The 72089-nt window shown below is 34.7% G+C and overlaps 4 protein-coding genes across 6 annotated transcripts; 2 read left to right on the top strand and 2 right to left on the bottom strand.

The window, feature by feature from the left end:
• Window positions 1–5716: 5716 nt before the first annotated feature.
• LOC148300919 (delta(3,5)-Delta(2,4)-dienoyl-CoA isomerase, mitochondrial) lies at window positions 5717–16903 on the bottom strand. 2 transcript variants are annotated; one of them, XM_088274113.1, is made up of 8 exons: window positions 16773–16903; window positions 16420–16564; window positions 14321–14409; window positions 10442–10649; window positions 9261–9348; window positions 8546–8658; window positions 7385–7511; window positions 5717–6230 (listed from the first exon to the last, which is right to left on the bottom strand). In XM_088274113.1, the coding sequence occupies exons 2-8, from the start codon at window positions 16536–16538 to the stop codon at window positions 6132–6134; spliced, it is 843 nt and encodes a 280-aa protein (XP_088130239.1). In that variant the 5' UTR covers window positions 16539–16564; window positions 16773–16903; the 3' UTR covers window positions 5717–6131. The 2 variants fall into 2 exon arrangements, with proteins under 2 accessions (XP_088130239.1, XP_088130238.1); XM_088274112.1 differs by having other exon boundaries at window positions 16663–16894.
• Window positions 16904–17661: 758 nt separating this feature from the next.
• LOC148300920 (putative palmitoyltransferase ZDHHC24) lies at window positions 17662–19505 on the top strand. The gene is made up of 2 exons (XM_088274099.1): window positions 17662–17799; window positions 18446–19505. Exon 2 carries the CDS (start codon window positions 18454–18456, stop codon window positions 19276–19278), a length of 825 nt encoding a protein of 274 aa, XP_088130225.1. The 5' UTR covers window positions 17662–17799; window positions 18446–18453; the 3' UTR covers window positions 19279–19505.
• A 3774-nt stretch (window positions 19506–23279) lies between these two features.
• Window positions 23280–45197, top strand: LOC148300921 (uncharacterized). Of its 2 annotated transcripts, XM_088274116.1 has the most exons (8): window positions 23280–23754; window positions 25941–26093; window positions 32740–34986; window positions 38517–38643; window positions 39755–39875; window positions 41940–42029; window positions 43652–43835; window positions 45063–45197. In XM_088274116.1, the coding sequence occupies exons 1-7, from the start codon at window positions 23428–23430 to the stop codon at window positions 43824–43826; spliced, it is 3240 nt and encodes a 1079-aa protein (XP_088130242.1). In that variant the 5' UTR covers window positions 23280–23427; the 3' UTR covers window positions 43827–43835; window positions 45063–45197. The 2 variants fall into 2 exon arrangements, with proteins under 2 accessions (XP_088130242.1, XP_088130243.1); XM_088274117.1 differs by lacking the exon at window positions 45063–45197 and having other exon boundaries at window positions 41940–42043; window positions 43652–43791.
• Window positions 45198–55045: 9848 nt separating this feature from the next.
• Fib (rRNA 2'-O-methyltransferase fibrillarin) lies at window positions 55046–69393 on the bottom strand. Its single transcript, XM_088274098.1, has 8 exons — window positions 69225–69393; window positions 66718–66873; window positions 65741–65831; window positions 63637–63739; window positions 62631–62804; window positions 61681–61802; window positions 59291–59414; window positions 55046–56826 (listed from the first exon to the last, which is right to left on the bottom strand). The coding sequence occupies exons 1-8, from the start codon at window positions 69235–69237 to the stop codon at window positions 56662–56664; spliced, it is 948 nt and encodes a 315-aa protein (XP_088130224.1). The 5' UTR covers window positions 69238–69393; the 3' UTR covers window positions 55046–56661.
• Window positions 69394–72089: the final 2696 nt, after the last annotated feature.

Raw genomic sequence — 72089 nt, forward strand, 5'->3', positions numbered from 1 at the left:
CGGGCTCCATTATGGGCTCCCCTCCATGGGTTGCATTCATAAATCCGGCACCATGATTGATCCGAGCTTCCCGGCCGCCTGCACTACGCTGCCATAGAGACCTGCTCAATGGAGGCCTAACTGGGTCACCAGTACGACGAACCCCGTTGCACTTATCGATTTTTGAATTCATTGTTTGTTATTTGGCGCGGGAATAGCATTCATTAACGGCGGCAGAAATAGGAAACGTATTTATGAAACAGAATGAAGCTTTATTAATAGAACGTTTCATTAAAAAAAGGCCATTCTGCGTATTGGGAAAATCTCGCGACAAAAAACTTTTATGCAGCATTTTTAAATTAAATATTTCTTTGTATTCTCCGCCTCCGTAGTGTAATGGTCAGCACGCTCGGCTACCATTCTTGAGGTTTCGGGTTCGATTACCAGGGGGGTCAAATAAATATAACTGATTTTTTCACTGTAATATTTATTCAATATTACCCTGGACTGGTTGGTACCTGAAGCGGAGGGCTGATCACTTTTCCTTCATGTGTTAACGATCAAGATAACACTGCGTTTATATGATGCAGTGCCCTATGCATCATTGGGATGCGGATAAGGGTTTGAATGAATTGTACTCAATGGAGCATCAGATTTCATTGATTTATTTTAATTTTTGTTTCATCATACACATAATTATAAATTACAATAAACCCTGAGTTTTCTCGTGCCGAGGGCACATTTCAAATGAAAGAAAATTAACACTCTCCTTATCATTCATCGTTCACATTGTGTAATAGGTAAACCACTTTTATACACAAAATGAACGATGAATGCTATCATATCTCCCTATGGAGAGTGTTTTATTACCATACCACAAAGTTAATAATGCTTTTAATGTACAAAATATGAAAGAAAATTTTTCGTAAAATTATTTTAAGCTACTTAGATGTATGATTTTATTTGTATGTTTTTGCTTAGCGAGATTACATAGGATATGAGTTTATTTATGTACTAAGCATAAACTATCTTATCTAATACTATGTACTTATGTATTTATTTTTATTTCATCATACACATAACATAAGTTCGGCTGTCCAAATTTAAAACAGAGTAAGGGACATTTTTTTGTAGTACGTTTTAGACTAAGTAGACTCTACTTAGTCCAAAAATGCAAAAAAAAACGTACTACAAAAAAAATGTCCCTTACTGTGTTTTAAATTTGGACAGCCGAGTTGGTACCTATATGTAAGACCTGTCATTTTTATTTAGTGATCACTTCATACTTTCTATGACATTCACCAATCTACCCATGATTGACAACCATATTTCTCAAATTTCGGACACATTGGGTTGATGCAGTGTCTCCTTGATATTTTCGTATCATATAAAATCATTTAAGATTTTCATTAATATTTTAACGTTTAGTACAACGTGTTCACTTAATACAGCCTACGACAGGTCTTAAGCCCTGTAATACTTAGATTTCTCCATCTATATTGAGATATCACTAAAAAATCTTCATGTACATATTATAATGTAAGTGAAGCATTTTTTACACAAATTTAGACACACTCATGATATTCACCTCTTCCACATTCATGCATCACCTCATACATACACGCCGATTATTCCGACTCCTGACCTGACCACGCCCAAGCATTTGAAATACTCAATTTGACAATGCCAAGTTTTCTTCGGCCTTTTTCTGCTTCTATTACCAACCAAATTCGTTTCATAAATTTGTTGTACTGCTCTTTCCTCATTCATTCGATTGCTACTTATGTTTTTTTTGTAAAAAATCATTTCTTATGAACGCCCGGCTATGGCTGGAACTTGGTTAGTGCATTTGGTTTCCATGCCAGAGGTCCAGGTTTGATTCCCGGACAGGTATTCCCATTCCAGGTTAAAATAAAATATGGAACAAAGGCAAAATAAAGGAATGGGTAAATGATCAAGAGTTAATTTTATGAAAATTGTAATATATATATATATATATATATATATATATATATATATATATATATATATATATATATATATATATATATATATATATATATATATATATATATATATATATATATATATATATTCTTAATTTTTCTCTCTTTTTTGTGTGTATATTAGGTTAAAATGGTTAAAAACAATAAAAAATGTATTAAAAAAGAACACCGACAAGACACACAAGGTGGCTTGGTGGGTCTTTGCAAAATATTTATTTTTTAAATATGTTTAAAATTGTGATGAAATAAATGTATACAATTTATGTTAATAAAAAAAAGGTTAAAATATTTTTTTAAATAAAATAATTATTTGTGTTTTTATTATTTATTGATTCGGCATTAACTTTGTGGAATGACATGATTATTTTATTAAAATTAAACACTTTAATATACCACATAATAAGTTCTATTTTATTTACGACTAGTTTCGAAAACGACAGGTGTTTTCATCTTCTTAGTTTTAATTTGTACCAGAAGATGAAAACATCTGTCGTTTTCGAAACTAGTCGTAAATAAAATAAAACTCATTAAAGTGGTATATTTAAGTGTTTAATTTTAATAAAATTTACAAAAACACTTCAATTTCATACTATGTATTTCTGTCACCCTAAGCCGCTCTTTGTAGTTGTGTTTTTTTAAATAAAAATTAGTTGTTAATTTTTTTTTTAATGTCTTGGTTTTATAATTTCGACCAGAAGTGTGCTTGGGCACTGTTTATTTAACCCTTTGAACGCGTTAAGCAAAAAATAAAAGTTGATTTGAAAAATGCAGATTTTTCCATAAAAAGTAAAGTATTCTATAAAATTATTTTTATTTCCTTTTATTTGTTTAAGCAATGGACTATAGTCGATTTACGCGTCCAAAGGGCTAAAAAAAACCTTGTCATACGTAAAGTTCAAATGTCTCATTTTGATCAGAAAAAATAGAACCTTTGGTATTTTTTTATTTAAATAAATTGAGTTCTGGGAAATATAGTCACCCTATAAAATTTATAATGCAAATACAATAAAAAAAATCCTAAAAAACAATCATTTTTACAAAGTGGTAAAACTAATTGTGATGTACTACCAAGTGGTACGCGAGACAAAAAAGGTTGGGAAACGCTGATTTAATGTAATGATTTTGAGAAATAATGCATTTCTAGTTTTTATTCGAAAATCTTTTTTTATTTAATTTATTTGTTAAATATATCGCTCACTCCTTTCAACAACGTCATATATGAAAAATTGTCAATTTTCAGTTGTGCATGTTTTCAGAATGCCCTAAAAATATACTATATCCTAGCAAAAGCGGCATATTTTTAACTTAACATTTACCTGCTACAGGGCAGAAAGTGTTGTTTTTGCATTTTGAAGAAAAGGTATTGTTTAATTATTTTTATAAATATACTAAATATTTTTCAAATGGAAAAAAAACAGGTTTTACCTAAGAAGATCTGTTGCACAGTAAAAAGTTCAATAAGTGGCTAGATATTCATTTTTAATACATCGTATTATATTTTTAAATTTTAAAAACGATCTGAAAAATCAAGTTTTTTGGTATATGACGTTGTTGAAAGAAGTGAGCGATATATGGATGTACATATATTTTTAATGTTTGTATTGCTTCACAAGGACTGTGATAATGAATGGTTTCTATTTTCTTTCTTTTTTATTTAACCAGACTGAGCCACAACAATGTGTGGCCAGGTAGAGCTAGCTCATAAATAAATAAATACAATTTAAAATATCATAATCGCTCATTTAAAAAGTATTTTCAAGTTATATACTTATTCACAAATAATAATAATAATAATAATAAAACCCTTATCCGCACCCCAATGGTGCATAGGGCACTGCGTCACATAAACGCAGTGTTATCTTGATCGTTTACACATGAAGGAAAGGTGATTAGCCCTTCGCTTCAGGTACCAGTCCAGGGTAATATTGAATAAATATGACAGTGAAAAAATCACTTATATTTATTTTACCCCCCTTGGGAATCGAACCCGGGACCTCCAGAACGTTAGCCGAGCGTGCTGACCATTACACTACGGAGGCGGACTAAATGTAATAATTAATTTATGAAAAAAACTTTATACAGACTGAAGCCAAGAAAAAGGTAAATAAAGTACTCGTTTATTAGGTATAAATCTTTATTATAAACAATAACATTTCTGTAATAATAAAAGTACACTTGATTCTCTTTTTGCATGGGTTTCACATAACATAATTTAATCTGAAATTTGCCATGTGTGAGTATTTCAATAGTAAAAAAATAAGTAAAACATAAATCAATCAATCATGTACAAAATTGGTGAATCTAGTGAAGTTCTAGTGATTCAAGAACAAGGTTTCTCAATTGGTTCATATATAGAACTTCTAAGATTTTGAGTAGTGTGGTTGTCAATAATGAGTGGAATTGGTGAATGTTACACGTGTGTAAAGTGATCACTTGACCAAGCCTATGATGGTTGTTAGTCCTGTAAATGCCCAGACTTCCATATTCTTCTTCATCTATGCTGAGATTTTAGAAAAATTTATGAAATATTAGTACTTTTTCAGTCTAATATTTATTTAACTTGTACCTGAAACTTAAAGCATTAAAACATCAGCATGATTTTCCTACATTATTTTACTAATTAGATGTGTTAAAAGAATGCACAATTTAAAAATAAAATATAGTCAAACCTAGACATCAGAGAATTCTAGGACTGGGGCATTTTTATCTTATAAAGAGGTTTCGCTTATATTCATACTAATTTTAACCTTTTAAACGCGTTAACTTTGTTCCTAAGAGACGCTCGTGCGCGGCTGTATTTCGCCGTTTTTTAAATGATTACTTTTATCATGTATTTAGTTATGAAACGATTTATTTTCCTAAACAAAAACGTTCAATGGGATTCATTGTGCCTTTTTGGTACTCAATAATACATGTGTGTCACATTATTCTTGAAATATATCGTAATATAAACAAATTAGATCGTAACATAAATAAATCAAAGCACGCATCGTGTGTCACTCTTACCCACTGGCGATGCGTAGCGTCGAGAGTGAGACAGATATAGGGCATGATTATGGCGCGGACTAATTACTGACCGCAAGAAAAATCAGGGATCTGTTGTTTTATTTATCCTTGTGATGTTACAAATTATTAGTCAGATATTTCAACAGATGTCATAAGGCCGAGGATTGACGTATTATTTTATCCAAAGTTCCACACCATGAAAAAATCCCTCCAAGTTGAACTGAGGTTCGAAACTTGGAGCAAAGTGATAACACAAACGCTTATGTCAGCCGCGTATGGGGCATGTCCTGTTAAAACACATACGGTTATGCGAGCCGCGTGGATCCGGTTAACAAAGGGGTAAAATGACAAGACCTTTGGCCAGCATTTTATAAACCAAAATTTCCTTTTTTGCCTCATTTTTCTCAAAACACTCAGTGATTCAAACAATTCCCTAATCCGAACAACCTTCTGCAAGATTTACGTTCAAATTAGCAAATGTGCACTGCATATACATATTTTTTTTCTTTAAACAGCAATTTCCCGAATTATCCCTCATGCAAAAAAGAAATCAAGTGTACACACAATAAATCTTATAAAAATATCAAATTCGTAAGTTGAACAGTACTGGAGTACTTTGTATATTTACATATAAAATGGCAAAATCAAACACTGATATTTAGAGTCTACTAAATTGTATTTCATTGTTAAAAACACATAAAAATAAAATTTGTGACAATTGTTTCGCCTTGTTATGACATTTTCAAACTAATGTCATTAGTTTAACATTGTCACAAACTATATTTTAATGTGTTTTTAACGATAAAAATACAATTTAGTACACTCTAAAAATCAGTGTTTGATTTTAACATGTAATACGTAAATTAAAATGGAGTTCTACAAATTGAACGCCAAATTTATAAATACTTTGTATGTATACCGCTGGTTGAATGCCAAAAGGCCACAACGCAAAAAATAAATTAAACTGAAAAAGACCCATGAAATGTCCACTGACAGATACCATTTTTGGAATAAAGTGTTTATTTTTTTTGCGTTGTGGCCCTTTGGCATTAAACCAGCGATATGATAATTTAACGATATAATATTATTTTTACATGGTGTGCTCATAGATTTACAGTGTTTTCAGTTTCGTAATCATTCTTATAGCTTGGAGAACACCGGCTTTTCACCCTTCATCGCTTGTGCCATACAAGCGTTCACAAAGTCCTCACTCTGTAACATCGCTTGATTAATAAGAGCCTAGAAAAAAATACATATTATTATTCCTTCACAAATTGATTAATTTCATCATGAACGTAATTACAAATTATAATAATGTACCCTCACTGCGATTTCCCATGACGAAACGGTACATTTTACAATATTGAATTCATAATTTTTTCAAAACCCTTATACGCACCCCAATGGTGCATAGGGCACTGCATCATATAATTGCAAAGTTATCTTGATTTTTAAAACATGAAGGAAAGATGATCAGCCCTCCGCTTCAGGTACCAACCAGTCCAGGGTAATATTGAATAAATATTACAGCGAAACAATCATTTATATTTATTTGACCCACTGGGAATCGAACCAGGGACCTCCAGAACGGTAGCCGAGCCTGCTGAGCATTACACTACGGAGGCGGAAAAAAATTACTTCAATCCAATAACTATTTCAAAGGAATTTTAAATTGTTCAAGTACATATTTTAATTTACAACATTTTGAGAGTGTCCAAATACTTATTTGTATTTGTACACGCTCAAAATGTTGTAAATAAATTAACTAGTCAAATTAGAAGCTAAAATAATAAAAATGAAAATGATATTTCTGGCGTTTCTCATGTATGTGATTATAGTCCAGGATTCGGATCTCATATACTAATATTAGAGTTTCTGCTCAATAAAAAGCTTCTTTTCATCTCACCAATAGATGTCTCTGGTGAGTTCTAGTGATTCAAGAACAAGGTTTCTCAATTGGTTCATATATGAACTTCTAAGATTTTGAGTTAAGCTAAAATAATAAAAATGAAAATGATATTTCTGGCGTTTCTCATGTATGTATGTGATTATAGTCCAGGGTTCGGATCTCACATACTAATATTAGAGTTTCTGCTCAATAAAAAGCTTCTTTTCATCTCACCAATAGATGTCTCTAGTGAAGTTCTAGTGATTCAAGAACAAGGTTTCTCAATTGGTTCATATATGAACTTCTAAGATTTTGAGTAGTGTGGTTGTCAATAATGAGTAGAATTGGTGAATGTTACATGTGCGTAAAGTGATCACTTAAACAAGCCTGTGACGGTCGTCAGCCCCCTAAATGCCCAGACTTCCATATTCTTCTTCATCTTTGATGAGATGTCAAAAAATAATACATATTTTAATTTTTATTTTAATATCCTTAAAGGAATTACCATGTATTCTAATCCTTCTTGGTTTGTGTGATCCTGAGAGTACACCAGAGACTTCTTGGTCATCTGCACGGCCACCGGACTCTTTGTAGAGATATCTTCAGCTAACTCCATAGCGCCTTTCAACAAGCTGTCGAGAAATGAAATAATCAAAACTGCTAATTTTACCGTCCGGCAGTCCGGTTTTGAAAAATGACAGCAACTACGACAGTTTAGCGTGATCGAATTTAAGCGGAACGTGTTCACGCACGGATCAAGAGCACCGATCCGAAGAAAGATGGACAAAAGCACAAGCCAATCATCGTTTTAAAACGCTAACTGTAATTCCGTGTAGTGCACAAACGCCCTATCTGTAACACCAAGTCAGAGATATAAAAATATTCTTCTTACTGTGGCTTTCCATATTGAAGGTTAGCCATAATCATGGAAGGCGGTTCAACATAATCCAGGCGGACCTCAGTTTAAGGAGTAGACGGCCTATTTGGAATCTGCCAAAAGTCCCCTACCAACTTATCTACCAAAGTTTTCACAAGCTTTAAGTGGCTCAATGCTGGGGAGGACATTGAGCAACTGGAGGGACAGAAGTGTACCTGTGTTAGTACGTATCCCAGCCTTTTATTATTTAAACAACATAACGGTACACAGTGGCGACATACTATTTAAACAACATAACGGTTCACAGTGGCGACATATCGATCACTCCTTTCAAGAACGTCATAAATCAAAATACTTGATTTTTCAGGAGAACGTTTTTAAAGTTTAAGAATATAATACAATGTATTAAAAATAAGTATCAAGCCACTTATTGAACTTTTTACTGCGCAGCAGATCTTTTTAGGTAAAACCTGAAGGTTTTTTCTCCATTTGAAAAATATTTAGTATATTTAAAAAAATTATTAAATAATACCTTATCTTCAAAATGCAAAAACAACACTTTCTGCCCTGTAGCGGGTAAATATTGAGTTAAAAATATGCCTCTTTTGCTGGGATATAGTACATTTTTTGGGCATTCTGAAAACATGCACAACTGAAAATTGTCAATTTTTGATTTATGACGTTCTTGAAAGCAGTGAGCGATATAGTAACAAACCGATTTACTAGGGAATTTACCATGTCGACGTATTGTCGCCATTTGATAATATGAGAATTAATAGTAAGATGTACCTCTCTTTGTCTGGGTAGACTTTACTCACTAGTCCACAGTTAAGAGCTTCATCAGACTGCACTTTCCTCGCGGTGTAGCAGAGTTCCCTCACTAATGACATATTGCCAATTACCTATGAAGATAATGTAAAAATTAATTTAAAAAATATTGTTTCAACACAATTTTTTGGTTGAACAGGAGGTGTTTAGTGATATTTGATTTAGAAGGTGTTAAATAGTTTTTTTTTAATGGAATAACTAGCAAAGCCTCTATTAGAGGCTTATCTGCAGGTAGGATAGTAAGGTCAAATGTGAAAAAATACATCACAAATACCAAGACCAATTGAAAATAAATCTTTCTTGAATTTATTATGCACTTGGCGGGAATCGTACCCGCGACGCCAGTTTCTCAGTCAAGCGTGCCAATCCAACTATGCCGTGGTGCCTTGAATGGATGTTTTAAAGATGAGTTTTTTTGAACATGTGTTTGATAGGTGAGTTTTGCTTGAACACGTCATTGATAGGTGAGTTTTGCTTGAACATGTCTTTGATAGGTGAGTTTTGCTTGAACACGTCTTTGATAGGTGAGTTTTGCTTGAACATGTCTTTGATAGGTGAGTTTTGCTTGAACATGTCTTTGAAAGGTGAGTTTTGCATGAACATGTCTTTGATAGGTGAGTTTTGCTTGAACATGTGTTAAATAGGTGAGTTTTGCTTGAACAATAATGAAATGTACCTTAGGAAGCCTCTGTAGAGTTCCAACATCGGCCGCCATTCCGATGTCTACTTCCTTGACTTGGAACCAAGCATCTTTTGTGCAGAACCTTGAATCGATACAAAGTATGAAAATCAATGAGAAACAACATTTAAACCTGTCCTAACTGCATCCCGGATCTGATACAGAAGCATCTAGGCTTCCTGATAGACTTCTCATGCAAAGCAATTCTATTTTATGAACTAAAATAGAATTGCTTAAATATTTCTTAAAATCTATTATGTGTTTCGATGCATTCCGCACCATTTCCAAATATGGTGTTTGAAAATTATGCGGAATGCATCGAAAACTAATGTGGCACTTTCATTCAAACCCTTATCCGCACCCCAATGGTGCATAGGGCACTGCATTAACTTGATCGTTACACACGAAGGAAAGGTAATGAGCCCTCCGCTTCAGGTACCAAACCAGGGTAGTATTGAATAAATATTAGAGAGAAAAAATCACTTATATTTATTTGACCCCCGCTGGGAATCGAACCCGGGACCTCCAGAACGGTAGCCGAGCGTGCTGACTATTACACTACGGAGGTGGACAAAATGTGGCGCTAACTAAGTAAAACTTAAATTGAAAATGGATAGATTTTAACACAAAGTGACTGAATCAATCAATGAAATTCCATATTCTTCTTCTTCTATGTTGATATCGCTCACTCATTTCAACAATGTCATATTTGAAAAAACTTTATTTTTCAGGAGATCGTTTTTAAAGTTTAAAAATATAATTAAATGTATTGAAAATAAATATCAAGCCACTTATTGAACTTTTTACTATGCAACAGATCTTTTTAGGTAAAACCTGAAGGTTCTTTCTCCATTTAAAAATTTTTTAGTAGGTATATTTAAAAAAATAATCAAACAATACCTTGTGTTTAAAATGCAAAAACAACACTTTCTGCCCTGTAGCGGGTAAATATTAAGTTAAAAATATGCCGCTTTTGTTGGGATATAGTACATTTTATGGGCATTCCGAAAACATGCACAACTGAAGATTGATGATTTTTGACGTTGTTGCAAGGAGTGAGCGATGTGTCAAAAAAATAATTGATACAGTGCCCTACGCACCATTGGGTTTGGTTAAAGGTTACAAATCACAAGGTGAGTATCAGGAACGCATGATGGGTTGATAATTAGACTAGTCACCTGATGTCAGCCGACGTGATCAAGTCCACCCCGGCCCCGATACAGCCATTGTGCACAGCCGCCACGACTGGCTTGACGCAGGTCTCCAATGCACTTATGCTGTCCTGGTATATCCTGATCATCTTGTAAAGGTATTTACTCTTTCTCGCTATGTCTTCTAAATCGGCCAAGTCTTGGCCAACGGAGAGCATGTCTTTCAAGTCGATACCTGAAGGAGGAAAACGGTTTTTGATATAACATTTTGAGTGTGTCCAGATACTTGTTTACATATTAATTAATATATTAATCAATAATTTTCTATGAGATAATAACCATCTCTTGTCAGCCTCCGTAGTGTAATGGTCACCACGCTCGGCTACCGTTCTGGAGGTCCCGGGTTCGATTCCCAGGGGAGGTAAAATAAATTTAAGTGATTTTTTCACTGTCATATTTATTCAATATTACCCTGGACTGGTACCTGAAGCGGAGGGCTGATCACCCTTCCTTCATGTGTAAACGATCAAGATAACACTGCGTTTATATGACGCAGTGCCCTATGCACCATTGGGGTGCGGATAAGGGTTATATTATTATTATTATGACTTTAAAAAAAACGCGTAAAATATTATTATCCATATTTTGTAGAATAATTTCCAATTTCATTATTAAATCGAGCCTGCGATAAGTGCAATGTAATGCTTAATGAAATACACATCAATAATGTTTATTTTAATACGTTTAAGAGAAATATATTTGATGTCTATTTGACTAGTTGATAAAGAAAATTTATTAATATATAAATACACAAATTAATTCATCAATTAATAATTTTCTATAAGATAGTAACCATCTCTATGACTTTCAAAAAAAAAAAAAAACCCTTATCCGCACCCAATGGTGCATAGGGCACTGCGTCATATAAACGCAGTGTTATCTTGATCGTTTACACAAGAAGGAAAGGTGATCAGCCTTCCGCTTCAGGTACCAGTCCAGGGTAATATTGAATAAATATTACAGTGAAAAAATCACTTATATTTATTTTACCCCCCTTGGGAATAGAACCCGGGACCTCCAGAACGGTAGCCAAGTGTGATGACTTTCAAAAAACGCCTAAAATATTATTATTCATATTTTGAATGTTAGCGGGAAAAGAAGCAGAGGAAGACCAAGAAAAACATGGCACGATCAGGTATGCCAAATACTTGAAAGTGGTCAGGTTAGGAGTCGTAACAATCGGCGGGTATGTATGAGATGCATGAACGTGGAAGAGGCGAGAAGAATGTTTGCAAGGACAGAGTGGTGTGGCGCTCTATTCTCTCTGCCTACCCGTGATGGTTAGTTAGTTAGTTAGTTTTTTAGTATAATAAATTCAAAATTCATTATTAAATCGAGCTTGCGATATGTGCAATGTAATGCTTAATGAAACAGACATCAATAATGTTTCTTTTAATACGTTTAAGACAAATATTGTTGATGTCTATTTGACTAGTTGATAAAGAAAATTTCTACTATTTTATAAAAACATGTAATGTAAGTTTATTATATAGTTATACTTTTATGTACATGACAGTTTATTTTTATTTTTATTTTTAAATTACTTAAGTGAAAACCTCTAATTGGAATGTTATTTTTATTTTTTTATTATATTATGTTATTTTTGTTAAATATTCTGTTGGTTTTCCAAAAAATAAATAAATAAAAAAAAAACTAAAAAAACAAAAGAATAAAATGACAACTTTGTAATTTTTTCCAGATTAATTTTATTTGACCAGCAACTGGGTTTCGTGGTAACCGACATCATCAGAGTGATGTCGGTCATGATGATGATATTTTTATTATTTAATATGGTTACAAAAGTTTTTGTTTATTTTAATTTTAATATAATTTTAATTCATTTTCTAGACAATTCTCCTTTTACTATCTTAAAATTAATAACGTAGTTCTCTCCAATAAAGAGACTAAGTTCTTGTGCTTGGAGAGGGACTTACATTTATTATTTATTGTTTATGTTTGTTGGTAATATAATATATTTTTATTTTAATTATTTTTTGTCTTAATTTTTTTTTCTTTCTTATGTTGGCGACTGACCGGAGCATTTCTTTGTAACATAACGTCGTAACATTGCTCGTGGCGAGCATCCGAAACAATGGATGGAATGCTCGGCTAGCTGTACTGACTATACGAATGCTCGCATCGTAACATGTTACGTTACAACGAAATGGCTCCGGTCAGTCTCCACCCTTAGATTGATTTATTTAGTAACACATTTTTGTACATGACATATATCGCTCACTCCTTTCAAGAACGTCATAAATCAAAAAACTTGATTTTTCAGGAGAACGTTTTTAAAGTTTTGAAATATAATACAATGTAATAAAAATAAATATCAAGCCACTTACTGAACTTTTTACTGTGAAACAGATCATTTTAGGTAAAACCTGAAGGTTTTTTCTCCATTTGAAAAATATTTAGGATATTTAAAAAAATAATTAAATAATACCTTTTCTTCAAAATGCAAAAACAACACTTTCTGCCCTGTAGCGAGTAAATATTATATTAAAAATATGCCGCTTTTGCTGGGATATAGTACATTTTCTGGGCAATCCGAAAACATGCACAACTGAAAATTGACGATTTTTGAATTATGACGTTCTTGAAAGGAGTGAGCGATATGGTAAGTCTTCATATTTATTTTCTTTTTTTCCTTTAAATATATATACAAATAAAAAATATAATTTTATGAGGTTTTATTTTTCTTAAAATATTACAGCCTTACTAATTATTAATCACTGATTATTATATTATTTTTTGACATCTCATCAAAGATGAAGAAGAATATGGAAGTCTGGGCATTTGTTTGCTAAATCATTTCCACCATAAAATTTTCCCCAATTCATTCACAGTGAAGCGACCTTGAGGTATTATTTTACGAAAATGGCACTTTATAAGTTATCCAAATTTATTCTTATTTTTATTATTTACGGGACTGACGACTGCTTTTTATAGAGCAGAAACTCTTTTATTAGTATGTGAGGTCCGAATCCTGGATTATAATCACATACATGAAAAACGCTAGAAAATGCCCAGACTTCCATATTCTTCTTCATCTTTGATGAGATGTCAAAAAATAATATGAAAATAACTCCTGTGATTAGAGATAATCCAGATTTTGTGAACACGTATTTGGACACACTCAAAATGTTGTCACTAGTTATTAATTAACCCGATGGTTGCCAGAGACGAGATATCTCGGCAAATGGCGGAGTGCCCGTATGGCCAGAGACGAGATATCTCGTCAGTACTTTTGATGACGTATTACTCCGCAGTTTTAACTCATATTGACAATCTGTCAAAAACGGAACATACATTGCCATCAGTTGAAGTTGTCACAAAATATTTTATAAAGTTTTTAAATACTTTTAAGTGATTTATCGGTATCACTTTCAGCTGACAGTTGACAGATGTCATTAGGGCTACCACTCAAACCACTTGAAATATTGATTATTTTAATCGATTGTTTTGAACGCCAGGGGTTTTTATTTTGCTCAATTTTTTTGTGTTTTTCTTATTATTTTAAAATATTCCATTGATAAATAATAGTTGTGTGTTAATATTAAATTTAATAAAAACTTGCGTGTGCGACTTAGTGTGACAACCCTGAAAATTTGAAACTGGTTTAACTTCAAGAATAAAACTCTAACAATCGATGCGGGATATAATATTTGGTAAGTAAATTATAATTCAATAAAAACAACAAAAAAAAAATCTTTAATCAACATTTTTTTTTCAAAAAAATACTTGGCCTGTTGAGCACTGCCGCGTAATTTATTTGCGGCTATGAAAAGGTTAATAATTACCTCCTGGCACTAAAATGGTTAATAAATAAATAAATATAGTCACCGGCTGTAAAGTGCTTTCCGGAACCTGAGAGGACAACAACACGGCAGTCTGCATTGTCGTTTAATTCTTCAAAACGTCTCCCCAATTCACTAAAATAAATAACAGAACAAATCAAAATACACTTAGAATATTGGCACAAAACCGAATTAATGATAACCTTAAGTTAAAGACTGACCGGAGCATTTCGTCGTAACATAACGTCGTAACATCGCTTGCGGCAAGCATCAGCGAGCATCCGAAACTATGGATGGAGCGCTCGGCTCGCTGTACTGACTGCCTGAATGCTAGTGTGGCAACCCACAACAATCGAATGAACGAGCATAATCGAACACGCTGTGGCACCTCGACAATCGAATGAACGAGCATAATCGAACACCCAAATCGAGCTCGCACCGAACGGGAACCAGACCGCTACATTTCGTCACCGCCCGTCCGCTGATCGACACGTCCTTCAACTGTTCTCACATTAGAATCACGCAATTATTCTTAAATATTTCTTGATTGTAATTTTTTAATAATAATAATAAAACCCTTATCCGCACCCCAATGGTGCATAGGGCACTGCGTCATATAAACGCAGTGTTATCTTGATTGTTTACACATGAAGGAAAGGTGATCAGCCCTCCGCTTCAGATACCAGTCCAGGGTAATCTTAAATAAATATGGCAGTGAAAAAATCACTTATATTTATTTTACCCCCCTTGGGAATCGAACCCGGAACCTCCAGAACGGTAGCCGAGCGTGCTGACCATTACACTACGGAGGCGGACATTGTAATTTTTTAGAACTGAATAAATTTGTGTTAAAAGTTATCCGCTTTCATCTTGCTTCCCTTCTGTTAAATTAAGTTGGTGTTCAACTAGAACCCATACTAGCATCGTAACGTGTTACGTTACGACGAAATACTCCGGTCAGTCTCCACCTTTATCCTTCCTAGCTCCATCCCAACTTATCATCTTTGTAAACAGTTTAAGTCAGCTCCCCTTGTCCTCAGGTTGTAGGTCCTTCTATCATATACAACGTCACCTAGGTCATGCTTTTGAATTATTTTATCTTTCTACAGCATCCATGAATTTTTTTGTCTTCCTCTAGATGTCTTTCGAGGAAGATCCATGGCGATCGCCTGGTTTACAATATGTTCTGGTTCTCTACGTCCTATGTGCCCGTACCATCTCAGTTGCCTTTCCTCTACCTTACTATTGATGCCTGTTACAGCCAGGCTCCCACGAATGTGTGAACTCTTTATTTTAATCTCCAAGGGACACTTCAGCTGACCATCTAATCATTCGCATTAATTATAATTGTTAATATACATAAGCAAAGTAATAATAATAATGATTTTGGATGATTTCTATAGCACCATTTTCGTAAAATACTACCTCAAGGGCGCTTCACTGTGATTGAATTGGGGAAAAGGAGATAGTGGAAATGATTTAGCAAATAAACGCGTTTCTAGTTTTTTTTTCTAAAAGTCATCCCACTATTTTTAACTTGAACCCTCATCCGCACCCAAAGGTGCATAGGGCACTGTGTGTGTCTGTTTAATAATTTACAATATATATGTTTTATGTAATATACGATGTAAATTGTTACGTACATATCGATCACTCCTTTCAAGAACGTCATAAATCAAAAATCGTCAATTTTCAGTCGAGCATATTTTCGGAATGCCCAGAAAATGTACTATATCCCGGAAAAAGATATATTAATATATATATATCTTTTTCATAACTTAATATTTACCATATTGTGCATATTTTTAACTTAATATTTACCCGCTACAGGGCAGAAAGTGTTGTTTTTGCATTTTGAAGAAAAGGTATTGTTTAATTTTTTTTTTAATAAAACTATTTTTTTTTCAAATTAGAAAAAATCTTCAGGTTTTACCTAAAAAGATCTGTTACGTAGTAAAAAGTTCACTAAGTGGCTAGATATTTATTTTTAAAACATTGTATTATATTTTTAAACTTTAAAAACGTTCTCCTGAAAAATCAAGTTTTTTGATATACTTGTGACGTTATTGAAAGGAGCGAGCGATATAAGAAAAAATAAATAAATGAGTAATTAAGATGACGAAATGTGAGTTTTAATGTACTTACAACCACATCGTTTTATTGAAAGTGTTCAATTTGTCAGGTCGGTTGAGTTCCACATGGTATACAAACGGTTTAGGAACTGTTACAGATAATGTTTCAAATGTTCCGGGAGTGGATGACATGCTTGCTGTCAATGCCGCACGAAGACCTACAAGCATTCAATGAGAACAAAAAAAAAACATAACTCTGGAGTGAAGAAGATTCGATTAAAAAATACTTGATATTAAATATAAATCAAACCATCACCTCTAGTGTTGATCTTCGATAATCGGTTTATATTAACGGAAATTGAAGAAAACATTGTGAAAAAAATGCTCACACCTTTCGAAAAAATGCAGTCAAAATATTCAACTCACTTTCAAGTTCAAAGTTCAATTGAGCGTTTTGATAACGCAAGCAATTTCTATATCAAACTTTCCAAACGAAATCAAGTTTTGGAATTTTTTCCGCACATTGACACTTCGTTTGACAGTAAACCATAGACAACAAAATTATATTCAAGACGAATCTTTTTTTTTATAATCCTCCACTCATGATAATGAAAATAATATGCAGATAGGCGTAAGAATATTAATTGTCTAGAAACCAATACGCAGGCAGAAGAGGCATTTGAGATGTGATATACAGGTGCATGTTGTCAGATTTACTGGTCGAAACATATAGGGAATAACAAGGTTTCAAGCAGGGCTGGGAAGTCTAGATGCTTACTAAATAAAGCAATACAACAGCGACCCAAATGGATATGAGATACCCTGGCCTGCTTTTTACGATTGTGGAAGGCATATGCGAAGGCACAGAGGACGATTCCGCTTAACCTACATGGACGAAATTATCTTTGACATGCGTTGTAGCGGACACGCTAAGTTAAAGAAACTAGTTTGTGATCCAAGAAGCGAAGAAACCAAACGTAAGGGCTTATTTCAACCTGCAAACTCTAAGCCTAGCAGCAAACGTTTTCCTTTTTTGTAATTCTGAACACCAATTTACCTATGCATGTAGATTGATATTGAAAAATACCATGCGAAAATCCAAATGCGCAGTATTTTCCATTTGGAAAAAAAAACACTTTGGGCCTTTCGTGTTTTCGGTGGGTAGGTACCTTGTAAATAAGTTCATTTCATTGTCTATTCATATTTTTGACAGTTCTTATATGACAGCTGTCAAATAAGATAAAAATATATTTGTATACTGGAATGCGATTGTGATAACATTCAAATATAATTTGTTATTATATTTAGTCCGTGTTATATTGTACACTTATAACTGTCAGCTACACATTTTTAAATGTTATTCATTGCTGATTTCTTATAAATGAAACGACCAATTTGAAATGATTACTACCAACTAACCAACCATTAATTTTATATTTTTAACCAAGAAAACGTGAGTATAAAACTGTTTTTATGAATAGTCACTCTTCTTTCAATATCTTTACCATACAAAAACATACCTCCTTGTAATGCAAAAGTTTAAACTTTCATTTTAAATATGGTTAATTAGAAGCAAATAAATGAAATATGTCCTTGCTGGAATTTTCTAGGCCGAGAATACAGTTTTTTTTTAAACATTTGCTTTTCCGCTACGTTGTCACAGATGATGTGCGTAAATATTTCTAATATATTTGTCATTACAAACCTCTGTTATTAAGTTTTCATGGCTCTTTTGAACATAAATTCCTTGTTCATTGACTTTTTGGACAATAGAACCAGGTTATAGACCTTTTTCATAATACTCCTTCATGTTTCTTTGTCCAAATATGATATGTTTTTCATATTGTTTGATAAGTCTCTGTGTAAATGATATTGTGGTTCTACAAATGATTTTATTGGTTTCTTGAATGTTTTTCGTAGATACTTTGTGGCACATTTTATAGACTTCATTAAACAAAACTACTTTGTTCTTAACCACTTTTTATTGGTACTTTTCTCCAACCGGTTTCGACAAGAACCTTGTGAAAAGTACCAACAAAAAGTGGTTAAAAACAAAGCAGTTTTATTTTATAATGATTTTATTGTTGTTTTTCTTTCAGTTGTTAAAATGCGACGAGGAATCCTACCGCATAAACAAGATTGGCTGCACGTGTTCCTCTGCATAACTCTCATCCCGTTATTTTATGTATACGAACTATTTTACGTCCTGCCGATTTTATACCCGGAATGGACACCTGCCTATGTAGTACACTTGTTCAATTCTTTATTTCTGCTTCAAAACCTTATCGGTAATTTTACGAGAGGGGCCCGAGGCGGGGGCACGATCCTAGGACAAGTCATGCCAGAACCGAAGGCAGATTGGAGACTATGCGAGGCTTGCAACTCCATGGCCCCTCCGCGATCATGGCACTGCTCCGTATGTGATATTTGCATACTAAAACGCGACCACCACTGCAATTTCTTCGGATGCTGCGTCGGTTACTACAATCACAGATACTTCTGCATGTTTGTGTTTTACGTTTTCATTTCTACCCTTTACGCTCTTTATTTCAATCTAAATTTTATGTATCATCACATGAAATGGGATATAAGAAGCTGGCTCAACTGCACGAAATTTCTTTTCCCGTTAGTGGCAGTCGCAGTAGACTGGTCCATGGAAAGTCTCAACGTGTTATTATTCATGATCAATATAATCATCACCGGATTCACAGGGTTTTTGCTGGTCTACCACGGCCGCGTTATCTTGAAAGGCCAGATCACTCCGGAAAGTAAGCATAAACATTTCGTAAGCTACGATAACGGTTGGCGTAATAATGTAGCGGATGTTTTGGGAGAAAGATGGTACATGGTGTGGATATCACCATTTTTGCCTAGTAAAATGCCCGGTAATGGAATTTATTGGAATTCTCATGGTATTATAAAAGAAGAATAGTTATTTTACTATATTTAACAAATCGCTCACTCCTTTCAAGGACATTATAAATCAAAAAATTTGATTTTTAAGGAGAACGTTTTTAAAGTATAAAAATATAATACAATGTATTAAAAATAAATATCAAGCCACTTATTGAACTTTTTACTGTGCAACAGATCTTTTTAGGTAAAACCTGAAGGTTCTTTCTCCATTTGAAAAATATTTATTATATTTAAAAAAATAAATCAACAATACCTTTTCTTCAAAATGCGAAAAAAACACTTTCTGCTCTGTAGCGGGTAAATATTAAGTTAAAAATATCCCGTTTTTGCTGGGATATAGTACATTTTTTGGGCATTCCGAAAACATGCGCAAGTGAAAATTGACGATTTTTTATTTATGACGTTCTTGAAAGGAGTGAGCGAAATATGAAAGCCTCCACCGACATCTAGTTTTGAATCATTAGTCATTTAGATTAGTTAGATCATACAAAATAAGAAGCTCGTATGTGCCTTTTTTTACAAAAAATGCTATTATTGCACTATAAAAAATATATTTTCTTTATATTTATATTTATCTCCATCTTTATTTTCCACTGGCAAACCTCTCTCTGCCTCTATAGTGTATTGGTTAGCACATTTGACTAACATGCTGGATGTTCCGCATCCGATTTCCAGGATGGATCAAAATAAAAGTGTTTTTTCACTCTAATATTGATTTTATATTACCTTGGACCGTTACCTGAAGCGCAAGACTGATCGCCGGGCCTTCATATAATAAACAATCAAATCAGTCAATAATGATATTAATTTAATTTAATTAATATAAATCAAATTAATATCATTAATTTATAATCTACTTGAATTTCTTTAAGGACCTAGTACTTGTATTTTTAAGTAAATTTTTTGCATTTATCTGTGTTTGATATGATGACTAAATGTTTTTTTTATAATGAAATTTGTATTTAAAGCACTAACTTGTCATTTTCCATTTTATAATTAAAATGTAACTTTGTTTCAAAATCAGTATAAATATTTTATAACAACTTAATTATAATGTCTACCGGTTTCGAAGCTAACCTCTTCTATAACTAGACTGATTAATACTAGTATTAATCAGACTTGATAAAGAAGCGGTTAGCTTCGAAACCGGTAAACATTATAATTAAGTTATAATAAAATTTATACAGTGATTTTAAAACAAAGTTACATTTTAATTTTATAAATGTTTTTTGTTTGTTTATACAACATATTTTTTATACTTATAAAAGTAATTATTATACAGGGTAAATCAGACCACCTATTATAAAATCATCATGAGATGTGGTGGAGATTTAACAAAACATATATGTACAACAACAAACTATGTGTAATGTTTTTAGAGATGTTTACTTAAGGGATAGCGTAGTTGTAGGCAAAGTCATCTTTAAAAATATCAAATAAGAACATAAATCGCATAGAGTATTTTTGGACAGACCTTTGACTCTCAAAGTCATACGCAAGTTACCATATATTGTAGTTTAATATAACCATAATGATCTTTTTATTATTTTATACGTTTAAATTATATTGATCATCAATTTTATTGATTGCTTATTCTCTATAATTATTTTTTTGAGTATAGTATTTGTAGAGGCTGCTTTATTAATAAATTAAGACAAAACTACTCAATGCCATTTTTGCACTAGTATTTTTGTGCATTTTTTAAAATTAAGCAAAGGAAAAATAAAGTCTACTTTAATTTAAATTTTGGTAAATACCATCATATATACGGTGTTTGATAATGATGAGGAATGTATTGAAACATGTGTCACAATAGATTTTAAGAAACATGGTATTTACAAAGTAAAATGACAATTAAAAATGCAAACTTATATATTATATCGAAGGTGTACTGGCAACAAAAAAAAATACTTAATAAAATGCAATTTTGACTTAATGATGCAGTATTATAAAATTATAAACGTTCTATAAACTAGCAAAATACTCTAAATAGTTTAAAATGTCATATTTATGTGGTTTTCCAAGTAAATTCAACTTTAAGTTTCATAGCCGGTATTTTATTCAGGCTAAAAGATTTGAATAACAGGGATTATTCAAACAGGTATTTTAGAGTTGATGTATTTTGCCAGTATACCCACGATATATTACCACAAAGTGACTGCCGTGTATTATGCCAGTATACTCACGATATATTACCACAAAGTGACTGCCGTGTATTTTGCCAGTATACCCACGATATATTAGCACAAAGTGACTGTCGAATCAATTAAAGAATTAAAAATAATGTGTTTTGACTACGAATTTGATGTGTTACTTTAGGCTTGTGATTGTAGCATTAGACTGATCACCTCACCTTTATTCAATTAATTATTAGAAAAGAGCACTCCATTTATACATCGACTGCTGTCCTAAGCACTAAAGTTTTTACAGAATAATTTTTATTAGCATTTAATGTTTGCAAAGACAGAGTGGTGTGACATTCTATTCTCTCTCCCTACCCCTGCGGGGAAGCGGCGTGATAGTTAGTTAGCATTTATTGAAATTTCTACTTAATATGTACCTTAATCAAATATATTTTTGTAAGTTATATTAAATTTCTTCACAGAATTATTTTTATAAATTATGTAATAAGATTGTGATTTCTTTTTTTCATTATCAATAAAGTTTTTAAATATATTTATTTGTATTTTTTTTAATATTTCATGAAAAACTATCTATCGATTCTTAAGAAGAGTTAATTTGATATATTGTTGTTTGTTAATATTAATTTGATTGGACTAAAGTAAATGTCCATCACATGGTGTAATGGTCAGCACGCTTGGCTGCCGTACTGGAGGTCCCGGGTTCGATTCCCAGGGTGGGGTTAGATAAATATAAGTGATTTAGCACTCTTATATATTCAATATTACCCTGGATTGGTACCTGAAGCGGAGGGATGATCACCTTTCCTTCATGTGTTAACAATCAAGATAACACTGCGTTTGTATGATGCAGTGCCCTATGCAGCATTGGGGTGCGGATAAGGGTTTGAATGAAAATAGTTACTTTAAACATAAAGAGTAAATCCACTCACGAGTAGGCATAGGCTATGAACTTTTAAAGTTGAAACCTGAGTAGTGTCATGATAAGCGGTGTTGCATAAGCCGTAGCTAGATTTCAGAGTCACTTGGACGTTAGGTAATTTTAAAAAAAACGTAAAAGAGCATTCACAAAAATGTATGGATTCTTACAGTTAGGTACTAACCAGGATTATTTTGTTAAAAAAATATATCAGTAGTATTTACTGAATTTGGAATCTCACCAATAGATGTCTCTAGTAAAGTTCTAGTGATTCATGAACAAGGTTTCTAAATTGGTTCATATATATAGAACTTCCAAGAATTTGAGTAGTGTGGTTGTCAATAATGGGTAGAATTGGTGAATGTTACACGTGTGTAAAGTGATCACTTAAACCAGCCTATGACGGTCGTAAGCCCCGTAAATGCCCAGACTTCCATATTCTTCTTCATCTTTGATGAGATATCAAAAAACAATATGAAAATAACTCCTGTAATTGGAGATAATCCAGATTTTGTGAACAAGTATTTGGACACACTCAAAATGTTGAATTTGGAAGCATTGGATTTGAGTTTTTTTTTAATATTCTTCTACTATACATAAGGCATGGTAAAATTCATTTTTCCTTTTTTTATAAGAAATTATTTAACAAAAAGCTTGCCTACTAGCTCTATTTCCACATAGCTCTAACACGTATGGAAAAACGAAATTTTTGACGGAGGTTTATAATATATTTTTTACATCTACTTTCCGTAATTTTACCATTCTTCCTGCAGACAAGCCTTTAAATAGAGGCTTCGCGAATTATTTCTTAAATTAATCAATTTACTCCTATGTTCATTATAATAATAGTTATATTTTTGTAAATGCATTAGAAATAAAAAATTATTTAATAGGTAAGTACTGACCCAAAAAAAAGTCGTATTATTTTTGTGAGGAATTTTTTCGCATCTGGCAACAGTTTTTTTTTTCGGCTTCCTTCAAGTTGATCGCGGAAAGGCGAAAAAAAATCGTTTTCGATGAGAACTCGTGAATTCGTCCGACGCTAGTTACCCGCCACCCTTATCATTAGCTAGGAAACCAATTAGTACATAGAAAGTCATACAAAATGAGTGATAAAAGCCCGAAAGTGATACCGCCGTTCGCCGCGCAGCCGGCGAATTCGGGCGGCAGGATCAGCGATAGCAGCGACTGGATGTGTCCCGACGTTGGATGCGGGAATGTCAACTTCGCCCGCAGGAATTCGTGCAACCGGTGCGGGAAGGAGCGCGTGGTCCAGTCGAAAAAGAAATTAGGCACCGAGATCGGGAAATCTGCGGCCGACAAGTCCAGAGGCCTGTTCAGCGCGGACGACTGGCAGTGCAACAAATGCGCCAATGTCAACTGGGCCAGACGGCAAACTTGCAATGTTTGCAATGCACCCAAGTTTGGAGAGGTACATTAAATACTATTATCGGTAATTTAATCTTGAGTTCCCAGCCCAATGTTTTGTGCAAACTTCCATCTACAACACAACTACAAAGGGAAATATTGGCGCGCCAAATAAAGTGTTAGACTCTACGTATTTTTTAAAAATTGACCGTTCTTTTCATTTTTAGCAAATTTCCGTTAATAAAAGCCTATTTATCCTTGGCAATATTAACACATTGACTACGGTGTGCATATATTTGTGCATTTCAGAAACTTTGTGTTGCGGTAGGGTGGTCATTTTTGTGCATTTCAGTACCTTCAACTTCATACACAAAAAATACTTCTTAGACTTCAATTTCTTTTGTCATATCGCTCACTCCTTTCAAGAACATCATAAATCAAAAATCGTCAATTTTCAGTTGTGCATGTTTTCAAAATGCCCAGAAAGTGTACTATATCCCAGAAAAAGAGGCATATTTTTAACTTAATATTTACCCGCTACAGGACAGAAAATGTTGTTTTTACATTTTGAAGAAAAAGTATTGTTTAATTCTTTTTTTTAAATATACTAAATATTTTTAAAATGGGGAAAAAGCCTTCAGGTTTTACCTAAAAAGATCTGTTGCCCAGTAAAAAGTTCAATAAGTGGCTTGATATTTATTTGTTAAACATTGTATTATATTTTTAAACTTTAAAAACGTTCTCCTGAAAAATCAAGTTTTTTGATTTATGACGTTCTTAAAAAGAGTGAGCGATATTTGCTTTCCTGTATAGCAGATGGCTGTAATTATAGTACAAACATGATTATCTCTTCTTCACTGGTTCAAAACCGGGCTAAAAGTCGTCAAGGAAGTACTATAAATTAATTTTTTTTAAAGACGAAATATGGTATTTTTTTCTCCTTTGTCCAAAATATAATAAAAACACAATCTACTTAAAAAAATTCAAAATATTTTACATCGGAGCATGTAAAGAGCATACAAGATATCTAAACAATAATTATTATTCTGAATTTGCCAATCGCCTAATAGAAAATAATCACACATTTGATAAAAATAAAGGACTAAATATATTACACACATGCAACACAGGACTTAAATTAGATTACTTAGAAATATTAGGAATTAAAAAAGCAATTAATAATGATTTACAACTAATAAATACACAAGTAAATGATTTTTCTAATAGTCCATTATTAAATATGTTTCCAATCACTCATCATCCCTGATCCCTTTTGACTGTGACTGCTAATCAACACAAAAAAAAATAAAGCCACTTGAGATCCACCCAAGCTCTTTTGCCTAACGGCCAAAATATTTTGAATTTCGTTAAAGTATGTTTAATAATTTATAAAAATTATTTTTTGAAGGAATTAAACATCACAGAAAAATATATTTTATTAACACGTTGTCGGCGGGACACGACATTTGCCGTTTTTCGCGGACTGTCGGTCAACTGCGGGACACGGCAAATGCCGTTTTTGTCGACTGTCGATTATCGGTGGGAAACGGCAATATACGGGTTTGTTATCAGCGTGAAATAAAACGCGTTGAAGGGTAATCTGCTACCTGGGTGCTAGGCGATAGTCTGTTGACGTTATTTGAGATGTCTTGTCCAGATTGGCTAGTGTGTCGCTTGTAAAGGCATCCCCAGAAATCTAGAGTTTTTATGCGATCTCAATCTCAAGTATAGTTTGAGCCATTTCACGTATTAGACTATTTTTCATACCGCTCGCACTGTTTTGTTTACTGTTTGTTATGTTATTATTTGAATATATTAGCATTGTATAGGGAATGATACCTCGGAGGGGAAGACTATTTTTTATAGTTTACAATGCTTCTAAAATTGTGAAATAAGGAATACTTAATTAAAAATTATGATTATAATTTATTTTTGATGATCAAATGTCATATATGATTTCTTTGAAAATTTCAATCGAAAATATTATATGGTTTGGAAATTGTGTCAATTTTAAGAAAGCGATATATTTTTGCGCTCATCGTGAAAAACACCCGCTATAGGCTAGAGTCTATTGTTCGAAGCGCCCGACTACAACGTGTTAAGGTACATATTAATTATTTCGGAGGCGGACATAATTAAGTTATAATAAAATATTTATAGTGATTTTAAAACAAAGTTGTATTTTGATTATCATAGTTTTTATTTATTTTGAATGAATGCACATGACACATGACGCGTCGCACTCTCCAGGTGGAAGCCCGTACCGGCTACGGCGGCGGCTACAACGAACGGGGAACCGTGGAGTACCGACCCAAGCGGGACTCGGATGACGACGAGTATGACGAGTTTGGGCGCCGGAAGAAGCGGAAGCTCAAGGACTCCGGATCCTCGCAGGCCGAGAAGGTCAGTCTCTTCACCATTCAACTTCTTAGATTTCCATTGCGGATAGCGTTTTTCCGAGTTACTTTGTCAGCTCTGATGATGCTGTCTGAAACACCATTGGAAATACGTATACAAGACGTATCCGTATTTGAATTTGTTGCTGACGGATGTTAGAGGTCAAAATAAAATATGGGACAAAGGCTAAATAAAGGAATGGGTAAATGATCAAGAGTTAATTTTATGAAAATTGTAAAATGTTGATATTCTTAATTTTTTTCCCTTTTTTGTGTGTATATTAGGTTAAAATCGTTAAAAACAATAAAAATGTATTAAAAAAGAACTCCACCGATAAGACACACAACGTGGCTTGGTGGGTCTCTGCAAAACAAGAACAAAAAAAGTTCTTAATATGTATAAATTGTGATTTAAATAAATGTATACAAATAAAAAAAAGAATACTTCTTCTTCTAACCCTTATCAGCACCCATTGGTGCATAGGGCACTGCAATCTTAGATTGATTGTTAATTATATGAAGGCAAGGTAATCAAATCTTAATACACTAATATTTATTTTATCATCCCCCCTGGGAATCGAACCTGGGTCCTCCAGCATGTTAGTCGAATGCTCTAACCACTACACTATCGAAGCAGACAAACATCTAAAAATAGAGTCTAGTGAATAATCCTTTAAAAATTGAGGATATGCAAGTTATTTCTTTTAAAACACTCATTCATCGTTCACTTTGTGTAATGTTTTTTTTGTTGTATAAATGTCAGACCGTAATAATTAAACCTGATGATGGAATAATTAATCCAAAACCGGTAGTCACAAATTAGTGTTTATAAAAGTGATATTACACAAAGTGAACGATGAATGATAAGGAGAGCATTATATTACCATACCACAAACTATGCTTTTAATATACAAAATATACTCCTTTTATAATCATAATAACATCTTTTTTTACAACATTTTGAGTGTGTCCAAATACTTGTTCACAAAATCTGGATTATCTCCAATTACAGGAGTTATTTTCATAAATTTCATAGATTTGGACCTCACATACTAATATAAGAGTTTCTGCTTAGTAAAAAAGCTTCTTTACATCTCACCAATGGATGTCTCTAGTGAAGTTCTAGTAATTCAAGAACAAGGTTTCTAAATTGGTTCATATATATAGAACTTCCAAGAATTTGAGTAGTGTGGTTGTCAATAATGGGTAGAATTGGTGAATGTTACACGTGTGTAAAGTGATCACTTAAACCAGCCTATGACGGTCGTAAGCCCCGTAAATGCCCAGACTTCCATATTCTTCTTCATCTTTGATGAGATGTCAAAAAATAATACTCCTTTTATAATCATAATAACTTCTGTTCATTTTTACCCTGCCGGGAATTGGACACAGAACCTCATGCATGGTAGCCAAATGCACTAACCACTGCACTTTAGATACTGATATTTTTACTTGTGACTTCTCAATCTTATTAATGTGTATGTGAATTTATTTTTGTTGCAAATAAATTAAATAAAAATGGTGTGCTCACAACACCCTTATCCCTTATCCACACCTAATGGTGCATAGGGCACTGCATCAAATTGACGCAGTGTTATCTTGATTATTACTTACATGAAGGCAAGGTGATCACTCTTGCGCTTCAGGAACCAGTCCAGGGTAATATTAAATAAATATTACAGTGTTAAATCACTAATATTTATTTTCACCTCCCCCCCTGGGAATCGAACCCGGGACATCCAGCACGGTAGCTAAACACGCTGACCATTACACCACGGAGGCGGACACAGGCTCACAACACACGACGCAGTAACTCAGAAAAATGCTATCGGATCAGTCTCTTTCCCACTAAGGCATTCCATATTCCAATTTGTTCCTCTAATCATTATGATATGCATAGACAATTAAAAAACACAAGTACCTACTTAAGCTGGTTAAAATAAAAACAACTCGACAGCCATGAATCCAATATTTTACACGGGCAACACCAAAAATCACTTGCAACTTCCAATATAACTGTTGGCTTGTGATTTTGTATTTAGCCTGTTTTAGTGCGATATCTTGTGAAATGGTCTCATGTAGACAGGTTAGGTGAGACACGATAAATCTATACAGGTCACAGTGACGTGAGGAACGTTAAATTATATTAATTATCTCCCCAGATTTAATAAAAAAAAGGCCGCAGCTGGAATCATTCAATATTGTGTTAGCAACATACTTGTATATATATTTTAATGTCTTAGGCATTTCTAAACCGACTGATGGTATGTATTGTATTTTCAAGACATTAATGGCATAGCTAGAAGATCTAAAGAGATATCGGAAGCACCCATGTTCAAATCCCGGAGTAGTTTAATTTTTTCTTTGATGTAATGTTTTCTTTATAGATTTGAAGACGAAAAATCAGATTTAAATACAATTTTTTGTTATTGTTGCTTTTTTATGTGATATCAAATCGAAGGGATGAAAACCATGGCGGTTCAAGTGAAATTTTGTCAAATTTTGAGATGGTCAATTTTATGTCTTAAAAATTATTTGTGGTCCATTTCTGAATGGTATCAAAATTTGCTTTAATAATAAGATATGGAGTTTTAAACTGAGTCTCACCGTCTGCATATTTGCAGAATATACCACATATTTTACTTGAATTTGTAATTTTAAGGATAATGAAACAAAACACCCTCCTTATTATTTATCATTCACTTTGTGTAATACCACTTAACCCTTTCCGGTCCCCCAAAATTAAAAAAAAAATCTAGGTAGACAGTTACATTCCAATTGGAAAAAAATATTTTGTCCTCTACTCCACATACTGTTGTAATAGATACGAGTGACAAAAATGTAAGCTTGGAATTTAAACAAATAATGTAAATGATGAAAACATGTCAAATAACATCCAACATGGGACCTAAGAGGAAAAAATCGATGTCGAATGAGATTCGACATTGGACCAGTAAGGATTAACACATTGTTTGCGGTAAACGCTTAAAAGCGCCTTTTACATACTGTTGATAGAGAGCGGGAGACGCTTAAAAGCGTTCTATTTGCTTACTTTTGGTAGAGCGCGAGAGATACCAAAAAAACACTGTACGGGTTTGCGGTTAAAACGTTATATTTGCTTACTTTTGGTAGAGCGCGAGAGACACCAAAAAAGCACTGTACGGGTTTGCGGTTATTTGTGATTAGTATACGACCCTTATTAGTATTCTCTAATTTGGGTCAGGGTTGATGAAAAAACCGGCCAACAACAGTGTGTTCTCAATTCTACCCAGTTTCGGAATAACCATTCCCTCATTAGGCCAACTATAGACTAGTCTATAGTCGTCAAGTAGAGTTTTAGAGTGGTATATGTCCGCCTCCGTGGTGTAATGGTTAGCGTGTTTAGCTACCGTACTGGAGGTCCCGGGTTCGATTCCCAAGGTGGGGTGAAACCAAATATTAGTGATTTTACTCTCTAATAATTATTCAATATTACCCTGGACTGGTCCCTGAAGCGCAGGAGTGATCACCTTGCCTTCATGTAAGTTATGATCAAAATAACACTGCGTCAGTACGATGCAGTGCCCTATGCACCATTGGGTGTGGATAAAGGCTAGAAGAAGAAGAAGATTACACAAAGTGAAGAACGAATGATGAGGAGAGTGTTATATTACCATACCACAAAGGTACCGATGCGTTTAAAATACAAAATGGATTAAGAATCTAACTAGTAAAACAAACACTTGAACTCTCACATTTTCATCCCATCAAATTTGACTGTTTTTGTTGTTTTTCCATTTTTCTCACATGGTGTGGGGTACACTGTGTGTTTGCTAATAGAAAACAAGTAAGAGACTTTGCCGACCGCAGGTCTAAGCTCATAATATATATTTTTAAATATGTCTTTCTTGAATTGCTTGGTTATTGAGAAAGATGCATTGTTGATTTACCAACAAGTTTGCCGACCGTCGGTCTAACTCGAAAATATACTTTTTTATATGCATATTTCTCCAAAGACTTGATTTGTGGGAAAGATGCATTGTTGGTTGACCAAAGAGTTTGCTGACCGCCGGTCTAAGCCTACAATATACTTTTTTTTTAAACGTATCTTTCTCAAATGACTTGATTTATGTGAAAGATACTTTGATGGTTGACCAACGAGTTTGCCGACTGCAGGTCTAAGCTGACAATATGCTTTTTTAAATGTATCTTTCTCAAATGTCTTGTTTTTTTGAGAAAGATGCATTGTTAGTTGTCCAACAAGTTTGCCGACCGCCGGTCTAAGCCGATAATGTACTTTTTAAACATATCTTTCTCAAATGACTTGGTTTTGGAGAAAGACGTGTTGTTGGTTGACCAACTAGTTTGCCGACCGCCGGGCTAAGCCGACAATGAACTTTCTTTCCTAAATGACTTGGTTTTTGTATGTTTTTTTTTTGTTCTTGGTGAAGCGGGTGATGTGCAATGTGATATTTCTGATGTGCAAAATATTTTTCTGTGCGTTAAAAATGTATGGTGTTGTTGATATATCCGTGACTGAACAGTGTTTTAAATCTTTGTCAAACTGTATTACATCTTCTTAGACTTCGATTTGTACCCAAATGGTGCAAAGGGCACCATGTCGGATTGATGCATTGTTAACTTGACCAAGTGAAATCAGTCCTACACTTCAGATTCCCGAATATAAGAGAGGAACATATATTTGGTGGAATACAGACACAGGAAGTGAAGGAGCTCAGGGCTGAGGACGTTTCTGCTATGCGGGAAAAGAAATGGAGGAAAAATTGTAGGTCGGAAGAGGACAATGGCGGCATGAGTTTGAGAAATCGTTGTATACCTCTACGAAAAATTTACGCTTTTTAATTAGGTTGTGAAGACAACATTATAAATACTGACAATATTCAATGCCAAACCAACGACTGATTCCAAATTTACATGAAGAAATACGAAATCTTTTTAGCTGAATACAAAATGGACTCAGAAATACAACAACGGAGAATTGGATAAGCGATCATGTTTTTTTTTTAAGGGAATTATTTTTTTATTTAAATACACAAATATTTGAATTTAATACTATTTTGGTAGGCCTAACCTGTCCGTTATTAAAAATAGGTATCATGTTTTGGTTGAGTGAGTTTGAACCCAGAAATTATGACTTGGAGACCGTGACTAACCACGGAACTACTGTATGACCGTCTTCTGCAAATTGAAGTGCTGAAGAATGGATTTTTTAAATATGTATATATTTTCCCCCCTTTTTAAGTATTGGGAAAAGTGAAAATACAGTCAAATTATAATTAAATATTAGTTTTTTTTTTTAAATAAAATGGTGTTTCAAGACGGACAGTGTAGTGTAAATCAATATAGAAAAATTCTCTTACATTTCAACTTTTTTGGACTGGATAAAATTTTTCTTCGTTGTGTAGCTCTCCATACTTAAATATCTAATGGTAAAACTAACTAACCATCACGCCGCTTCCCCGCAGGGGTAGGCAGAGAGAATAGAGCGCCACACCACTCTGTCCTTGCAAACATTCTTCGCCTCTTCCACGTTCATGCATCTCCTCATACATACCCGCCGATTGTTACGACTCCTAACCTGACCACTTTCAAGTATTTGGCATACCTGATCGTGCCATGTTTTTCTCGGTCTTCCTCTGCTTCTTTTCCCGCTAACATTCGCCTCGTAAATTTGTTTTACCGTTCTTTCGTCACTCATTCGTTCCACATGTCCAAACCATCTCAACACACCTTTCTTAATTTTATCGAAAATGCTTATCTCAGCTTTGCATTCCTTCCTTATTTCACTATTCGTACATCTATCATACATCGTTTTGTCGCAAATTCTTCTGAGAGATCGCATTTCGACTGCATTCAGTCTACTTTCATCCTTTGTTTGCCAACTCCATGTTTCACTTCCATACATTAGAGTTGGAACCAGGACTCCGTTGTGCACTGCCAGTTTAGCTTCCGCTGATAGGTTTTTATTTGCTATAACTGATTTCAGTGCACCGTTCACTTTGTTCCCAGCATTCACTCTCCTATATAATGGTATATCATATCTCCATATCTAATGGTAAAAATGTTTAACTATGAAATACATTTACTGCAAAGCGCAGCACCCTTGAGGTGATTTTCTATGATAGTGGCACTTTAGAAACTTGGCATTATGATTACAAATCTTCTTGTCCGCCTCCGTAGGTCAGCACGCTCGGCTACCCTTCTGGAGGTTCCGGGTTCGATTCCCAGGGGGGTCACATAAATATAAGGGGGCTGATCACCTTTCGTTCATGTGTCAACGATCAAGATAACACTGCTTTTATATGATGCAGTGCCCTATGCACCATTGGGGTGCGGATAAAGGTTTGAATGAAAAATTACAAGTGTCTTAGCTAACCTAATTATTGTCCTCGAAAAGAAATTTGCTCGTTACCGCAGATTTTTTTTTTTTTAAATGTCAAGAATACAATAGAAAATTTTAAGTTTGTAAATTAATTTTTTCCTTTGATACTCGGGACAATGTTTGCCTTATCCTTGTGACCACAGTGGATTCTTCTCCCGTAATTAGTTTTTGAGTATGTATTTCGGAAGTGATGGGACATGTCGGTCGGGTGTGGAGCAAGGTGTAGTTGGTATGTGGCGCAACTAAAGCGGGGACGTTTTGCTGTCGGCAGGTGGCGCCGGCCCGCGGGGCCCTCATCATGGAGAACCGGGTCTCCTCCACCAACGAGGTCAAGTACCGCTTCACGGGCCGCACCGTGGACGACAACTTCGAGGTCACGTACTCCCTGCAGGAGCGCGTGCTCGCCGCCGCCTGGGCCCTCGCCCACAGCAGCTGCCGCGCCAGCGCCGACCGCTTCCAGCACGCCTTCGACAAGCCCGCGCCCGACTTCAAGACCATCTTCTCCTGGAGGCAGCGGCTCCTGCACACCGGCTGTCTGATCGATCGACACTTGGCTTCCCCGTCGCCGCAGAAAGAGACACAGATACCGCCCAGCCGGTTCAAGAGAAGAAGACGCATGAGATACTTTAGAAATGTCCCCGAACGAGACACCACCGAAAGCACCACTAGTGAAGAAGATCACAGACCTCCCAAGTTAGTCAGGAGAAGCCTGCCCGCCCTCAAAACTCAGTTTATCTCGCTAGACTCCGACAGCCAGGAACATTTGACTCAGCCAGTCAAAAAGCCCAATCTAGACGATTTGAACGATACGGATATTACGCACAGCGATGTCAACGTCGTCAGCGCCCCGAATTCCATCAAAAACGCAAAAAGGAACGCGCATTACGGCGGCTCTGGTGTCATCGCCAAGCGTGTTAACGATGATGCTAAATTGTCCGACGAGTACTTCACGGATCACGCCAGATCCGCCACGCCCGAATTGACCAGCGTTAGAACCGAACTGGCCCGATTCAAGTCTCCTCCCAAGCCCGTAGCCTCCGACACGCAATTCCAAGAGGACGTCTACTTTCAAGACACCGTTCCGACACCTGCCAAAATAGTAGAAGTCAAAACGAAGTACGAAGCGCCGTTTTTAATCCCGCAACTGCCCGTAGACAAGAAGGCCCCTCCCCCAATAGACGATTCTCTGGGGAATATTCTAGAAGACATTGTTTCCGAAAGCGAGAGGTACAGCAGCGATCCCGCTGCGTCTGAGACTGATGGCGAAACTAAAAATTACGACAAGAGTGTCACTGTATTGTCCGATGTTGTCGTCTCTAAACCTTATGCAGAAGTCAGCCGCCCGCCCAAATATCCGCCCTACAAAGCTTCCACTGCCGTCATCGATTTGCCTCTGCCCAAATTCGGGTTGAGCAAAGCAAAAGTAGAGGAGACTCCGCCGCCTTGTACGAAGAGCATGAGCTCAGCGATGCGGCGAATCTACGAAAGCATGACGCTCTGCAAGAATGTCGACTCCATTCAGGAACCCGTGGAATACATCCCGACAAAGATAGACCCGGCCATGGCTAAGAGAAACCATCAGTTGTTTAAAAACGATTTGACCGTTGAAAACGACCCCGAAACTTTATCAAAGTCCCCGGTTAATGTTACAAAAACAGCGTCGCCAAAAAAAGCAGTCACGCCTGAGAAAAACGATGATATTTTCGACATAATCAAACAAGTCGAAACCCCGTCTATACCGGTGTTTAAATTATCCATGTATGAAGACTACTTGCCCGATGAAGATGCCTTGTACAAGGACACGTCTTCCGATGGCGGAAATTTCATCGGTATAATGCCTCCCGCTGCTCCGAGCATCGGGTCCCTGCTCAAAACGCAAATTGCCCAGGAGCCGCAGAAGGTGACGGACGACATGACCGAGAACTTGACGATGATAACCAAGGTGATTTGCGAGCCGCAACCGATCCCTGAAATCCCGGCCCAGGTCTCGGAAGAACCGCCCAATCCGATGTCCGGAATATTCAATTTTAATTTTGCAAATATAAACGCGAACGATCTCATGCTCGCGTTGAAAAATATACAAAACATACCGGCTTCTACGGCTAAAATTGCAGAATCTAAAGATGAGGATAAAGAAGTCGCAGAGGATGATAAAAACACCAATGAAGACGAAGTTTTTATCGTCGAAAACGCTGAGGAAATTCCGGATAAGCCCCCTGCCAATATCCCTTTTCTGAGCGACATGTTCGATCCGGGAAGCCCTGCTCCCGACGACAAGAGAGAGAAACCCCCCGAGAGCGTTCCGGAAAGCAATCCGGACGCTTTCAAGATCCCTGAAATACCCCTGGACGACTTGCTAGACCTGCCGATCAAGAAACCGATTGTAGGCAGTTTCAAGAGCTTCGCTTTTGCCCCCAAGCCGATCATGCTGAACCGTCTGAAGATAAACCAGCAGAAAGATACTAATGAAAAGAAGAGTGACGCTAGAGTAGCTAAGACGGGTAGCAAGAAGAGAAAGGTTGGTTGTGTTGTGATTTTAATGTAGAATTTGGGTGAAGGGATTTTTATTTGCGCCTTTTTATGTTGTCTTATTTTGCTGACGCCGCAGCTTTGAAATAAAACAGACCAATTTAATTGATTTTGTGAGAAAAATATAAATGAGAACACTTGCTTTTTACCACTTGAGTTATATTTATTTTAACGACTTGTTCTGGAAGCTACAGATGCCTCCATCTAGGGGTCTGAATATATAATATAATCATTTTATATTCAGACCCGTTAATGGAAGCTTCCGTAGCTTTTAACCTTTTAACCGCGTTAACTTTGTTCCTAAGAGACGCCCGTGCGCGGCAGTATTTCGCCGTTTTTTAAATGATTACTTTTATCATGTATTTAGTTAAGAAACGATTTATTTTCCTAAACAAAAACGTTCAATGGGATTCATTGTGCCTTTTTGGTACTCTATAATACACTTGTGTCACATTATTCTTGAAATATATCGTAATATAAACAAATAAGATCGTAACATAAATAAATCAAAGCACGCATCGTGTGTCACTCTTACCCACTGGCGATGCGTAGCGTCGAGAGTGAGACAGATATAGGGCATGATTATGGTGCGGACTAATTACCGACTGCAAAAAAAAATCAGGGATATTTCAACAGATGTCATAAGGCCAAGGATTGACGTAAAATTTTATCCAAAGTTCCACTCCATGAAAAAATCCCTCCAAGTTGAACTGAGGTTTGAAACTTGGAGCAATGTAAAAACACAAACGCTTATGTCAGCCACGTATGGGGCATGTTTTGTTAAAACACATACGGTTATGCGAGCGTTAAAATAAATATAACTCAAGTGGTAAAAAACCAGTGTTCTTATTTACAACTAAATCATGTCTTACCACAAAGTGAATGCCGAAACAATAAATAATATTTTTTTGGAGCGCATTACCAGATAAACCAGAGTGAGCAAACAATCACAAGATGCTGACAAAATAGCAATTTTCAAAACGCTAACCTCATATTAAAATATGAAATGACACAAAATGTATTTTTTTAGGTACCGTAGAACGGGGCTACTTGAACATTGATGTGTTACTTGAGCCCAGTACAAAAAAAAATATTTAGATCTGTATTTGGTCTGCAATAATGAATGTATCGACATGATTCATTGTTTCCCTGACAGGTGACACTTATTGTCACGATACGTTCATTATTGTAGACCGAATACAGATTTAAATCTCTTTTTTGTACTGGGCTCAAGTAACACATCAAAGTTCAAGTAGCCCTCTGTACGGTACTAATATGTTTCCATTGTGGCCTTATGTTTATACTCACTTTAAGACAGGCAATTATAATTGTTTTAATTAAAATTTTACTCGGTTAATACCGCTATTTCTTAAAATCTATTGTGACACGTGTTTTGATGCATTCCGTATCCTTTTCTTACGGTGTTTGAAAATGATGCAGAATGCACAGAAGTACGTGTCACAATAGATTTTAAGAAATAGTGGTATTTACCAAGCAAAACTTTGATTAAAAATGGATAGTATTACCACAATGTGATTGCCGAATCAGTTAATGAAATGACTGGAACTGCGTTTACTCTCGCAAATTATAGTCATATGTGTTTTTATTTTATTATTCATTAGATATTGACACTCTTCTTCTTACCCTTATCCGCACCCAACGGTGCATAGGGCACTGCATCGTAGCGACGTAGTGTTATCTTGATCGTAAATTGCATGAAGGCAAGGTGATCAGCCCTGCGCTTCTTGTACCAGTCCAGGGTGATATTAAATAAATATGAGAGTCAAAATTGGCCATATTTATTTTGACCCTCCTGGGAATCGAACCCGGGACCTCCAGCACGGTAGCCAAGCGCACTGACCACTGCGCTACGGAGGTGGACATTTTTATTATTCATTAGATATTGACACTATATATTATTATTATTTATTTTTTTATGTACTAATTTTTAAATCAAACAGATTTTTAGAGTCTACCAAGTTGTATTTTATTTTAAAAAAAAACACATAAAAATTAATACTGTGACAATTGTTTCGCCAGTTATGGCATTTTCAAACGAATGAACGCCAAATCAATAAATAAATAGACACTATTTTGTCAAGACTATAAGGTCATACCCACAATTATGTAATGATACTTTTAGCCATTTGAAGCCGCGGTCAAATCCAATGTATTTGACATCTTTCAATTTTTAATGTAATTATGTACTTAATACAGAATGACAATTTCTTATTTATTTGCATTATTTTTCATAATGTATTATTGTACATTCCATTTTTCCAAATGTAGCATAAAATAATTATTATAACTAATATTTACCGTAGAACGGGGCTACTTGAACTTTGATGTGTTACTTGAGCCCAGTGCTCTCCAACCTTTTTTCAGGTACCACACCAAAATTCTACCTAGAATTCCACTGCACACCAAAAGCTACAATATATAGGTAAAATATCAGACCATTGGGCTACTTGAACTTTGATGTGTTACTTGAGCCCAGTACAAAAAAAATCTGTATTTGGTCTACAATAATGAATGTATCGAGACAATAAGTGTCACCTGTCAGGGAAGCAAAGAATCCTGTCGATACGTTCATTATTGTAGACCAAATACAGATCTAAATATTTTTTTGTACTGGGCTCAAGTAACACATCAAAGTTCAAGTAGCCCAATGGTCTGATATTTTACCTATATATTGTAGCTTTTGGTGTGCAGTGGAATTCTAGGTAGAATTTTGGTGTGGTACCTGAAAAAAGGTTGGAGGGCACTGCTCTAGATGCCTTTTTTGTTCTTGCCCTGGTCAGATGTTTTAAACATCGGATCACCCCAAGACATCTCTGGGGATAATGGATTTTTGTCACGATGTTGGTTTATTGGCTAATAAATTAATATGAAAATCACAAGACTATCGATAACATTCTTATTGAAATCTGTAGAGAACTAAGGGAGATATTAAGGTTTAAACTTTATTTGAATAATACGAAAAACGTACGTTTGCATACGTCATCAATATTTGGTCATCGAACGCTTTATGACGTCATATGGTTTATTGTCTATGGTTTATAGAGCTGTAATAGTAGTAGTGTGGATTGTTTGTTTAACACTACACTATTTGTGTTATACAAATATAACGGGAGGGGGACCATTAACATTAATAAATAGAGCTGCCAATAATTTAGCAATGTTACCAATATTAAAATAGCTCCATCGTTTCTGTGACGTCATTCATTACCAACTTACGAAAACAACGTATTAACGACGGCGAATTTTTCACAATAAAATGATGAATGAAAATATTGATTATATCGGCTGTTATAAACACAAAATGAGTCTTATACAATCCTTTATAGGTGGAGTTAAATTATATATTCCTCCCGTCAGACAATGATCCATTACTACACATCAACACGGCGATTTTTTCGACAATTTTAAACTATTCCTATTTGCCTTGCAGCGGTGCTGCAGTGTTTGATTGGCCGTGGGAGTGGGGACGGTGTATTGACGGCGTGTCTCTTGTTTCAGCGGCTGAAGGGAGGCGAAGGGAGGGCGGCGGGGGATGAAAGAGAAGAAGAAGAGGAGGAGTCCGAAGAGGAGGAAGGGGACCTCTCCAAGTATGACCTGTGGGGCAGCGACGAAGAACAAGACAAAGGTAGCCATCTGTTCATCTCATTTTCATACTGTGAATTCAATTTTCTTTTCCTCTTATCCGAATAGTGCATAGGGCAAATTATTGTGTATAAGCAGTTTTATCTTTAGTGTATAGGACATTTTATCGTATATAAGCATTGTAAGTTGGAACAAGGAGTAATTGAAAAGATTAGAAAGAGTTCTTTAACTCTTTTTGTCCGCCTCCGTAGTGTAATGGTCAGCACGCGCGGCTACCGTTCTGGAAGTCCCGGGTTCGATTCCCAAGGGGGGTACAATAAATATAAGTGATTTTTTCACTGTAATATTTATTCAATATTACCATGGACTGGTACCTGAAGCGGAGGGCTGATCACCTTTCCTTCATGTGTAAAACGATCAATATAACACTGCGTTTATATGACACAGTGCCCTATGCACCATTCGGGTGCGGATAAGGGTTTTACTTACTCTTTAACTCTTACCACTCTGTAGGCCAGACATTCTGGCCCGTATGATTCTAGTAGGCAGCTCCGTGGGCCACAATGTCTGGCCCGGCGCAGGTATAACTTTACTCACTGATTTCTCTATCACACGAGTATATTCTACCAAAAAATATTTCAGATAAATACAGTTAATCTTAATTAACATGGTCATACGAATTGCCAGACAGACCGTCCCAAAATTAGGGAACCAAAATATTTATTTTAATGGTAGAAAAACGTCGCATTTTTTTATCAGAATAGCTGATCTGTGAAGGAGGCGTGGAGTGTATGTCAGGACAGAAGAGTGTGGCATTCCATCCTTTCTGCCTTCCCCTGCGGGGAAACGGCGTGATGATAGTAGTAGAAGTATTAGTAGCATTGTTGACAGGCGCCGTGGCGTAGTTGGGTAGACGCTCGACTGCGAAACTGGCGTCGCGGGTTCGATTCCCGCCAATTGCAAAATGAATTGAAGAAAGATTTATTTTCAATTGGTCTGGGTGTTTGTGATGTATTTTTTACATTTACCTTCCCTATCCTTACTATCCTACCTGCAGACAAGCATCTAAAATAGACGCTTTGCGGGTTATTCCTTTTTAAAAATGATAATAATACATAGTTATATGTTGTGTTTTTTTTTTTATTTATTTTTAGGACAGGGAAACTCTTCACCTGCGGCTTCCAATAACAATCCGGCAGAAGAGAAGGCGAAAGACAGCGCAAAAGACAAATCTAAATCTCCACCTTCGAAAAATTCCGATGACAAGAGGAGACGGTTAGTGTCCAAAACAACTATATCGACGGCCCCTACGTAAAGTGCTCTATCTGCAAATCTGTTACTTTACAGGAGAGAGCTTAGAAGATTTTTTCAATCTATTTTTAAAATTGATTAACGGTTTTATCTGAAATTCTAAACTAGTATTATACATTCAAAAACACGATAAAATAATGTATTAAATCGTTTAAAACTTTATGCTTTGTCAAAATTAAGTATGTAGTTAGCGTTTTAGGAGATCAGTTCATTTCGAAAATTTGATATAGATAGCGTCTTATATGCCTAAAAACTAGGCGTAATTTTTAATTTATTTTTGTTAGTTTATATTTGTAGATAATGGTCAGTTGATAATATACACCAAATATCTCAAAATTGACAAAAATGTAGTTAGAGCACTTTACGTAGGGCACGTCGATAAACATAATTTACTTCTTACAACCTGTGTGATTGGTATGCTTCTCCCATTTTTTTTTTTGAGGTCAATGGATCTTGTATCTCTTATGTCACTGCGACCATATTAGGTCTATTGTGACCTCTCTCTGTATCACAGCTCACTCTCAAGACTTACATGAGTTGTGTAGCTCACGACCTGTCTTGGTGGTAGGAGCTTCACCTTCTCGGAGTCCAGTAGTGGTCCTCCAAGGATGTGACTTTGTTTGCGAGCGAGTGCGTCACAATTGTAGAGAATGTGGATTGGCGTTTCGTTATCCTCCATACAAAATCTGCGTATTGGGGAGTCATGAAGTGAGATTTTTGTCATGTCGCTCACTCCTTTCAAGAACGTCAGAAATCAAAAAACTAGATTTTTCAGGAGAACGTTTTTAAAGTTTAAAAATATAATACAATGTATTAAAAATAAATATCAAGCCACTTATTGAACTTTTTACTGTGCAACAGATCTTTTTAGGTAAAACATGAAGGTTTTTTCTCCATTTGAAAAATATTTAGTATATTTAAAAAAATAATTAAACAATACATTTTCTTAAAAATGCAAAAACAAACTTTTTGCCCTGTAGCGGGTAAATATTAAGTTAAAAAATGCATCTTTTGCTGGGATATAGTACATTTTCTGGACAATCCCAAAACATGCACAACTGAAAATTGACGATTTTTGATTTATGACGTTCTTGAAAGGAGTGAGCGATGTGTTTCCTCAGCCTGCAGTGTCCTGTCAAGGTCCTGGTTAGGATCCTTATGCTTGTGCCTTCCCCATGGTCAGTTTCTAAATAAATAAATAATGAAACAGCTCCTTCCCCCTCTTCAACCTCGTCCCAAGGACACAACTCTAAAATTTAGACTTACTTCACATACGGTGTTTGATAATGATGCGGAATGCATCGATACATGTGTCACAAGAGATTTTGAAAAAATTGCGTTATTTACCAAGTAAAATTTAAATTAAAAACGGATTAATATTTCCACAAGTTACAAAAAAATTATGTAATTTATAATTGAAGCACTAACTTTGTGATTTTCCATTTTATAATTAAAATGTAACTTTGTTTGAAAATCACTTTAAAAAATTTATTATAACTTAATTATAATGTCTACCGGTTTGGAAGCTAACCGCTTCTATTTTGTTTTCACTTAATTTACATACTATTTTACTATTTATTTTTACTTTTTTATAAATAAATACATCTTCTTACAGTAAACTAAACATTTTATTTTTAAATTCTTTCAGACTCTTTTCATTCTTCATACATTCAGGCATCTCATCGTACATTTTCAAACCCTTAGGGCGTTTGTGCACAAACGGAATTTGACCGTCCGGCAGTCCGGTTTTGAAAAATGAAAGCGAGTACGACAGTTTAGCGTGATGGAATTTACGCGCAACGTGTTCACGCACCGATCCGAAGAAAGATGGAAAAAAACACAAGTCGATCCAAGCCAATCATCCGTTTTATATGTCAACTGACTTGCCGGACGGTAAAATTCCATGTAATTCCGTGTAGTGCACAAACGGCCTTATACATTATACAATTTTGCGACTGTTTTTTTTTTTTTTAAATGGCAGACAAACCTTCCTCTCACCGCAATAATTTCCCGATGTTTTGTCCTCAGACGCTCAGAAAGCGGCTCAGCGTCATCCCGTTCCTCGTCCAGCAGCTCCTCCAGCTCCGACTCCAGCTCGGGGAGGGCCCCTCGCAACAGGTAACCCGAACATTGTATGTGGTATTATAGCGTGAGCATTATGATACTTTTACCTTTTCTATCCAGTGCCTGCTTAGATCATTAACCTTCCCCTCCCGGTGATATGTATTTATTTTTTTTATTATTATTATTATTTTTTATTTATTTCATAGATACATCCTTTTTTTTACTATATATTTTTTTTAATATATATGCATTACGGCTCTTTAGGCAAGGCCTGTGTTGAGCCGAAATACTTACGTGTTAATACATTTTATTATTATTATTATCCGCCTCCGTAGTGTAATGGTCAGCACGCTCGGCTACCGTTCTGGAGGTCCCGAGTTTGATTCCCAGGGGGGGTCAAATAAATATAAGTGATTTTTTACTGTAATATTTATTCAATATTACCCTGGACTGGTACCTGAAGCGGGGGGCTGATCACCTTTCCTTCATTTGTAAACGATCAAGATAACACTGTGTTCATATGAAGCAGTGCCCTATGCACCATTATGGTGTAGATAAGGGTGTTATTATTATTATTGTTATTATTATTATTTGTTGTTTTTTTTATTATTAGATTATACACATTATATACAATAGATAGGTACAATAGCAATTTACAGTATAAAGGTTTTACAATAAAATAATTACACCTGGACTTTAATTAATTCACTTTCTACCTTGTCCCTTCCAACGAGAAGCAACCATTGACGGACACTGTTCTTAAAGACATGATCACTACTGGAATTTTTAATAGTTTACTACAATTCGACCTTTCATTTGGGAATATAAATATAAAATAAAATAGATGGGGGCACACTTTTGTATTGCTCCGTAATATAATCATGTATTACATACATGAAAATATTATCATAAGTTATTCATTTGAAAATAAATTCAACACATGTCGGGTTGTGGTCCCGTGGTTAGTTTCGCGGACTCTTGAGTCGGAGTTTCTGGGTTCGAACCCACTCTACCACAATTCGATACATATTTTTAAAAAGGAACCGCTTAGGCTCACAGAAATAGTATGAAATTGAAGTATTTTTTACCCTTACTCAGTTTAAGACCCGTCTTCAAAACATGACTTTCACATACTTGAAACTTGCCTGAAAACATGATTTTCACATACTTGAAACCTGCCTGAAAACACGACTTTCATATATCGCTCACTCCTTTCAAGAACGTCATAAATCAAAAATTGTCAATTTTCAGTTGTGCATGTTTTGGGATTGCCCAGAAAATGTACTATATCCCAGCAAAAAGATGCATTTTTTAAACTTAATATTTACCCGCTACAGGGCAGAAAATTTTGTTTTTGTATTTTGAAGAAAAGGTATTGTTTAATAATTTTTTTAAATATTTTTCAAATGGAGAAAAAAACCTTCAGGTTTTACCTAAAAATATCTGTTGCACAGTAAAAAGTTCAATAAGTGGCTTGGTTTTTATTTTTAATACATTGTGTTATATTTTTCAACTTTAAAAATTTTCTCCTGAATAATCTTTTTTTTTATTTATGATGTTTTTGTAAGGAGTGAGTGATATTTGAGACCTGCCTAAAAACATGATTTTCACATACTTGAGACCCGAAAAAAACATGTTTTTCAATTTTTTTAATGTATTCTCCTTTTCACCGGCAGGTACGACGACTTCAACCTGAACAGCGAGCGGGAGCACTCGCCCCCGGGCAGCCCCGTGGGGCGCCGGGCAGGGGGACGCCGCGGGCGGGAGGGGCGCGCGCCCCCGCGCCGAGCCCCCCGGGACCTGGAGCGCCACGCGCACCCCCGCAAGGACCGGCACCGCCACCGCCGCTGAGGAGGAACGGTGAGTTCGCTAGAGGTCTTGTGACCGCCCGTCTAGAGATCTGCCATCTTTGAGTGATTAATATGTGATAAAATTATAAATAAAACACTTTGGATGACTTCTCTTCAGCCCAGTTGATGGCTACATATGTTGAATGCTTCAAAAGGTGGAATTTTTTAAACTGGCATCGTTCAGATAGGTGTCACTATACTATAAAAATATGATTCTTTTTATATTCTCAATATTATTAATTATTTAAAGCATTTACTTTGTGGTTAGTCATTTTTACTTATGTTTTTTTTTTACAAAAATGTTAATAATATTAGTATAAAACCACTCACCGAGATTTTCATGTCTACCGGTTTGGAGACGTACCCGTCTCTTCGTCAGGACAATCACTACCACAGCATGCAAACAATACCGCCCTTCACCAATTTCTTAATCCGAACAACCATCTGTACTATTTACGTTCAGATAAGCGAGCTGGCAATGTATATACAGTGAAACCTCTATCTATCGTTTTTAAAGGGACCTATTAAAATAAACTATGAATGCGGGAAAACAATGAATGCGCGATTAAGAGGTAGTACGCAAATAGATACGACCAAGTAAAAATACCGTCCTCCCAATCTGCATAACCATTCGTAGGCTAAAATTCTAAGAAGAATACATGTTCAGATGCAAATGTATTTATTAAAAAAAAATACAAACCTGAATAGAATTTTTAAAAATACTTTTGTTTTTCAACTGTTTTATTTTCGTAAGTCAAAAGTATATTTTTAGCTTTGCAAATAGTATTTTTTTCAGCATCGGTTATTGAATGTGCGTTGTAGAAAGTTTTCTTTCAAAGAGTGTGCACGCTTCTGGAAATGCAGGTACAGGCAGCGGCTCCTTTTCATCAATATTGACCTCTCCTGCTATCGGTTACACAAGCTTTCGATAGTTTCTATCCCATATGTTGCCATGGAATGTAAGAAAATTGGAAATAATATAAAAAACAGACAAAATTTATCAAATATGCAGCTTAATTCGAACGATAAATGCGGTAAATGGTGATAGAGAAATGATCGATGCGGTTTAGTTTAGTATGAAATTAAGTCGGGATAGAAGAAATAAACTACACATCCCGGAAAACGATTATTCGAGGAACGATAGGTAGAGGTTTCACTGTATTTTTTTAACATGATAATTTCCATTTGTGATAAAATTCTGTTGTCACAGATTGACGTCTACCCTCATTTTTTCCAGAAGAGCAGAAGATGGCGCTAGCAGCCATCGGCCGACAAGAAAGACAGTGAGACAATGCAGTTGGTGTTCGATTCCTAGCGGAGTGTGTTTTATACATAGAAATACCGTAATGTTTTATATTCTCTTGACAATTTTGCCATTTTTGTGTATCGGCTTCCCAATTTAAAATCGACAACGGGACCACGTCGTTCTCCGCAGGCTAGCCATAGATAATTTGTCATCAAATGACCCCTATTTGCTGTGTTGTGCTACAAGCGTAATGAAGGTACATATCGATGCTGCCTGCGTATACTATAGTAAGCTACAAAATATAATTTTGCAAGGGAATGGTTGAATCATACTTTGCCTCATTTTTCCCTACTACTTCTTTCCATGTTCACTCCCTAGGTGGAGCACATGGCCAACACGAGACGTCTCCAAGTCACTCTGTCACGCACCATCTCCTTGGCTTCCTCCCAGGTCAGTCCGGCGTCTCGAAGTTCCGCTGAGTACAGTCGGTGAATGGTCGTCAGCGGCCTTCCGGGGCGCCGGAATCCTCGGGGTTGGAAGTAGAGACACGAGGGGTTTACGCTCTCAGGTGCCATTCTAAGGACATGTCCCAACCGTGTCCACCTTCTCCTCTTCAGGAATTTCAGTATGAGGGGCTGTTGAGTTCCTCTCCTCACATTGTTGTTCCTGACGAAGTCATACCAGTATTCGCCTAGGCACCTATTTTCAAAACTTGCTAGTTTCCGTACCACATACGGGTAGAAAAAATGGACCTTTCTGAATTTGCCTATACCACATATTTCCCGTGCCCATAGAATATTTCTATGGATAGGACTGGGATCTTTCAAATACCCTTCTTTGGAGTGTGTGTTACTTTTAGTTTTGGATTCCAAACCATCAATGATTAAAAAAAATAATAATACAGTAAAAATCAGTTATAACCCGGGTTTAAGGGCTGGGTGTATCTGACTCGCGTTATATGATCACCAAATTATGATATGGTATTTGTTTGATAAACACAAGAAGATTACTAGATGATGGACTTGATCACCAGATGATGTTCCCGATAATTACCTAAGACAGCGTCGGCATAGATGGTTTCCCATTCCTATACACAGGACCAACCTGCCAATGGTTATGCCTGTAGGAAGATATGCTGGACAATATCACTGTTCCATGTGTCTGAGGGGTATTCTGTAGCAAGATTCTTCTACAACTTTAACAAGAGTCTTTTTACTTACTTAATTTATGTTTTCATATACATATATGCCTTAATTGTTTGTTATGTATGTGTTAATTATCTTACTGGGTCTGGCTAACTACCTAGGAATCTACATAGCAGGAGGCTAAATCCCTCTTAAAAACGGGCCACAAGGCCTACACCAAGAAGAGGAAGAAAAGACTTCTTCTTCTTCTTGGTGTGGCCTTGTGGCCTGTTTTTAAGAGGGATTAGCCTCTTGCGATGTCGATTCCCAGCTATCGATCCATCTCTTTGGTGGTCTGCCTGGGAGTCGTCTACCATGTAGTTGGCCGTATAGTGCGATGTGGGGGAGTCTGGATGGTTCCATTCTCCTCGCACGCGCACACCATTGTCTCCTTCGTTGCCTTCCCCACCTAACGACACCTTGGATCTGTCATATTTTCCTGATCCTGGCGTTTCTTATTCTATCTCGAAGACTCTTGCCTGATATGCTTCTTAGAGTCTTCGTTTCTGACACTCTAAGCGCATTTTTTGTGCCAACGGTGTCCGCTCGAAGAAGAAAAGTTAGATCATTTCATCTCAAAGCGAACATCCATCCCGCAAAGTCCTGCATTATAACCGGCTTTTACTGTATTGTCCAATTTTGCCTTACGATAGTACAGGTCGGATGAGCTTATGTACTTATTATATCGATTTGCACTACGTAAAGTGCTCTAATTACATTTTTGTCAATTTTGAGATATTTGGTGTATATTATCAACTGACCGTTACCTACAAATATAAAAAAACAAAAAAATAAATATAAAATAAACTACGCCTAGTTTTCAGGCATATAAGACGCTATCCACATCAAATTTTCAAAGTGAACTGAACTCCTAAAACGCTAACTACTTAATTTTGACGAAGAATAAAGTTTTAAAACGATTTAATACATTATTTTATCGTGTTTTTTAATGTATAATACTAGTTTAGAATTTCAGATAAAACCGTTAATTAATTCTTAAAAATACGTTGAAAAAATCTTCTAAGCTCTCTCCTTTAACAGATTTTCAGATAGAGTATTTTACGTAGGGGCTGTCGATATCACACAATGACGTCAATTAAGAATCGATACTTGAAAACTCTCGCTTTTAAATTGGTTGGCCGATATTCCATGCACAATATTTTGAGTTTGTCCAAATCCTTGTTTACAAATTCCGGGTTTGTCTCCGCTGAGGAGTTATTTATGTATCGATATCTCGACATAGACGAAGAAGAATACGGGAGTCTAGGTATTTGCATGCAACATTCACCATTCTACCTTTGATTAACAACCACACTACTCGAATTTCGAAAGTTGTATTAAGCTTCGATTGACACCTTCTTGCACCTTTTTGCCTAGGATTTTCACTCATGAAATACATGAAATTATAGTAACTTTAAACATAAAGAGTAAATCCACTCACGAGTAGGCATAGGCTATGAAACTTAAAAAGTTGAAGCCTGAGTAGGGTCATGATAAGCGGTGTTGCATAAGTCGTAGGTAGTAGGTGTCACTTGGACGTTAGGTCATTAAAAAAAAATAAAAATACCTGCACATGCTACTTTATGGCACCATCTAATAAAAATCTTACTAAACTCTACCGTAGAAGGTGCCAAAGAATTAGCATGTGCAAGAAGGTATTAATTGAAGCATAATTATAATTTGAGTAGTGTGGTTATCAATCATTTGTCCGCCTCCGTAGTGTAATAGTCAGCACGCTCGGCTACCGTAAAAGGTCCCGGGTTCGATTCCCAGGGGGAAGTCAAATAAAAGTGATTTTTCACTCAAATATTTATTCAATACTACCCTGGACTGGAACCTGAAGCGCTGGGCTGATCACCTTTCACGTGTTAATGATCAAGATAACACTGCTTTTATGTGATGCAGTGCCCTATGCACCATTGGGTGCGGACAGGGGTCAGAAGAAGAAGGTTATCAATCATGGGTAGAATGGTAAGTGTTAGATGTGTGTAAATAAAATGATCATTTGAGCCGGCTTGTGATAGGTCGTAAGCCCTGTAAATGCCCAGACTTCCGTATTATTCTTCGCCCGTGTTAAGATATCAAGATATTCTTTGTATTTTTATTTTTGCATATTTGTATAGTATCATATTTATAAATGTATGTAATATGTCGCTCACTCCTTTCAAGAACGTCATAAATCTAAAATTGTCAATTTTCAGTTGTGCACGTTTTCGGAATGCCCAGAAAATGTACTATATCCCAGCAAAGCGGCATATTTTTAACTTAATATTTACCCGCTACGGGGCACAAAGTGTTGTTTTTGCATTTTGTAGAAAAGTTCTTGTTTAATTATTTTTTAAATTAACAAAATATTTTTCAAATGGAGAAAAAACCTTTAGGTTTTGCCTAAAAAGATCTGTTGCACAGTTAAAAGTTCAATAAGTGGTTTGATATTTATTTTTAATACATTGTATTATATTTTTAAACTTTAAAAACGTTCTCCTGAAAAATCAAGTTTTTTTATTTATGACGTTCTTGAAAGGAGTGAGCGATGTATGTTCAGGTTTTTTTTTAACATAAAAGTTCCCAGAACTCGCTTCATGTCAAGCTTTTTACTTAAAAATATAAATTCCTATATCATGAAAATATTCATCACAATACTATATTTTATCATTTGACGAATTATATAAATTAACATTGTAATTACGTAAGCACAAACATTGTTTTGTCTAATTGATTTTAAAAATTGCTTTTTTTATTTATCCGTGAAAAAAGGTGCCGAAATGCGGTTCCACCGCGTTACATGGAAAAAAATCCCTGTATGTTTTCAATGTCATTATCGTAAATATTCATCGTCATTCTACCCTATTTACATATTCCCTTTCTTTACTTGTCTACTACGGATGTTACCGAGTGAAGATAGTACTGGAGGCAGGTCGAATTGAATGCTGCGTTTCAATAATGTTTAAATGATTTGAAAATTATATTATAAAGGTACATTAAAAGCTCATCCAAATCTGATACAGAAGCATCTAGGCTTCCTAACAGACCTTCTCTTGCAAAGCAATCTTATTTTATGAACCAAGTTGTGAAAATTATAGAAAATGAAGCAAAAATGTATCCCGATTTTTCTGTGAATTTATATTATATTTACAGTATAAGGGGTACAGATACTGAGATGGTTTGGGCGTGTGGAACGAATGAGTGAAGAAAGAACAGTACGCTCACTCCTTTCAAGAACGTCATAAATAAAAAAACTTGATTTTTCAGGAGAACGTTTTTAATGTTTAAAAATGTAATACAATGTTTTAAAAATAGATATCAAGCCCTTACTGAACTTTTTACTGTGCAACAGATCTTTTTAGGTAAAACCTGAAGGTTTTTTCTCCATTTGAAAAATATTTAGTATATTTAAAAAATTATCGAACAATACCTTTTCTTCAAAATGCAAAAACAACACCTCTGCCCTGTAGCGGGTAAATATTAAGTTAAAAATATGCCGCTTTTGTTGGGATATAGTACATTTTCTGGGTATTCCGAAAACATGCACAACTGAAAATTGACGATTTTTGATATACGTATGACGTATTTGAAAGGAGTAAGCGAAATGTTACCTGGGTTTGGAAAAAATTAAGTTGTGAATTATCATATACTTATTGGCCCTTATACAGTATAGTAGAGCTGTTTCTCTCTTATATTATATGTGAATTTGCAACGTTTTCGATATGCGGCATTCATTCAATTATTTTACTTGGACATGTATATAAATTTTCACCCCTCAGCGTTTCTGTCTGTACCATTTAAATACATATATTATAGAATTCTGAGCAAATTCTGATCTGTAAGTTCAACAATACTACGTATGCACTGCTTGTACGTATAGCTAAACTAATTTTCCATAATATTTCAATAATCTATCTCAAGAGTTGTGAAAAGGTTTTTTTCTCCACGAATTTAATTAATTAACCCCTTCCAACCCTTATTCGCACCCAATGGTGCATAGGGCACTGCATCGTATCGACGCAGTGTTATTTTGATTATTTTTACTGCCCGAAAGCAAGATGATCAGGCCTGCGCTTCTTGTACCAGTCCAGGGTGGTATTAAATAAATATGGAAGTTAAAATTACACATTTTTATTCTGACCCTCCTGGGAATTGAACCAGGGACCTCCAACATGCGCTTACCACTATTTTATGGAAGCGAATTAACTAGATCATAGGTGTCAAACTCAAAAGGCACCAAGGGCCGCATAAGGTATTTTGCGTATCCCGGCGGGCCGCATAAAAAAACTCAAAAATCTCATTTTTATCTTAAAATTTTCATTTTTATCTTGCTTTAAGTGAATAATTTATTATCAAAGATAGTCACATGAGGTACAGTAGATCTTACTTAATGATTTTGTAAAAGAATATCATATGTTCCCGTACAAAAAAAATGATTTCAATGAGTAATTAAAATAAATGAAAAATATATTTAAAAAAAATACCGCGAGTTTGACATGGCTGAACTAGATCTTGTTTTAAAAAAATGTACATGATTTTATTGACTTGCTATGCAGAGATTTGTTTAAATGTTGCCACGCACAAATGAGTTATTCCGCATTGCCAAAAAAACGGAAAATAATATTTCGCTCAATTTAAAACCATGATAGGAAAAAATCTAGCCTTTTTTTACATGGAAGGAGAAAAATTGTTAAAACTAAGCTCTCACCGATTCATTCTTAGAATGTTTTTTTTTTAATTCATGTAAATTTCTGCAAACACTAATCTTCCCATTTACATAATAGTATATGTTTTAAAAATATATATATACTAAAATAAAAATAAAGATATAAAATGGATACGTGAACACATGTAGCAAGGAATTGTATATGATTTAATTCAGATATCGCTCACTCCTTTCAAGAACGTCATAAATCAAAATACTTGATTTTTCAGGAGAACGTTTTTAATGTTTAAAAATATAATACAATTTATTAAAAATAAATATCAAGACACTTATTGAACTTTTTACAGTGTAACAGATCTTTTTAGGTAAAATCTGAAGGTTTTTTCTCCATTTGAAAAATATTAAGTATATTTAAAAAAATAATTAAACAATACCTTTTCTTAAATATGCAAAAATAACACTTTCTGCCCTGTAGCGGGTAAATATTAAATTAAAAATATGCCTCTTTTGCTAAGATATAGTACATTTTTTGGGCATTCCGAAATCATGAACAACTGAAAATTGACGATTTTTGATTTATGACGTTCTTGAAAGGAGTGAGCGATATCAAAAAATTTAATTCATTGTAGCTAAATTTTATTTTAAAATCAAATGTAACAAAAATTAATCACCATAAGACAATCCTATTAACATACATGCTCTTTTTTCCCATGTGTGATTTCAAAAAATTGTAAAAATATGAAAAAAAGGAATAGCTAAAATAACTCCTTAGCACAATTTACAATATTTATTGGAAAATTCAAACTTAAAGTTGTTTTAAGGAGATTGCAACACCACTTTTTTCATACAAATTTTAATTGTTTGATTGTCTATGACAGGGCTGTCCAAAACAGATACGATCCCGGGCCAGTCCAAACTATTTAGTTAGTAAATTGGCCGCAGAAACAAAAACTTAATCAAAAAATTAAATAATGACCACGCTGTGGACAGCCCTGGTCTAAGACATTTGTTTCTAAGTCAAGTGACTTGGTTACTAAGTCAAGTGACAAAATTAATTAAAATTCCTAGTATTTCATCCTATTCCGTGTAGTTTTGTTAAAATATTGTATAGGTATCCGATTTTATAATTTGATATTGAATGAGCTTCGGTTGATTCCAAGACAGCTTATAGTCACCTGTAAATATAGAATTAAGTTTTCCGTCAATTGAATGTATTATCCTATCGATGAATACCTATTATGTATTATTGTTGTATTAAGAAGTACAAATTATTTTGAATTCTTTGCGTTTTATTTTTTTCCCCTCATTCCCTTCGTCTCTTAGGGGTCTCGCAAATAAACAAGGTCAGTACGCGACCGGCTGCGTGAGAAGCCGACGAAATTGGACGTCTTTCAAACCAAATTGGATGCCCTACTAATCAAATTAGACGTCTTTATTTACCAAATTGGATGTCAAACTATACAAATTGAACGTTTCACATACTAAATTTGACGTCTTACTAATCAAATTGGACGTCTTAATAATCCAATTGAACGTTTTACATACTAAATTGAACGCCTTACTAATCATATTGGACGTTTTAAAAACCAAATTGGACGTCTTACTTTAAAATTAAACGTTTTATATACCAAATTGGACGCCTTCCTAATCAAATTAGGCGCTTTAATATAGAATTAGACGTCTTATCAAATTGGACGTTTTACATATTAAATCAGGCGCCTTACTTATGAAATTAAGCGTTTACATACCAAATTGGACGTCTTACTAATAAAATTAGACGTTATCAATGCCGAATTAGACGTTTTAATCAAATTTGACGTTTTACTACCGAATTGGACGTCTTACTTATCAAATTGTACGTTTTACATATTAAATTGGGCGCCTTACTTATCACATCAAGCGTTTTACATACCAAATTGGACGTCTTACTAATCAAATTGGATGTTTTAAAAACCATGTTCGACGTTTAACTCATCAAATTAAACGTTTTATAAACCAAATTGACGTTTTTTCATTCAAACTTGACGCCTTACTAATCAAATTGGACGTTTGAGAAACTAGTAGTCTTTCAAATCAAATTGAACATTTCACTAACCTGGACAGCTTACTAATCAAATTAGACTTTTTACAAACCAAGTTGGACGTCTGACTCATCAAATTAAACGTTTTACAAACCAAATTCTACGTTTTTCTATTCAAATTTGACGCCGTACTCTTCAAATTGGACGTTTTACAAACCAAATTGTAATCTTACTAATAAAATTGAACATTTTACTAACCTAGACGTCAAACTTATCAAATTAAACTTTATCAAACCAAATCGGACGTCTTTTAAACCAAATTGGACGTCTTACTTATCACATTGGACGTTTTAGAAATCAAATTCTACGTCTTACTAATCAAATTAAACGTTTTAGAAACCAAATTTGATGTCTTTTACACCAAATTGGACGCCTTACTATTCAAATAGAACTTTTACAAACCAAATTGGACGTTTATTAATTAAATTTGACAAACCAAAATTCTGCAAGGATTCTTGAAATAAAATTAAATAAATGGCTAATTTACTATTTAGGTATTTATTCAATCATAATACATACAAAAATATATGTATGCACATATAATTGTTTATTTGTGTTACTTCTTTTGTATTTTAACTGTTCTTATACTGTAGACGCATTTAATATAAAAACGTCCAATTTATTAGTAAGATGCCAAATTTTGTTTTTAAAATATCCAATATTACTAATGAGGTGTCCAATTTGATTTGTATGTTTTCCAATTTGGTTTTTAAAACGTGCATTTTTTTATGGGGCGTCCAATTTTATTTCTAAGGATTCCAATTAAGTTTTTAAAACGTCCAATTTTATTTTAGGCGTCCAATTTGGTTTGTTAAACGCCCAATTTCATTTATGATGCATCCAATTTGATTTGTAAAACGTCCAATTTTATTTTGAGGCGTCCAATTTGGTTTGTAAAATGTCCTTTTTTATTTGAGACGTCCAATTTGATTTGTAAGGCGTCAAATATGAAGTGAAAAAAGAAAAAAGTCCGGAGTATAGTAAATAAATGCAATGAAAAATCACTGATTTTCAATTTAATTCCTCTAGGAAGCAAAACTCAGGACCTCCACTTCATAGCCAAACATGCTTACCACTATGCTACAGACAGAAAATACATATTTTATTTACTATCAATACTTATACTTACCGAGTATTACTTGGCATGATCAAGTATTTCAAATACTTGGACTTAAGTCAGGAGTCAGAATAATCATGTATGAGGAGATGCATGAACGTGAAAAAGAGTGAATGAATGAATGTAAAGATTGCTACGGTGACCTCTATGGTGAGACCCAGAAACAAATTAATAAGGCAGGAGTTATATCCGGATGCCTCAGAAACTCGGTGTGGAGGAACAAACACATGAGAATAGAAAGTAACATGAAAATATACAAAACATGTGTTCGACCAATAGCCACTTAAGGTATTGAGGCAAGAGCAGATACTTCTAGAACAAAATCTCGACTTGGAACCTTTGAGATGACAACTCTTCGATCCATAGCCGGAAACAGATTGCGAGGCCGAGTAAGAAATACCGACATCCGGAGCATGTGTAAGACGGAGGATATCGTGAGGTGGGGACGACAACGAAGGTGATACTGGAATGATCATGTAAACAGAATGTCAGATGACAGACTTCCACGTATCGCACTTCAAAGAATCCCTGAAGGACGCAGACCTCCAAAAAGGTGTAAAGACAGCTCAGCTGTCCAAATTTAAAACACAGTAAGGAACATTTTTTTGTAGTAGGTTTTTTTTGCATTTTTGGACTAAGTAGAGTCTACTTAGTCCATAAATGCAAAAAAAACCTACTACAAAAAAAATGTCCCTTACTGTGTTTTAAATTTGGACAGCCGAGCTGGGAGTCAACATCCCAAGAGCTACAAGCAGAAACAGAAACATATCCTTAGGATCTAGAAAAAGAAAAAAAATATGAAGATTGTTTGCAAAGTCAGAGTGGTGTGCCTACTCCTGTAGAAGAAGCATGATAGCTAGTTTGTTAAATACTTACGCAAATAGAAACCGGCCTTAAATATTCATTAGGAAAAGATCACAAATAAAAGAAAAACACAAAAGCACTTATTTTAAAAGTTTAATTTTCTTTTCTTTGTACATTAAAATAACGCATTTGTTTCTTACAGATAACCTTAAATCTAATTAACAGGAATCAACGTAAATCTTTCATATCTCCCTTACATTTAGTCCCAACCAACACAACACGGCCAATCAATCCACTAACAGTTCTCAACCAACCAAAGCGCAAAGGCAGCTCCCGAGTTCACACCAAAAGTGATCTGTAAAAATAAGTAAGGTACTGCCGGCTATACCTTTGAGGAAACATATTACAATACACATTCAAATAGATGGTGTTTTAAAAACTAAAATCACAAGAATCGGATGTTTGAAAAAAAAATTGTGTGATGGAACGATAACTGAGCTATTTGCTTATCCGATGATCATTTAAAATTTGAAAAATACCAAATGCCAAATTTCTCATTTGATAACTGATTTTTTGTTTGTCTGATCATTTAAAATTTGAAAAATACCACATGCCAAATTTCACATTTGGTCCGTATGTAGAAGGCAGTGTAAGTACCATCTTTTTTAAGGGTTGGTCTTAATTTTAAATTAATTTTCAGAAAGAAAATACATTTTTTATTCATTTCTTTTATCCCTCAATCAGATACAAGCATCTTTAAATTTTTAACAATCACATTATCAAATGGTGCCAAGATTCGGTTCATAAAAATTGTACATCACTTTTCACATTGAGATTGTCTTTACTTAATATACCCGCTGAGGGCTGGAATTACAGTCAAAAGATCATAAGTTAACTATGTAGTGTATATGTATAATTTAAATTAACTTTTATTCAGTAAAAAAACATTCATTTACTTTATTTTCGGTATCATTAACTATCTAATACTGATCAATATCTGGTTACATGATGCCAAAATTTGTTGTGAAAGGAATGGAAGTTCAAAAGGAAAGTTATGTATACTACATAGTTATCTATTCTCTGTAATTTCACCCAAACTGCCTCATATTACGAAGTTTATTTGCAAACACGGCTTATTCCAATTCCAATAAAAAAGGTCGATAAACACGGAACGACCAATGTCTAGTTTTATATAACACTTTTAAAATTTTGAATAGTCAAGCAAATAAAATGCACAAATGATTTTCATAGACTAAGTACCCTAGAACCTACTTGAACTTTGATGTGTTACTTGAGCCCAGTACAAAAAAATTATTTAGATCTGTATTTGGTCTACAATAATGAATGTATCGACACGATTCATTGTTTCCCTGACAGGTGACACTTATTGTCACGATATGTTCATTATTGTAGACCAAATACAGATTTAAATCTCTTTTTTGTACTGGGCTCAAGTAACACATCAAAGTTCAAGTAGTAAAATACTATACCACCGATTTATTTTGTAAAATGTTCAATTCGCCCTTTAAAACATCCAATTTGAAATGAAAAATCTGTATAAGTGAAGGGTTATAGTAAAATTTGCATCTGTTTGAGGTTCCGGCTCAACACTTCGAGGTTACGCTTCTATAGTTGACACTTATACCCACACATGGGACGTGGTAATCTCCCATTACTTGCGAGGAATAAGCCTTGTTTGCGGGCAAACGCCCCGAGTGGACCGGCGATTAGATTATTTAGAGCCGCGGAGAGTTCACTCCTTGGCGGGCGGTCTGAAGACGCCCACCACGACGGCGTGATCTCTCTCGTACGGCTCCAGGGTGATCTGCTCCTGGGGTTTGAGTTTGTCGGCTTGAAGTTTCTTCACTTCGGCCGCAAAGACGGCTTCGGGTTGGGCTGTGGAGTCTATACAGGAAGCCTGGGAAATGAAACATTAAAAAATATAAATAAAACTTCAATTTATTCTGCTAATTCTTTTATGACAAATCGTAAGGCAATCGATTTTCAAAATACAATATATATTGCCAACATACTAAACGCTTACTTATGATATAAAAATTTCGTAAATTATAAATTTAAAAATGTCTTAATATATTTTGTTTCAATATTTCTTTAGCTTGCTTATATGAAATTTAATACAAACTAATATTTACACTTAATTTAACATCATATATCGTAGTCGTACAGGTGAAAGTGACCAACTACCAAAACGTAAAACGTTCAGTAGGGCCATTTAAGTCACTTTTGCTTGGCAAGAAAATAAACATCAATGCAGTTAGTCATTTTTAATAAGTCAATATATTATACTTCCAAGTTTGAAATCCTTTGGGATTTTTTTCAGAGCAATATTAAGCTAGTAAGATATCAAATAGTCCATGATCACGTTTTAGTAAAAAAATGCACTTGATCACTTTCTCCTGTACGACTACGATATACATATTTACATCTTATTACGATAAACACATTTCTAAAAATAATTGACAGGTGTGGTGACGTAGTTGATTGATTTTCAATTGGTCTGGGTGTTTGTGATGTATTTTTCACAATTATCGTTAATATACTACCCGCAGATAAGCCTCTAAAAGTAGAGACTTTGCTGGTTATAATTTAAAAAAATTAAAATACAAGCAATGAGCTATCGAATTAAAATAGTTAGTAAAATAACGACATCTTTAAAAAAATGTAATGGTAGGGACTGACCGGAGCATTTAGTGGTAACGTCGCTCGCGGCGAATGCTCCGACTACGGATAGAGGGCTCGGCTCGCTATACAGACTATACGAATGCTCGCATCTAACGTGTTACGTTACGACCAAATAGCTCTGGTAAATAAAAATTGCTGAATAAAAATTTTGGATTCGATTTATTTCAAAGAAAAACTTACTGTGTTCATTAAAAAAACCGTGTTTTATACTAAATATTCGTTCTGGGTTTAAAGAAAATAAAGTTGCGATTTATCGTATGTTTGGCTTAATAAAGAATGTTTATTCTCACATCAGAATTGGGTAGTGGTATAAGGTAGTCCTCACGATTGGTTCCAGACTAGAGTGTTGTTCATCATTTGTGAGATTCATCAGAATTCAATACGCATAGTAAAATAACATTTTGACATCTCAATATAGATAAAGAAGTATGTGGAAGTATATGGAAGTGTGGGTATTTAAAGGGATACATTGGCTAGTTTCAGTGATCACTTTATACACGTGTGACATTCATCATTCTACCCATGATTTACAACCAAATTTATTTAGATTTACTAAAAATTTTGGAATTCATAAATATGTATATCACTCGCTCCTTTCAACAACGTCATAAATCACTAAACTTGATTTTGCAGGAGATCGTTTTTAAAGTTTAAGAATCATATAATGAAATGTATTAAAAATAAATATCAAGCCACTTTTTGAACTTTTTACTGTGCAACAAATCTTTTTAGGTAAAACCTGAAGGTTTTTCTCCATTTAAAAAATATTTAGTATATTTAAAAAAATAATTAAACAATACCTTTTCTTCAAAATGCAAAAACAACACTTTCTGCCCTGTAGCGGGTAAATATTAAGTTAAAAATATGCCGCTTTTGCTGGGATATAGATCATTTTCTGGGCATTCCAAAAACATGCACAACAGAAAATTAACGATTTTTGATATATGACGTTTCTGAAAGGAGTGAGCGATATATGATTCATACATCGCTTCATGAGAGGTCGCGACAGTATCTATGATTTATTTGAGTAATACATTTGAAATCGTCTCCGATAAACAAAAGGCTTACTCAATGCAACATAGATGGCTGTTGTGAACTCATTGCTGTGCCATGAGATTGATCGTATCGCTGGTAAAATGTTATTCCCAAAAATGGTATCTAAATCGTCAACATTTTAATACTGGAAAGACACTCATCTTATTCTAGTGTTCGAAATATCGATTTCTAGAATCATGGGTGTCTTTTTCCAATATGAGAAAGTTGAAGATTTAGATATTATTTATTGACTTGGCTTTTAATTTGTAGAACTCCATTTTAATTTATGTATTAATTTTAAATCAAACACAGATTTTTTGAGTCTACTAAGTAGACTCAAAAACTACTTTTAGTAGACTCAAAAAATCTGTGTTTGATTTAAAATTAATACATAAATGAAGATTTAGATACCATTTTTTGGAATAAAAAGTTTAATTTTTTTTTTGGCGTTGTGGCCCTTTGGCATTAAACGAGCGATATGTCTAGGAGTTCCAAAAATTTAAGTAGTGTGGTTATCAAAATCATGGGTAGAATGGCAAAAGTTAGTAAGCCCTGCAAACACCTAGACTTCCGTATCATTCTCCATCTACATAAAGATGACAAAATGTAAAAATAATATTGAATGTTACAACAAGACTACAAACCTTGATTGAGATAACAAAATGTCCTCCGTTCTTGAGGAAATACTGCGCGTTGAGAATCACGATTCTGGCTTGGTCGGGCTGGGCCACGTCAGCAAATATCGTGTCCACCATTCCCACCAACATTCTGCCGAGGAAAGAGGATATATAGATATATATAGGTATCATCAGTCATCCAAGGGTCAAGTATATGGGTGAGTGAGGTATCACCATCAGAAATGTGGGTAGTGGTAAAACGGTAGTCTTCATGACTGGTTCCAGATGTGCTAGTTTTTTTCATCATATAAATAATATAATAAAAGCATAATAGTTATCTAAATAGTTACAACATTTTGAGTGTGTCCAAATACTTGTTCACAAAATCTGGATTATCTCCAATTACAGGAGTTATTTTCATATTATTTTTTGACATCTCATCAAAGATGAAGGAGAATATGGAAGTCTGGGTATTTACGGGGCTTACGACCGTCATAGGCTGGTTTAAGTGATCACTTTACACACGTGTAACATTCACCAATTCTACCCATTATTGACAACCACACTACTCAAATTCTTGGAAGTTCTATATATATGAACCAATTTAGAAACCTTGTTCATGAATCACAACAAGGTTTCTAAATTGGTACATATATATAGATTCTTGGAAGTTCTAGACCGTCATAGGCTGGTTTAAGTGATCACTTTACACACGTGTAACATTCACCAATTCTACCCATTATTGACAACCACACTACTCAAATTCTTGGAAGTTCTATATATATGAACCAATTTAGAAACCTTGTTCATGAATCACAACAAGGTTTCTAAATTGGTACATATATATAGATTCTTGGAAGTTCTATATATATGAACCAATTTAGAAACCTTGTTGTGATTCATGAACAAGGTTTCTAAATTGGTTCATATATATATAGAACTTCCAAGAATTTGAGTAGTGTGGTTGTCAACAATGGGTAGAATTGGTGAATGTTACACGTGTGTAAAGTGATCACTTAAACCAGCCTATGACGGTCGTAAGCCCCGTAAATGCCCAGACTTCCATATTCTTCTTCATCTTTGATGAGATGTCAAAAAATAATCTAAATAGTTTAAGATTTCCAGAGAAAGGCAAAAAAATTCACAGATGCTGCAGAAAGATAACATGATTCAAGGCATGGCCTAGGTGACGTTGGCCATGATAGACGGACCTACAACCTGAGGACGAGGAGAGCTGATCCCAGCAGTCTACAAAGACGATAAGTTGGGATGTAGACATGAAGAAGAAGAATAGTTATCCAATATTTCTAATTAGCAATAGTATGTTGATTTATACTTTTTATTGATTGAGTTGGCAGTCACTTTGTGGCATTATCTATCCATTTTTAAATTAAGTTTTACTTTGTAATAAACCGATTGATTTTTAAATATTTTCCAAAGTATTTAATCGTAGGTAATGAACCACTTAATGCTCATGTTTTTTTGTTGTTGCAAAAATAGAATTGCAAAGAAGAGTTTACATAATTGAAAAATTGACCAGTTTAAAAAACTAAACAGAAGCAGACTCGTAGCCTTTATTCAATAACTTGGCGACTGAATTTACACATAATTTTAAGCAATGTTATTTCGAGCGACTCTCATTACACAAAATGATACTGCTCACTTAAGTTGTGACCAAATTTTTGAAAATTATTTTTAAAACTTGGTAAAATTTAAATTAAAAAAATATATACATATATATTTTACTGTACATAATGGGCACATAACAAATAAATTTAAGTATCAATAAGTTTTGAGGCTTATTTCTATGAACCCTACCATAAAAAGTGCTGTGAATGCTATTTCATGAGTTTTTATATTGACAATTTATTAAATAAAAATTTTAATATGTAATGTAAACAAAATTGTATTGAAAAACGTGTAACTTGGAATGAATGCTATTCTGTGTTTGGTATTTTTGGCTCTCCCCAACGAACTGCCAGAAAAGGCTTTTTTTCTTTTTTTTAAATTTATTTAATATAGTTACATTTTTAAGTACAACATAATACATTTTAAACATTTATACGATGGCAAACTTTTAGATTTAGATTCGCTGTGCCTCTCCAATAAAGAGACTGAGCTCTTGTGCTTGGAGAGGGACTTATAATCAAGGTTTAATGTTTTACACAATTAATGGTATAATAATGTTTTTTTATATATTTTTTCAAGATTTATTTGTAATGGGCATAATTTTTTTTCTTAAGAATTTTTACATCTTCTATTTTTTTAATTTGTTTGTTTATGCTATCACAGCGGCGAAGAAAGTAACTCAACCGAGGTCAAAGTATGACCGCAATGATACTTACTCTCAGCAATGCGAGTATGGAAAGCAGTGACACAAACCTCAAGATAAAAATTGCGTAAAACTTCAGACAAACCTGTATTTGAGCGGATGCCTGGCATCCTCTATGATGGGTATGATGTTGGTCCTCTTCTTGGCCACGTTGATGAGGTCTCGCCCGGATCTGTGGGAGAACTCTACGGCGTAGACCAGACCTTCCTGCGGACGGGAGATAGAGGGTGAGAAGGCGCGGTGGCAAGCTGGGAGCGCTACGGTGTAGCGTTACGATGCTCAGAGTTGGGTAGTGGTATGAGACATGTCTTCATGACTAGTTGCAGACAACGAGACTCATTATGCAAAGAGATAATGTCTCGTTCTATGGCAATGAATTTGAATATGATAAGCTTGAATTTAAAAAAAAAATTAAATAAATATTTTAACAGTAAATTTTAGCAATCCTCAATTTTTTTACGCCATCATAGTTTAGTGGTTAGCGCCTTTAGCCACCATACTAGAGATCTCAAGTTCGATTCCCAAGGGGGTTAAGTAAATATAACTGTGTATAAGTGTATTTTAACTCTAATATTTATTTTATACCTTGGACTGGTACCTTAAGCGCAAGACTGATCGTAATAAAATATGAAAATAAATATCAGTGATTTTAGACTCTAATATTTATTTAATATTATTCTGAACTGGTCCCTGAAATGCAGGAGTGATCACATAGCCTTCAGCCTAAGATAACACAGTTCCCTGTGCACCATTGGGTGCGAATAAGGGTTAAAAGAAGAGAAATGAGAACAAGAGTCTAATAAAACTAGACCGCCACTTCTGTAAAAGCAAAACTCGGATATCTCCAAACAGAAATGAAAACATATCAAAAACACACAAAGGCCATGCCTTTATGGGGACCTTTTTTGTATTTATATTTATATTTTATTCACATTTTTTATATTTGAATTCATGTCATGTAATGCTAAAGAATTAAAAATAAAGAAAAATAAAATAATAATAAAAAATAAAATATGAAAGATTAGTTCAACTCACCGGTCCGACGATATCAGCCACGTGCGACACCGTCGTGCCTGACGCAGCCCCGAGGTACAGCACCCGCGAGCCGGGAGCCATGTGTATCATGTCGACCCCGCCCAGGATGGCGGCGGCCAGCTTGGAGCGGAAGGGGTTCCACACGCGGTACTCTAGCTTCTCTCCCTCCGCCTGCTGAGGAGTGCGACACAGTGGAAGGTCAGGGGGGCGTTAGAGACATAGAGGGATGGATCAAGAGTCGGCCGTATTCAGAATTGGGTAGTGGTATAAGATGGTCCTCACGAATAGTTCAGAGGTGCTAGTTTTTGTCATCATTTGGATAATATTTTTTGGGTAATATATCAAAAAATTAAACAAGGTTACTTATTGGATTGAATTCTACTTTTATTTACATATATATATGATAATATGTGACGCGTTTTGTCTCATTAAGACATATCAAATACTCGGCGTTTGATAATGTCTGAATAAGACGAAATGCGTCACATATTATATATCGCTCACTCCTTTCAAGAACGTCATAAATCAAAAATTGTCAATTTTCTGTTGTGCATGTTTTCGGAATACCCAGAAAATGTACTATATCCCAGCAAAAGCGGCATATTTTAAACATAATATTTACCCGCTACAGGGCAGAAAGTGTTGTTTTTGCATTTTGAATAAAAGGTATTGTTTAATTATTTTTTTAAATATACTAAACATTTTTCAAATGGAGAAAAAACATTCAGGTTTTACCTAAAAAGATCTGTTGCACAGTAAAAACTTCAGTAAGTGGCTTGACATTTATTTTTAATACATTGTATTATAGTTTAATTTTAAAAACACTCACCAGAAAAATCTTTTTTTTTGATTTATGACGTTGTTGAAAGGAGTGAGCGATATATGTAAATAAAAGTAGTATTCAATCCAATAACCTTGTTAAATTTTGGATACATTACCCAAAAATTTAAAATGGAATTGTACCAACTGTCTGCAGTTACAATAAATATGCCATTTGAATATTTACCTCGACGGATATCCTCTTCTCTCCGTAGACTTCGGATCCCGGGACGAGGTTGAGTGTGACGAGCGCGTCTTCCTTCCCTCTCGCTATGAACACTCCGGGATGCCTGCAGACAAGGACGGGGAGAGAGGGGGTCAGAACTATGGGCAAGGAGCAGTGCGGCAAGGCGTTAGAGAGAGACAAGTGTCAGGACAACTGTTGTCTTCAATGCGAGTAGCATTCAGAAGAACGAAAGTATGTAGATAGCATCATTTAGTAGACATTCATTCTAACCCTTATATGCATAGGGCACTGCATCGTATCGACGCAGTGTTATCTTGATTGTTACTAACATGAAGGCAAGATGATCACTCCTGCGCAAGACTACCTTACCTTTTTGTTATAAAAACAATCAAGTGAACATTGCATCAAATTGATGCAGTGCCCTATGCAGCATTGGGTGCAGATAAGGATTTGAAGAAGAAGAATATCAATATAGACATGTAAATGTAGAGCATGTAACATTTTCTAAGTTTCGTTTTTTATACTTTAATAATAACGTGACATTTAAAAAAATAAAATTAAAAAAATTATCTTTCATTTATTTTTTATTTTTAATTTTAATTTTATTTTATTCAATAACAAGGTTTCTAAATTGGTTCATTTATATAGAACTTCCAAGAATTTGATAGGTGTGGTTGTCAATAATGGGTAGAATTGGTGAATGTTACACGTGTGTAAAGTGATCACTTAAACCAGCCTATGACGGTCGTCAGCCCCGTAAATGCCAGGACTTCCATATTCTTCTTCATCTTTGATGAGATGTCAAAAAATAATATTTTTATTATTTATATAACTTAATGGAGAAAACCTAGACTTCTGAACAAGTATTTATAAACACATTGAAAATGTTGTGATTACTTTAAGAACCTGATGCCAAACTTTCATTAGCAGTTGATTAGGACATTTTTTTGTCTATTATTGATAAAAGTAATTTTTTTTAAATTAAAAAAAAACATTTACTTGGTAAATATGAAAAAATACCTATTTATTTTTCATATGTATATCATACACTTTTAACCCGTAATGACATGATATGTGTCGGGTTGTGGTCCGTGGTTAGTGTAGCGGACTCTTAAGTCAGAGTTTCTCAGTTCGAACCCATCTACCACAATTTACCTATTTCTATTACATAATGAGCCGCTTAGACTCACAGATATAGTGTACAATTTAAATATTGTTTTTTGACATCTCATCAAAGATGAAGAAGAATATGGAAGTCTGGGCATTTACGGGGCTGACGACCGTCATAGGCTGGTTTAAGTGATCACTTTACACACGTGTAACATTCAACAATTTTACCCATTATTGACAGAACTCAAATTCTTGGAAGTTCTATATACATGAACAAATTTTAAAACATTGTTCTTGAATCACTAGAACTTCACTAGAGACATCTATTGGTGAGATGAAAAGAAGCTTTTCATAGAGCAGAAACTCTTTTATTAGTATGTGAGGTCCGAATCCTGGATTATATCACACACACATGAGAAACGCCAGAAAATATCATTTCCATTCTTATTATTTAAGCTTTTAAATTGACCAAATAATTTATTTACAACATTTCGAGTGTGACAAACACTTGTTCACAAATCTGGATTATCTCCAATTATAGGAGTTATTTTTCATATTATTTTTGACATATTTTGGTCAAAAATAATAATAATAATAATAAAACCCTTATCCGCACCCCAGTGGTGCATAGGGCACTGCGTCATATAAACGCAGTGTTATCTTGATCGTTTACACATGAAGGAAAGGTGATCAGCCCTCCGCTTCAGGTACCAGTCGAGGGTAATATTGAATAAATATGACAGTGAAAAAATCACTTATATTTATTTTACCCCCCTTGGGAATCGAACCCGGGACCTCCAGAACGGTAGCCGAGCGTGCTGACCATTACACTACGGAGGCGGATAAAATAATATGAAAAATAACTCCAGGAGATAATCCAGATTTTGTGAACAAGTATTTGGACACACTCAAAATATTGTGCAATTTAATTATTTGTGTAAGTAATAAAAACTCAATTTTTTTTTTAAATAAACATGTGGTAAGAAATGATTACCTGTGCGGCTCTATGATGACCTGTTTGCCCCCCTTGAAGCCCCCGGGCTTGCCACCGCCGCCGCGCCCGCCCCTTGGAGCACCTCCGCGACCTAAAAAGGTGTTACATGATAAAAACTGAAGAGGAACTGTGGCTCTTTATGCACATAAACAAAAGAGTCATTCAGGACATGATTGTCTTTAAAGCAAACAGCGTTTCGGAAGAACGAAAGTATGTCGATAACATCACATCATATCGCTCACTCCTTTCAACAATGTCATAAATCAAAAAACTTGATTTTTCAGGAGAATGTTTTTTTTTTTTTTGGTCAGGAGTCGTAATAATCGTCGGGTATGTATGAGGAGATGCATGAATGTAGAAGAGGCAAAGAATGTTTGCAAAGACAGAGTGGTGTGGCATTCGATTCTCTCTGCCTACCCCTGCGGGGAAGCGGCGTGATGGTTAGTTAGTTAGTTATGTTTTTAAAGTTGAAAAATATAATACAATATATTGAAAATAAATATCAAGCCACTTATTGAACTTTTTACTGTGCAACAAATCTTTTTAGGTAAAACCTTAAGGTTTTTTCTCCATTTGAAAATTATTCAGTATATTTTTAAAAATATAATTAAACAATTCATTTTATTCAAAATGCAAAAACAACACTTTCTGCCCTGTAGCAGGTAAATATTAAGTTGAAAGTGTGCCGCTTTTGCTGGGATATAGTACATTTTCTGGACATTCCGAAAACATGCACAACTGAAAATTGACGATTTTTGATAAATGACGTTGTTGAAAGGAGTGACCAATATTTCTTTTCTATACATGAAGATAACACTGCGTTTATATGATGCAGTGCCCTATGCACGTGATGGTGTGCGGATAAGGGTTTGAAGAACCACAATTGGAATTGCTCAAATCATACATAGTGCTGATCTTGGGGGTCCACGATTCAACTCCGGATTGTTTTTGATGTAAGTTGTTATAAGGGAACTAACCTCTGCCCCCGAAGCCACCCCTCCCGCCCCTGTCTCCGCCGCTGCGGCGCTCGAACCTGCCGCCATCCCCTCCCCCGAAGCCTCCACGGCCACCTCCCCTGCCGCCGCCGTCACCGCGGCCTCCGCGGAAACCACCTCTACCCCTCGGAGTGAAACCTGCAAGAAACATGAACATTGAATTAACCCTTTGACTGGTGAGTTTGACCCTTGCTTACTACTCATGGGTCAAGCTGACCCTGTAAATTCTGGTAACAAATTTCTCAAGAAACAACTCTTAGACCAGTGTACTGCAAACTTTTTCTATTCAAGGTACACAACTTAAGACACATTACGTAAGGTACACATTAAGAAAGATGTGTTGAGAAAAGGGAGTAGAGGAAGACCGAGAAAAATATGGCACGATCAGGCATGCCAAATACTTGAAAGTGGTCGGGTTAGGAGTAGTAATAATCATATGTATGTGGAGATGCATGAACATGGAAAAGGCGAAGAATGTTTGAAAAAACAGAGTGGTGTAGCGGTCTATTCTCTCTGCCTACCCCTGCGGTGAAGCGGCATGATGGTTAGTTAGTTAGTTAAGTACCAAATTAAGAAATTTCAAAGGTGCATATTTACCATATTATGGTAACATATTTAACATTTTATGTTTACTGCGAAATGTGAGCGTACTTAACTGTGCACAGGCAATCAAAATTTGAAGCAACTGTGTTATTTTCAAAAAAACTAGACGTTTTTCTCGTGGCACACCAACTAATCACGGTACACGGTACAGCGTGCCGCGGCACACACTTTGCGGAACAATGTCTGAGACAACCGGGGTCCCTTGGCTGTGTATTCTCAATATGGCTTTCGAACTTGTTTTTGGTGGATATGTTTAATTCAATTTTTTTCAATTCAATTCAATTTATTTCAATTAATATTTACATTACAAATTATAAAAAATTTAAATCGTATACATTAAAATAATATATATGCAAGAACTATTGCTAAAGGTGAATCCCGCTTCGGAAAACCCCTTCAGACACATGGAACAGATCAATAGCCAATGAGATTTTGTTCAACATAGCGGTAGCTCTTCCTACAGGCATAATCATCGCTGGTCCTGTGTATAGGAATGTGAAACAATCTATGCCGACGCTGTCTTAGGTAACTATCGGGAACATACAGACCAATGTTCCGGATATTTTTACCTAGCTGTGCTTGTTTCGCGCCATAACAGTGACGAGGTCACGTTGACCCTTGAATAGCAACGACGTATATACCCTTGTCAGCAGCGTTTTCGCATGTATGTGCCAAAAAACCTGCCAGATACGGTCTGAAGATAGTAATGCTGACAAATCAATAAAGGTCATTTTAAGCCCGTATGTGGTGCGAGCAAAAGATTAAATAAATATTAATAAGTTAGTTAATTATATTGCATTAATTATATAAAACATTAAACCTTGAGGGTAAGTCACTCTCCAAGCACAAGAGCTCAGTATTTTTTTGGAGAGGCACAGCGAATCTAAAACTATAAGTTTGCCATATGTACAAATATTTAGAAATTGTATTATGTTGTACTGAAAAATGTAGCTATATTAAATAATTAAAAATTAAAAAAGGAAAAAAAAAACATTTTTATTTATTCAGGGTGATCAGCCCTTCACTTCAGGTACTAGTCCAGGGTTATATTGAGTAAATATTATATTGAAAAAATCACTAGTATTTATTTTAACCCCCCCTGGGAATCGAAACCAGGACCTCCAGCATGGTAGCCAAATATTCTATGGAGGCGGAAAAACCAATAGAAATATGAATAATTTATATTTTAAATCGGTTTTTTACATGAATTGGATGTTCAAATGTTCAATAAAATAATATAATCTTATTAAGCATATGCGGTGTTGCTTTATAACGATCGAAGAGCTCGAAGCGTGACATGCGGCCATTTTTTTAGGTTATAAAAGCATGTAAATATTTAATTTTCAGAAGGTAGAATGTTATTTTCTCATCAGAATTGGGTAGTGGTAAAATGATAGTCATCACGACTGGTTCAGTGTGGTGCGTTTTTTTTCATCATTTGAGAAAATGAACATTTCAAAAGAAAATAAAACATTCATCTGTCACGCGTTTACTAAACACGTTTTTCGAAAATGCCGTCATTATACATAAAATCAAAGCAAAAATAGTACAGTCGATGTAAATAGAGTATATTAGACATAAATGGAATGAAACGTAAACGTTAATACAGTACTACAACGAATTTAAGCCTGAAACGAGGCATTGATATCATAACCTCAACATTTTCAAACGCAAGATGTTATTTAGGAAAAACAAAAATGAATACTTCGATAATCACTGATATTACTCCCTCTTCAAATCACATTTAAAATAGAAAATAATTTAAACTATTTAATATGCAGGAACAATGCAAACATATTAAATAAAAATACTTTTTTGACACGTGGGGAAGCTCATTACTTTCGCGAAATTAGAATGAAACACATAAAATTTTAATATTTGCTTACCTGGGGGGCCCATTATTTGATTTATTCACTTTATATATAAACAAAGAGGTATTATTTTATTATAAGATCCGAAACGCCGGCATACTTTCGGAAAACCAAGCCAACACGTGGACCGGGAGAAGAGCAGGCACGATTTGTCGAGACTTCAGGAAACGCCGCCATTTGGAAGAGAGAGTGTTGCCAGATTTACGTATTGCCGTATTTTATTTTTATGAATACCTTACTGTAATTGGCTGGTGCTTTCATTTGTAACCAATAGTAGGTGGTGGTAAATAAGGTATTGCCATAAAACAAAATTAATTTTACCTTATTTTCATAGGAGCGAAATTTGAATTTGAACGAGTACCTGCCAACTTTTAACCGTTCTTATCCTTCTTTAGCATTAGGAAAAAACAGAATATTAAATCACCAGTCTTTTAAAATTAATTTCTGTCTTTATAAATGACAAATTATTTTTTTCCATATAGAGCTGGAAACAATTTTATAAATGCCCATTTACAGGCATACTTTAGTTCAACTATAAAATTACATTTTATCTTGGACATAAAACAGATCTTGACTTAATATATCAACAAAAAAATTGTAAAATTTCATTTTGTGACTTCAAAGGAGGGGTCAGTATATCTAATTGTAGTTGGACACATATTTTGCATAAATCATGAACATAAACATTCAATTACCCAGATAAGCGTAAAAAATAAAAGACATCGGGGAAAATTTACTTTTTTTATTGAAAAAAATTATGACAAGAAAATATTTAGGAACTTTCAAACGAAACAAAAGTATTTTTTTTAGATTAATAAATGTTACCATTATTAAATTTTCACAGAAATTTTTGTTAAAAACTATAGGACATAAAATAAATATGGTGTAAACATATGCTAAATTATTTTACACGGCATTCACAAAAAATGAATATATACGTTCAGTATATAAGCATTGACAAAAAAATTGAGATCATACTTGCACCAAAAAGTGTAATATATATTGTCATCTTTTCAGGGAGTCACTAAAAAAATTGTCACCCTAGAAAATAAATTCAACATGCAGTAGTTGTATTTATATTTGCTATTATAAATGTGAAAATTACTCTGTAATAATTAAATAACAAAAGCTTAAAGTTTTCATATATAAGTGAATTTTTTTCTCCTTTAAAAGTTGAAATCCTGTTTTTTTGAGGTTGTAGACTTATTTTCTTGAATGTTTTTTGCGGATACTTTGTGACACATTTTATAAACTTTATAAAATAAAACAACTTTGTTGGGAAGGGTTAAACCCGCTCACTCACCTGACTATGAGTATTTCAATGTTTTAGAATTAGTACATAAACCCTGATGATGACAAGGTTCTTGTCGAAACCGGTTGAAGAAAAAGTGTACCAATAAAAAAGTGGTTAAAAACAAAGTTGTTTTATTTCATAAAGTTTGTAGACTTATCCGTGAACAGTGGCCATAATAATTTTTAAAAAACTTTATGAAAAAAAAACAAATACAAACAAATAAAATTGTTACAACAACAAAAGGTGTCTTTAATTTCAATTTGTTGTCATTCTTCTCATATAAATTACACATCAACAGAACACAAGTAGAATAGAACCTCGATTATCTAGAATTTTTAAGTATCCGGATTATAATAAAACAGGAAGAAAGTGACCCAAAACAACTTGTGTCTCAAACGCAAATGCGATTTGGATATTTGAAAAAAAAATTTAAACAATAAATCTAGAGATAAATGTCCCGAAAAAAACTTATGGATTGTTCTAGCATCTAGGAGGTGTGTAGAGTATCAATATTATCATTGGGGTCTCAACTCAATCGCAGATTATATGAAAGAAAGGGGGATTAGTCCTTAGTAGCTCATGTTGAAAGATATAACTGCTAAATGGGAAAGGAAATAAAGCGGCAACACTAGGTAACATAATGGGGGAAAAGGAGAATAGCATCAATTGCTACGGTAATTGGGGTTGCATATCCTTACTTGTACAAGCTTATGCAAACTAACGATAAGGAGTACCCTGAGGTACTGTCTGTATAAATATACTTATAACACGGTAAATTAGAAAAAGTCTAACCATACTGTGATGATATTGGGTATGAAACTAACATGCTGGGGAAAAATTAAACTAGTATATCTCTTATTCATATAGAATAACATAAAATAAAGCTTAACTATCAATTTTAACCATGGTCTGTCAAAGAGCACATGTATAACACCATCGATTAAAATATATAATATTTTTAAATAATTTATAAAAATAACCAATAAAATACTGATAAACCAGTTGACCAAAAACCAATAATGCATGCTTCAAAAAATGGTTATATTAAATGTTATGTTATGGTCAGTACTTCTATACGGAGTTGAACCGTGAACCCCCAAGATCAGTACTATGAACCGGTTAGAGGCATTACAAATGTGATTATATAGTAGAATGCCAACAATTCCATGGGCCGATATGGTCAGCCGATATGTGCTCCAAATAGTAAGAATAGGAAGACATTTCGCTCACTCCTTTCAAGAACGTCATAAATCAAAAAAAAATATTTTTCAGAAGAACGTTTTTAAAGTTGAAAAATATAATACAATGTATTAATAATAAATATCAAGCCATTTATTGAACTTTTTACTGTGCAACTGTTCTTTTTTAGTAAAACCTGAAGGTTTTTTCTCCTTTTGAAAAATATTTAGTATATTTAAAAAAATAATTAAACAATACTTTTTCTTCAAAATGCAAAAACAACACTTTCTGTCCTGTAGCAGGTAAATATTAAGTTAAAAATATGCCTCTTTTGCTGGGATATAGTACATTTTCTGGGCATTCCGAAAAAATGCACAACTGAAAATTGATGATTTTTTATTTATGAC

The sequence above is a fragment of the Brachycentrus maculatus genome, unplaced genomic scaffold, assembly GCF_059751285.1.
Source record: "Brachycentrus maculatus isolate JH-2025_06_01 unplaced genomic scaffold, ASM5975128v1 h1tg000633l, whole genome shotgun sequence".
Lineage (NCBI taxonomy): Eukaryota > Metazoa > Arthropoda > Insecta > Trichoptera > Brachycentridae > Brachycentrus > Brachycentrus maculatus.

Coding starts and splice junctions, on each gene's coding strand:
- LOC148300920 (XM_088274099.1), top strand. CDS start 18,454: ATGCGACGAGGAATCCTACCGCATAAACAAGATTGGCTGCACGTGTTC.
- LOC148300919 (XM_088274112.1), bottom strand. CDS start 16,717: ATGTTTTCTTCAATTTCCGTTAATATAAACCGATTATCGAAGATCAAC. Junction 16,565..16,662: donor ATCGAAGATCAACACTAGAG/GTGATGGTTTGA, acceptor GAATGCTTGTAG/GTCTTCGTGCGGCATTGACA. Junction 10,650..14,320: donor CGGAAAGCACTTTACAGCCG/GTGACTATATTT, acceptor TTCCTCCTTCAG/GTATCGACTTGAAAGACATG.
- Fib (XM_088274098.1), bottom strand. Junction 65,832..66,717: donor GGGTGGCTTCGGGGGCAGAG/GTTAGTTCCCTT, acceptor ACACCTTTTTAG/GTCGCGGAGGTGCTCCAAGG. Junction 56,827..59,290: donor ATTTTGTTATCTCAATCAAG/GTTTGTAGTCTT, acceptor TTCATTTCCCAG/GCTTCCTGTATAGACTCCAC.
- LOC148300921 (XM_088274116.1), top strand. CDS start 23,428: ATGAGTGATAAAAGCCCGAAAGTGATACCGCCGTTCGCCGCGCAGCCG. Junction 23,755..25,940: donor ATGCACCCAAGTTTGGAGAG/GTACATTAAATA, acceptor CGCACTCTCCAG/GTGGAAGCCCGTACCGGCTA. Junction 42,030..43,651: donor GGGAGGGCCCCTCGCAACAG/GTAACCCGAACA, acceptor TTTCACCGGCAG/GTACGACGACTTCAACCTGA.